This window comes from Panicum hallii, chromosome 9, assembly GCF_002211085.1.
Source record: "Panicum hallii strain FIL2 chromosome 9, PHallii_v3.1, whole genome shotgun sequence".
NCBI classification, from domain to species: Eukaryota; Viridiplantae; Streptophyta; class Magnoliopsida; order Poales; family Poaceae; genus Panicum; species Panicum hallii.
This window is the reverse complement of record NC_038050.1, coordinates 62,552,995-62,612,178: the sequence shown is the minus strand read 5'-3', so window position 1 is coordinate 62,612,178 and position 59,184 is coordinate 62,552,995. Positions and strand designations below refer to the sequence as shown.

Below are 59,184 nucleotides of genomic sequence, written 5' to 3'. Positions count from 1 at the left end.
CGTCCCTTTATTGCTGTCGCCGGCGGCGCAGGTGACTTGACTTGGATTCTGCTAATTGCTTCGGTAGAGAGAGGAACAGAGAGAGTGAGTGGCGCTAGCTGCTGCTGTTTGCTTCACAGGGGGAGTGGGCAAGAAGAAAGCTAGCTAGCTGGTAGCTGCCGTTGCTGATTGGAGAAGAAAGGAAGAAGAAGAGCTGCTGGTGGAGGAGATTGATGGTGGCTGGTAGTGCTCGATGGAGAGAAGCAGCTAGGCTTCCATGGTGGCGTGCTGGATTGGAGAGGGGAGCAGGTGATTTTGGTTGGATTTGGGGCAGAGAGGGAGACGGATGGTCGGATACTCGGATGGACCTTGAGCGGCTGCTGTTGCGTGGATTCCATGACTAACAGGCAGGCCCCGCAATAACAGTGGCTAACGGAGCTGTTATCCCACCCAAACACACACTAGACCCATCGCATTCCTAAAATCAGGAATGGATTCATTCCGTTCTACCTCGCTTTTCAACCAAACGCTGCCTAAATGTTGCAGTTAAGTTCGTGACTGCCCCTGCTGGGCTAGCTGCGCCTAATTAGCTATGGGCTTTAGCTGCTGTTGGATGCAGATGCACACGTAGATTGGAAAGAACAACCAGCGGCTTTGTCCCCCCGGAACGGAGGTTCTGGACCAATCAAAGGGGGCAGCGAGAGGTAGAGTATCTCGGATCTGTTCTTATCTTTTCTTGATGTTTGGCAAAAGCACGAAATGAAGTGCTCTTGATGCATGGCCAGGCTTTAATCTGTCCAGGGCCCATGCGTTGCAAAATTCAAAGGAAAGACAGAAGCTGGAATCGAGACGAGTCATCCAGACCCTCCTTAGCCCTCGAGACTTGACTAGCGACCGACCACACGCTGATCAGGCTTCAGTTTTCGTGGACACTGCGCTCAACAACACAGACACACAGAGCACACACAGGCCAAGCTTGACGCTGCCAACACCGCCCAAGATTGACTCCATTGCATGCCGCTCGACGCTCGTCAGCTGAGTCTTGCCACCAACACAAGAAAAAAAAATCCGAAAAATCAGTTGGGCCGCATTTAGCGGGTCGTGTCGGCGCCGGCCCACCATGTTTACTCCACGGGCTTACTATACCATAACCGAAAGCCCAGTACAACTGGAAGGCTAACCCAGCCGCCGCACATTTTCCAGCTTCCAGCCACAGCCAGCACGCACCCGCCACCTACCCGCCATCGTGCTCGCCCCACCGGGCCACCGGCCAACGACGCAGCTTCCGCCTCTTTCCTCCATCCTTCGAAACAAAAGAGATGACCAGTCGCGAAAGGGGGTCAGAAAATCGAACAAAAATCAAACGAACAAATAAAGAAGGGAAGGGAAGCCACCGTCCCCCCACCGTTCCCTTCCCTTCCCGATCCTCCTCGCAGATCTCCGGCACCGGCCGCCATGAACTCCTACTCCGGCGACCGCTCCTCCTCCTCCTCCTCCCGCCCCACCACCACCTCCTTCGACTCCTACCAGTTCGACTTCGGCATCAACGCTTCCCGCTCCTCCGGCTCCCGCCCCCTCCGCGACCAGCGCCCCGGCGCGGCCGCGGCCGCCAACCCCTCCACCAGGCCGGCCGCCGGCGCCTCGTGGACGCACCAACCCGCCACCAGCGCCAAGCCGTCGTGGACCCACCAGCCGTCCCCCGCCGCGGCCTCGGCGGCGGGGCCCGGATCCGGGCCGACCTCCATGGTCGGCGACATCTTCGGCCGGAGCTGGTCCTCCGCCGCGCCCTCATCCGGGATCGGCATCCCGCAGGCCAACAACCCTGCCCTATTCAGCGACCTCCTCGGCTCCGCGCTCGGCGGCTCCGGCTCCTCCCGCGCCCAGTCCAACGCGCCGCTCAGATCCGCCGCCGCGCCGCAGGCCTCCAGGCCCACCGGCGCGAATTCCAATGCCAGTACCAACAGCTCTGCCTTCTCGATGGGCGGCATGGCGAGCGCGCTCCCGAAGACGACCGGAGCGCCGATGGGCTCCGGTGGATACGGCGTCGGTGGCCGGCCGATGAAGCCCGCGGGCATGGCGGCGACGGCCGCCGCGCAGCCGATGGGGCAGAAGAAGGATCCATTTGGCTCGATAGATCCATTTGCGGCGAAGCCGGGGCCCATGAATGCGGCTAAGCAGGCTAGTTCGGTCAAGCCGGATCAGGGATTTGGGGCGTTCCAGGGCGTGAGTTCCAGCGCCAACGCTGGATTCGGGAGCTTCCAGAGCGCTGATGCTGGATTCGGAGGTTTCCAGAGCTCTGGTTCCACGAAACCTTCCAGCTTTACGCCTCCACCCCAATCAGCTCCAGCGCCTACCCCTGCAGCCGCAGTAGCGAACTCTAGTGTGGATCCTTTGGACAATCTGTTCGCTTCGACCACAGCTGCACCGACTGCAACTGCAGCGAGCAATGGTGGTGGTGGGGGTGACATGTTTGGTGAGATGGATGGTTGGGTCGATGTGGAGGCAGAGTTTGGTGGTGGTGATAGTGGTGGTGCAACCACAGAGCTGGACGGCCTGCCACCGCCACCATCCGGATTGACGGTATCGGCTGCTAAGGCTAAAGGGATGGATAGTTACAAGGGAGGGCAGTATGCTGATGCCATCAAGTGGTTGTCTTGGGCTGTTGTGCTCATTGAGAAATCAGGGAAAGATGCTGACATTGTCGAGGTGTTGTCTTCAAGGGCTTCCTCATATAAGGAGGTTGGTGAGTACAAGAAGGCCATCGCTGACTGCTCAAAGGTAACACATTGTCCTGTAGACATATTGATTACCCTGAAAGTGTACTTTGATTAATGTGGTAGCTGATTAGCATGATATGATTGTTACTAGAAGACTTGAATGGTGGTACAAAAATATGTTCCGATTAGTGAGTCTCTGTGGTTTTCTCTCCTGTGCAGGTGCTGGACCAAGATAAGGAGAATGTCTCAGTGCTAGTGCAGCGTGCTCTCCTTTATGAAAGCACGGAGAAATATAGGCTTGGGGCAGAGGACCTGCGTTTGGTTCTGAAGATTGACCCTACAAATAGGCTTGCCAGGAGTACAATTCACCGCTTGAACAAGTTGGCAGACTAGGGATGTCTTTCTAGCGCCCTGATGTAATATTGTACTACCACTATACTCCATCCTTGGCACGAGATTTGTGAGTTGTTTTTAACTCTTTGCTATACCTGTGGCTTTGGGGGAATAGTTTGCAGCTGTGCTGTTATCAAGTATGAACTACAAATCTACAAATTTACATACAGTATATTCTTTGATTTGTATAATCTATGTATTGTATCATATTATCTTGAAAGCTAATCTTTGTGGCATGAGTTCTGCACATATTTTGCTAGAATGTCAACGGTTTTGATGTGAGACATCAGGCATGCGATATTTAGACAACATATGGTTTTGATGTGAGACATCAGGCATGCGATATTTAGACAACATAAGATGTTAATATGACCTTAAGGTTGGCTTTTGCATAGCTGATATTTCACAGCATGTTGGATGTTTGAACCTGAATCTTTGAATGATCATTAGCATTTATTAGTCTCGTTTAACGATTTCTTGCCTCACCTTTTTATGGTTAGTGGAGTTTATATTCTGATGCCATGCTGTTTGAATCCTCTGCCATGTAATTGTAAGATGCCATTGCCACCTCCATCCATGAATCATCTAACTAGCAATTTTTGCCATCAGTATCCTTTATCTCTCTGGCAATGGGTGTATACATTTGAAATCCTAGCATTCATGATCACTAGCTGGTTATGTTTTGACAGTCTGTTCATAATTTGCGTGTTCATTTTGCTCCTTGGATAAACTAAGTAGGATATCGGCTTAAGCAGATTAAGTCTTTTCTTTTTTTTTATTGTTGGGTGTGTAGTGTTCCATGTTCCTGGTATTCATGCATGGCTGAAAACACTTTCAGGTTACATTTGTTCTTTGTGGGTTCATTTTTGCTGTAGGACCTGAATATCCAGATTCAGATGCATGCAAAGTTGAGCAATATATGCTCCTCAGTGTAATATATTGATTTTGACCAGAGCTCTGCATGATGGATTGTGTGGCCTTCTCATTCTAATGATCCTTTGTATTTGTATCAAAGTTACCCAGCCGTTTAACGTAAAGGGTTTGGAATCTGATTTCCCCCCTTTTTATTTTCACCACAAAAATAACATTGTTCAACATTTGCTCAGGTCTGTTTTTACCTTCATTGACCTGGAATCACCAAATGGGAGGATGACCCTGTAATTGATTATTCTTTTTAGATGTTATATAGTTTTGCTTTCATGGAAGACAGTAGCCTGTAGTTATGTATAAGCTTTCTGTTAGTGAGGTTTAGCTGAATTTGGGGCGAGTCATCAGTGCGTTCTCCACGTAGCGACTGCTCATGCACATTAAGCACGAGAACTAGATCAATTAATTTTATTAATCTTAACTACCTTTGGTGAGTGGACTTAACAATCAGCAAGTCACAACATTATGGACTTGTTCATGTGGATGATGGCCACAATTTGAAGTTCTACCATTTACATTTCAAGCAGATAATATTAAGGATGTCTATAATTGTATAAGAAGAAAAATATTTCCGTGATAATCAACGGTACCCTTTGAGAAAAAAAAAGGCGGATCAGTAGTGGACGTGGTAGAGTCAGCCATAATTGCTGCCTGATGAAGAAGAATAATCTTGATTTCAAGCTTCATTAAACCTTTAGCATGTACCCTGCCCCCTTCGTTGATGTGTGGTATGTATCACTGTATCAGATTATAGCCGTGGAATCAAGTGGTTACTCAGCTGTGTGACAGGCCGGCGTTCATGGCTTCAGCATGTGTGTCCACATGCTGCATGTGGAAGTGCACTCTGGAAATGCATCTTCTCTGGAGCCTGCCAGTGTGTCCGCGTGGTTGTTCCTGGACTCTGCTCCTCTCTCGAGTCAAAAATATCGTTCTCTAGTCTTCTTCTCCGAAGTAGCAACATCCTGCCTGACTTGGCACAGCAGCATCGACGCGAACTGGTGCCTAAAAAATACATTATTTGTACTATAACACGCGGTCTTTCAACGTATGCGAATCCAGCACCGGCCTGGCCGCCCAGAGTCAACGTGAAGCGGCCCGGCAGAATTTTAATCACCTCGCGCCACGCTGCCGCAGGGCGCGGGTGCCGCGAGGTGTCGCCACTAACCAAGCGCTCTGACCTTGGCTAGTGCCCGATCAAAAGCTCAAAACACATACACGTCCTACTACTGAACATCGCTGTCAGATCGTAACGATGCTCTCTTTTTCCCCGGACGGCAAGATACGGGGCGGGTGTGGAACGATCACCCCGGCCCCCCCCCCCCCCCCCCCCCCCCGGCGCGCGCGCTAGGGCGGCGGCTACTGGTATGTACTCCGAGGCCCTAGCTCATCTTTTGGTGAAGCGCAGGTCAGCAGTGAGCGAAGCGCTCTCGTTGGGGCGGACACCGGCATTGGTGGTGGTACGTAAAGGCTCGGTCGGTTGCTTTCCAGGCTTACGTACGGGATTGAAGACGATCTCGTGCTCCGCCTGCTCGGCGCTTGGGAGTTGCCATTACTTTGTACAACTTGGCAGGAAGCTTTTTTGGACGCTCCAGAAACCTTTTTACGTCCACTAGGATGGGCGAATGCCTACGCACTTGGTGAACGGAGTGCACTTATAACCTTTCTACCAGATGAGTTGGTGGACAAAATTCAACAAAAAAACCTATAGTTGCGGAACAAAAGATTGAATAGCTAGAATAGAATTGAACAGTACACCAAAAATAGAACTATACGAGCTTATGGGACAGAAATCTATATACATGGGACAAAACATTGTGGACTTGTTGCTATGCTAGTTGTTTTATTTAGTGAGTTACTGGTGGTGGGTTGTGTGATGCTGGACTTGTGAGTTGTCCAGTAGTCTTTTTTTTTAAAAAAAAAACAAAAGTCAACATGAATGAAGCGATAGAGGAAGGAGGTGGTGGGGAGGGGGAGGATAAATTGGAAGAGACTGTTTGGTTGCCTTCTAAAGATTGCTAAACCTTTTCAAGTTTGGACCTTGTTTAGATCCCTTCCAACTTCCAAATTTTTACACTCTCTCTCCATCACATCAATTTTGGGACACATGCATGGAGCAGTAAATGTATATAAAAAATAACTAATTGCACAGTTTAATTGTACATCACGAGACGAATCTTTTAAGCCTAGTTAGTTCATGATTAGATAAAATTTGTCAAATATAAACGAAAACACTACAGTACCAAAAAGTGACAAAAGTTATAAACACTTGCGATCTAAACGGGTCTTGGTATGCAAGAATTTTGTGGCCCCAAAAAGATTGACACACTTGTTTTGACATGACTTCACTTCGAAATGAGTGCATGATGATGGATGGCCCAAGGCAGCAGACATGTTGGGCACGTTAAAGATGTTTTTAGCAACCAAACACTTGCTGGATTTAGCGTGGTGTGCATAACTTGCCGTGTGACAATTTGTGGCACCAACAGAACGTACATCTAACTGGGGCCGCAAAGTAAACATAAAGACGCAAGCGAACCAAGGTTATAAAGAAAATAAGAACGTACGAGAACACTACGGTGTTTTCCATAAAAGGATCAAATCCATGCTACTGGCTTTCTTCTATTTGTAGTATGGATGGGTGATCTTGCTCTTTAACGCACATGAGGATAGGCGCAAAGGTGAAGACCTTTAGAAACCTAGCTATCCGTTCCTTGCTCTTCGGTAGAAATTACTACTACTATCTATTTAAGTTTATGATATGGATATTCTCTATACGTGTCATATGAGTAGTTCTTCTTTACACGTTGTCACTCCCTCCGTTCCAAATTGTAGGTCATTTTGACAAATCCAGATGCATATTACTATGTATCTAGACATAATATTTATCTAGGTGCATATAAAAATTATAATTATGTATCTAGATTTACGAAAACGACTTATAATTTGGAATGGATGAAGTAGATAACAACAACCGCAAATAATCTATCCTAGCCTGCACATGTTATTGCTGGCTACATATGAAATGGCCATATGATCATGGAAAATCTCATTTCTTCTTATTGCTAGTCAAAGGTCGAAACAGCCCCAAAGCAAATGAGGAATGGACAAGAAAGGCTGGACTGCTTGAATAAGACATGCATGCAATCTTTTTCTTTTTCCAAGAAGATTCTCCCAACCATTACGACTAGAGTCCGTTCGTTTCACCCCTCTAAAGTCCGAAACATCAGAGGCCCGGCACCGAACGGCCCTCTAATCCGGCCTCTAATAAGACCTCGATTCTTTAGAGGGAGCGAGCACTCTAAAATTTTTAGAGCCCTTTAATAGGAAACGAACACGCCCATAAGTTCAGTCGCAACACATATCATCAAAATCAGGCGTTTTCAGAACGCCCCCGTTAGTACAGCCTGAATTGTGAAGCCAGAACTGCGGAACCTTGTCTTGCGGCGGTGAGCTCAGAGCAGCTGTACAGCTGGTACACGATACAAGTGGAGCGGAGCGCTAGAATCCAGTGATCCACGCCACCCAGGCAAGGAGGCCAGAAAAAAAATCCTCAGATAAAACCACTCAAAATCGCCCGGCGAGACGAAAATAGGAGCAGAGACCGGCGAGCTGCGGAGTCCAGAGCAGAGCACCCCAGCGAAAAGGGCAGGGCACGCACCCCCTCCGCCCCTGTTCCATTTCACCACGGCCGCGGCCTTTGTGTGGCCTCCGTCTCGTGTTATCCCTTCTCTCCGAGTTCTTCCGCCCTCCCCTCCTTCCCCCTCGGCAAAGCCCCCCCTCTCCTCTCCTCCCGGTCTCGACCCCGGCTCGCCGCTCCCCGCGCCCAATTCGCGCCCCCACCGGAGGCGGCGGCGGCGACCGCGCGAGGGCCTCGGCGCCGCCGATGAGATTTCGCCGCGCCGCGCCATGCAGACCCCGCCGCCCGCCGTGCCAGGTAACGGGCGCCCCGCTCTCCCCTCCGCAGCCGCGCAATTCGGTCCTGCGGGCTCCGTTGCGCTCCCTAGGGTTCTCGATTTCGCCGCTCACGCCTTTCGTGGTGCCTCTGTGTGCAGCGTCGTCGCTGGAGTGCGTGAGCTCGTGCAGGGCCGCCTCGTGGAAGGGGGGCGGGAGGCCCTACGAATGCAGCGTGCTCTCGTGCGCGTGGAACGCGCCGCGCGCGCTCACGGGCGCGCTCGCCAGCACCGCGCAGTGCTCCTCCTGCGGCCACGCCGAGGCCGGTGGCGGCTGGAGGAGGCGTGGGCGGTCCCGTCGGAGTAACAACTCGGTGCGTCGCTGCTGCTCTCTTGCTGTTTCTGTATTTCGAGCCATAGTGTGGATATGGATTTCGTGATATGGAGTTCGTGTTTTGCCTACTTAGGGCCAACTTAGTGGAAGTAGTGGTCTACTACTCGACTCTCCATTCTAGTAGCAAACATGTTTTATCTGACTTCAAATTGAGCCCTCTAGCCTCTAGGTTATGCAGGATAAGAATTTAAAATGCGCTCTCCTTGCAGATTTAATTTTTTTATTTTGCAATTATTCAGTTATCTCTTTTATTTCATTATGCATTTATTTGGTTACCTTACATGATCAGTTTTACAATTTCTGCTAGCAGGTTCTGTTAAATGTATTCGCAGAATAACTTGTATTAGACATAGAGCCTGATGTTCTCGTGGTTTTGGTGAAAGCTGTTCAATGCTGGTAGAATATATCATGAGTTAGTTACAGAGGTGAACTAAGTGATTGCACGAGGCTTCATGAAAGATCGGCTTTTGAGTATAGTATAGTTTAGTATCATTTATCTGGGTTTATAGGCAAGAAAAATGCATTGCTTGTTCCTTTTTGTGGCAAACTGGCAATCATTGCTTTTGCTACTGTCTGACTGACTAGCTGAATGCTATATCATCAGCAGCAGCATTACAATTGAATCAGAATTACTCTAGTAAAGGGGCCATTTTATTCTGTAATTGAGTTTAACGAACAATACAATCTGGAATTTGTTTTGCATGTGTGGCATGGCATTTTTAAGTTCCAAAGTAAACAAGCTCCGGATAGATTCAGTTTCAGTTTCAGCGATCCTCCCTGCAGTAGTCAAGCATCCTGTAATCACCTGTATAGCAGTTACACTCGTTCCATGCACCTGCTTTTGACTCGATAAATCAATAACTGACATGCCTTTATACCGTTGCTTTTTCACCTTTGCCATCTGGTTTGCATGACAGTTTTCTATTGGCCTCCTTGGCCCTTTATTTTTTCTATGTTTCGTGTATTTGCTGTCTAGACATGGTTTTCTACTACACCTTTACTTAATAGGTGTAGACTAGACATACTCTATCTGTTACTAAATAGGTGTAATTTAAACATATTCTATCTGTTAGTACATAGGTGTGGTTTAGACATTGGCTTATCTCACACATGCAATGTTGTGCTTTTTATGTGTTAATGGTAAATATAGAGTTTGATAGCATGCATTCTAGAATGACATCCTTTCGGTCACAGAGCATAGGAAGATTAATGCTATTATTTTTAGCTTTCCAATTGACAGTTGTTCAAAATTTGCAATCATCGATTGTAACTGTTGTAGCCAATACTTGGTGGAAGTACTAGCTGTTTTCCTAAGAATTTAGCAACCTCACAGACAAACTTGAGATTTTTTTTCTTCTTAGAAATAAAAAAAAACTATGAATGACACCGCACCAAAAGGACCATTCCTTGAGGATGCCTTAACCATCTAAAGTTCTGTTGTGTTCACCCACAGTTATCACCAGTTTTCCCTGGAATGCACAGTCATAACCAACTACAGGATTACGTTCTCTAGTACAATACTTAGTAGTTCAGTTTTGTTCTTGGTGTATTGACAATGGAAACATGTAGATAACACGTGGAGGTATAACTCTGTGGTCACTCTGCTACTACCTCAGATCAAGCCTGCTGGAAAGACAGGTGCAGAGATGTTTTCTCTGATGCTAAAGGAATGCCATTTCGGGCTTTGGATATCTTATGTAGTGTGGGGAAGGAACAGGGATGATCGATTTTGGAAAAGACAGAAGTGGTTGAACCGTACTGGGACCACTCTTTTGATGAAAAAGGCTGGGTTGTGAACCATCTTGTTCTAAGACTGGAGGAGTGCTTCAGCCCCTTTAGTCGTGAAAGGAAGGATAAGCACTCTAAGGAGCTATGTTTCTGATGACTTGTCTGAAGGTTTTCTAGAGAATTTTAACACTAAGAAAAGACACTCCAATGTTCTTAATATAACTAAATAGAATTCTAGATCTTGTGATGGTACCTGTCATGCAACTTTGGTGATCAGTTTGCTTTATACTCCACCTTGGTGGTGCTGTTGATCATGATATAGTTAGTTTGTGAGTTTTTAATTCCATTTCATAATATGGTTGTTTTGTGCATGCTACATTTTTTAGTTTCTACAGTCACATTTCCATTGGTTAGCATGCTACATTTTTTAGTTTCTACATTTCCGTTGGTTATATATTAAAGTAGTTGAGTTTTTTTTTCTTATCTCCTGTTGCTTATCTTTTCAGTTACTGCACATCACCTTGGATGAGGACATTAATAAAGGGAGATTTGGTTATGGTTCATCGCCTGCATACTCTGAAAGTTTTGTCAGACCTTGGTCTACTCCTGTTGACCCAACATGGAGAGCTTACTGCTATTCATCATCTGAATCCTTCTTCATCTCCCCAGAGACTTTATGGGAGGTGTGTCATTTTTTTTTATCACATACAATGAGTTTATTTAATGTGCTCTTTTGCACATATCTGAAGAGCTACAGTTTTGGGCCTTGATCAAATCCCTCAGTTTGGTCTGCAGCTTTTTGACCATTCAGAGAGGTGTTTTTTTTAGTGAAAATACAACAGTGTTCGGCCTGTTCCTTTTCTTAAAGAAATGATGTATGGTGCTTGCCATCGTACCTCTAACTTTAGCATAAATATTCTAGCATACACATTGAATAAGGAATCATTCTGTTCCTGGTAGTTGAACACCACGAAATTATTTTCTGTTCCACTTCCATGGTGCCAAGATGGGTTTTAACTAAAAAGGAAGAGGAAGTCAAGCTCCTTGAGAACTTTTGAAAATGTAGAGGTTCTAGGCTGAGCACAATACATTCAATTCACCAACCATGCCACTTTTTCCCAATGCCACTGTATTTTGTAACTTGGTAGTCCTTAGGTGAAGCATGGATTAGCTTTAATGCTAAGGTTCCTTATGTGAAGCAAGAATTGACTTCAATCCTAGTGGATTATAACTGTTTTCTGCATTTATATAACAGGATCTCAAACCAGTTGTTTCATATCTTCAACCTGAAGAGTTAAACTTTGTGCATGATGCTTTGAAGGTAACTGATTCATGATATCTTCCTTCCATGTTATTTGAGAAAGCATTTATGAACTTTCTGGTTTCTGTGGAAGTGCCTGCATGAATGGCTGCCTCATAATATCTCATTAATAATTGCAGTTGGCATATGAAGCACACAGTGGACAAAAACGGCGAAGTGGAGAGCCATTCATTATTCATCCTGTTGAAGTTGCATGTATTCTTGGAGAGCACGTGAGTAGTAATATTGTTGACACTGGTGATGTATTTTCCTTGAGTTTCCCTAGGGGCTAGTAGCAATGAATGTTTTGTTTATCTCATTGGACATAATTAGGAACTTGATTGTGAAACCATTGACACTATGGTGATGTGATTTCTTTAATTGTCCCTAGTATACACAATGAACCTAAGTTCTGTTCTGCTCAATTGGCATACTTAGGAACTTGACTGGGAATCAATCGCTGCTGGTTTATTGCATGACACTGTTGAAGATACCGATGTGGTTACCTTTGAAAGAATAGAAAATGAGTTTGGACCAACTGTGCGTCGCATTGTTGAAGGCGAGACAAAGGTACACTATTGGTGACTTTAATCTTTCCTTCTTCTTTTTTTGTATGGCTGCAGTTTATATATATATTTCGGATTATGTAGTAAATTGAATGCAAAAAATCTACTCCATTCTAAATGTAGGTATCTAAGTTGGGTAAACTTCAGTGCAAAAGTGAGAGTAGTTCGAAACAAGATCTTAAAGCAGAAGACCTAAGGCAGATGTTTCTTGCCATGACAGAAGAGGTATCCTTTTCTTTTAATCCCATATGGACTATCTTATCAGAAAAAAGTGATTTATTTCTGTAGCCCTTACTTAAGAAATATATATAAAAAAATGCTGTAGGTTCGTGTGATCATTGTCAAACTGGCAGACAGGTTGCATAACATGCGTACTCTCACACATATGCCCCAGCACAAGCAGGTGAATTCTTGTTCCAGTGACTTAAGATACGCCTGCACCATACTTTCATTCTAAGCACTAAGGACGTCTTTTTGCAGTATGCCATCGCCATGGAGACATTGCAGGTCTTTGCCCCTCTAGCAAAACTCCTTGGGATGTACCGAATAAAGGTATCTGCTGTTGATGTTGCCTATGGACCTATAAGAGCTAACTTTAATACTGTATTATTTTTTCATTTTATTTCCAGCTTGTTCTATTTTGCAGCACACGCTGCCCATGTTTTTCGTTGATAGAATTTTGGGCACTATTCAAATGATAGCTGGTTTCATCTTTATGTGTTTTCAGAGCAGAATGTTTCTGTTACCTTTGTTATAGTCATTTTATATCACTGATAAGTCAATTTCTTAGCCGGTTATGAATAGCTTGCTGCTTGCATTTTCAGAACTGTTCCACAACTTGTTGACTTGCCTACACCGCCACCCATGAATAACTGAATACATGCTTTGTTTAGTTATTTGTTTCAGCTGTTCACTGTCATCCTTCTCAAATGACAGAATCCATTGCATAAAGTGAAAATCTGGTCCTATATTTTTATTTCTGCTTTCTTTTTTGGAAACAAGATAAAATAAAACCAAGGTTACCTTGCTGTCCTCAGTCTTTTTCATACACACATATTTTAGGAAATAATTCTAGTATTCGCACCCTCTACGACAATAATAGTCCACTCCAAACCCTAAACTTTTTAATGTAGTCTCTTAATCATTGCTGCCGGTTTTGGTCATGGATTTCAAGGTTGGGTAAGGTCTACCTCTCAAAATTGAGGGGCCAAAGAAAGACTGGTGTCCTCTATTTTATGATTAGGATAGGTGATCTCATACTCCCACTTTCATCATAGTGTCAAAAGTTTATATTTGTACTTTTCTTTTCACATAAGCATATGTCAGTATATCATTCTCTGTAGATCTGTGGAGTATCTGTTCGTTTATGAGGAATATCTGATGTTTTACTCTTAGTTCTTCTTCCTTCCATTTGACCAGCAGCTTTTGTCTTTGTAGTCTGAGCTAGAATATCTATCCTTCATGTACGTGAACCCGATTGGTTTTGCTGAACTAAGGAAAAGAGTTGAAGACTTGTACAAGGCCCATGAACAAGAATTGGAAGAGGTGCGGTGTTTGATTGCTAGCTTATAAGTTATGATTGATACTGCATGATTCAACATCATTCTCTCATGTTTGCAATGGATAGCATTACTTTGTGACTTCTCAATTCCAGGCAAATAGAATTTTAAGGCAAAAGATTGCTGAGGATCAGTTTCTTGATCTTGTGAGTGTTGAGACAGAAGTGCGCTCAGTTTACAAAGAGCTCTACAGGTGAGCACATGCCATCTCATTAAACTAAAAGTGCTGCTGGCTTTACACTCCAAAGAGAGTTCTATCTATTTTCATGTCAGACTGAATACAGTGTATGCTTGCTGTAGTGCTGGCATGCTATAGTATTCCCTAGATCTTCCTTGCACAATTTTCCAACTCATTTCCTATGAGATCATAACATGTACCAGTTTGCTACACATTTTCATTACTTTGTGGTACAGTAGCGCCTGCACGCTCATTTGCTTAATTATGCGTCTCAATTGCAGTTTAAATCAAAAGATCAATCAAAATATATTAATATTGTGGCACGAGTGTCCTCTGGTTCTTATTTTGAAATTGGTATGGTTGTTTATTTGGTCGATTATTTATTATTTGAGCCATTTTTTCAGCATTTACAAAACTACCCTCAAATCCAAGAGTTCAATAAATGAGGTGAATCAGGTTGCTCAGGTACGTCTTTCCGAATTTCCATACTATTTATATTACCCTTTTGAATATCCCATATTTGTAAAATAACTACTTGTTATTTGCTTAGCTGCGGATCATCATAAAACCAAAATCCTGCAATGGTGTCGGGCCATTGTGCACTGCACAACAGGTAGACCTAACAACAAATTACAATACGTTATACAGTGAATTTGTCATTGGCTCACAAGTCACAAGTATGTTTAATTCAATTCAGATCTGCTATCATGTTCTTGGTCTTGTTCATGGCATATGGACACCCATTCCTCAAGCTGTGAGTTATCTGCTTTTTGTCCTATTTAATGTTCTTTTGTGAATTATACCATTTTATCTAGTGATCAATTGTTGCAACAGGTGAAAGATTACATTGCAACTCCAAAACCTAATGGTTACCAAAGCCTACATACAACAGTGATACCATTTCTTAATGAGAGTATGTTCCATTTGGAAGTTCAGGTAATGCTGCCTGCTAATTTGTTAAATTTAAACAGGCAAATCTCAAGCAAAGAATGTATTTTCATTCTGTTGTTCATTGTGATTTATGTTAAAAATTCTAACTGTATTGCAGATTAGAACAGAAGATATGGATTTAATAGCAGAAAGAGGCATTGCTGCACATTACAGTGGAAGGGGGGTGGTTTCTGGACCTGTTCGCCCTGGAATATCAAGTGGAAGAAATTCCAAGGGAAAAGTAATCTGCCTCAACAACACAGGATTTGCTCTGAGGGTATTATATGCTCTTTAATACTGATGTTTTTAAAGCTAATTGTACTTCTGCCTTAAATATTATCACCAGTGGGCTTGGGAGATATTTTAATAGCTTACCATCTTTTATAGATTGGTTGGCTCAACGCAATCCGCGAATGGCAAGAAGAGTTTGTTGGTAATATGAGTTCTAGGGAATTTGTTGATACAATCACCCGAGATCTTCTGGGAAGCCGTGTTTTTGTGTTTACTCCTAAAGGCGAGGTGAGGCAATGAACTTGGAGACATTTACTTAATAGCATATATCCTGTTTTGGGGGTCTAAATATGCTGTTACATGTAGATTAAAAACCTTCCTAAGGGAGCCACAGTGGTTGATTATGCTTATTTGATCCATACTGAAATCGGCAACAAAATGATTGCAGCAAAGGTAACTTTTGAAGAAAAACGACTATACATTTTTAAGGATGAATTCCATTATTGTCTTCATAATTCATATGCTCTTCTGCAGGTGAATGGCAATCTAGTTTCACCAATCCATGTACTTGCAAATGCTGAAGTGGTGGAGATTATAACTTACGATGTCAGTATTCCTCTCTTAAATCGCATGTTTCCTTTCTGTTCTAGATTTTTTACTATTCTGCAATTGTCAAGATATACGCAACTGTGGTTTTATCAAACTTTTGCAGTGTTTACATGCTTATTGGTCTATTTTTGCTCTTAAATCTTGTTTTCCTAATATGAACCTCTGTATGATCATAGTTCTCAAAATTTATAGGAGCGTATGACCAGCATTGGCAAAACATATTGTTTGTCCAAATCGTCATGTATTCATGACTGGAGATAGTATTGGAGAGAAATGCATAGTGCAGTTTGACAATCCTCTGATAGAAATATGCTAATAACTGAGTGTTTCGGATTCTTGTTGATTGCTCAAAAGGTTATCTCCAGATTGTACCAAGTCAGGCTTCATAGATCATTCTATTCTCCACCAACCACCGTACATTTTGAAATAAAAACCTTGGAATACCCAAGGAATTAGCTATAACTTGACAAAAGTAAATATGATGTTGACAGATTCATCGTGAAACCAAATATCACAACATGTAACCTTTTCTATTTGAAACAAATTATTTCTAGAGATATTGTTGGTCAAAGATACAAATGTTTGACTTATGACAAACCTAAACGTAGCTAAATTCTGGGATGGATGGAGTAATTCCTTTAATAGGACTCATGAGTTTGTGGCACTTCTTGTTTCAGTTTAAGAGTTAAGACAGTGTTCTACAAAACAGCTACTGAGCCACTAAGCCATTGCAAGCATACTGAGTTTAAGAGAGATTGTGCATGCAGGGATCGGCATGGACCTTTCCTTGTTTTCTTGTTAATTGATTCATGATATCTTGCTTTTTTTTCTGACTGATCCATCAAATTGTGAATACATGCATGCATTGTAGCATCTCCATGAGACCAAATGCTACTTTCTTTTTCCTAGAGAGGACATGTATTTTAAGTGAATCAACCATTTAGTTGCACAACCAATCTGATGCCAATGCCCTTAATCAATATATCAAGGCAGCCATCAAGGCTACTGACCTACATAAGGGCATAAAGGTGTGAATACTGCCCACTAACTGCAACTGTATTTTGAAATATTGCTCTAATATTTTAACAATTTGGATGCATGTCTAGACTACATATATATTTGTAGTATCACAATGCTCCTCATTTTACTGCACTGTATCTGTCAGGAGGATTTCAAGGGAGCAATTGCATTGGCAAAAACGTATTATATCCATGAGCATCTGGATTAACTCAACGTATTTGTTTCCTGTTTCAGAAGTTATCTAGTAAATATGCATTCCAGCGCCACCAGCAGTGGCTGCAGCACGCCAAAACTCGCAGCGCTAGACACAAAATTATGAAAGTATGTGTTACTATCATTTTAAATTATTTTCCTATATTATCAAATGGTTGCAGTAATGAATCTTTTCCTTATCCAGTTCTTAAGGGAGCAAGCTGCCCTTTCTGCTGCTGAAATTACTGCTGAGGCAGTTAATAATTTCGTTGCTGATCTTGAAGATGAAAGTGATAGTGAGCTTTCAATTCCAAGCACCAAGAATGAAGATAGTAAATTCAACTGGGAGAAGATATTAAATTCAGATAAATTATCCTTTGTCAACAATAGTAGCGATGGCTTTTTACCTGTTAATAATGTCCATCCAAAGGTCAATGGGAAGCAAAACAAAACTGTTAAGGATTTGGGCATCAAAATTAATGGTCATTCTGCAATTCGAGGTGATAGCTTCAGTGAGTTAATGCGCCCTGGCAATTCCACCTGTAAGGAAGTTTTCCCTGGTTTGGATCACTGGAAATCTGGTAAAATTTCTGGTTGGCATAATGCGGAAGGCAACTCTGTCCAATGGCTTTGCATAGCCTGTGTTGACCGAAAAGGTAATATATTCCTTTGCTATACTGTTATACTAAAGAGAAAATTTGTACTGATTTGTATCCTCTCTACTTTGAAGCATTATCTGAGCTTCACTGCAAACTTGCTCATGTTGCAATTGCTGTGTGTTCTCTATGCATAGCTATTTGCCTAAACTCTTTCAAGAGGCTGATTCGACAATTGTGCATTCTCTTGCTTTTCTTTTGTCAAATAAAATAGTTCTTATTTGTAGCTGCTACTAGCTTGTACTAATTATTCCTTACATGTTCTATATTGTTACCGATATTTGATTAGTAATGTTTGCAAAATCTTGTGAATTAATTTGATAACATTCACAGGGATGATGGCGGAAGTTACATCAGCTTTAACAGCCTGCGGAATTACCATATGTTCTTGTGTGGTAAGTGAACTTAACTTCCCTTGATTCTTAACTGTGACATGTCCATCTTTTCATTTTTTTGCCAATGGCCATTCATCTATTTTGTAAGTTATTTTTACTGATTTTTTTGCATCCGCTTAATTGGATATACATCCTCTTTGTATTGTTAGTGCCTGATCATCTTTGGTCTTGTGTTTTCCAGGCAGAAGTTAATAAAAGGAGGGGAATGGGTGTTATGCTGTTCCATTTTGAGGGTAGCTACGAGAATGTGGTATGCTTGCTTAACTGATATTACCTCCAGTCATGAATGCTTGAGTGCATGACGCTTCGTGCTGTCTATTATCTGTCTTTCAAGCATGTTCTTCTACATGAGCATCCTACCTAAATAATCTCTCTACTTGCAGGTCAGTGCATGCTCAAGTATTGACATGATTCTTGGTGTTCTTGGCTGGTCTGTTGGGTGTAGCTGGTGTCCATTGGGTGTTCTTGAGTGCTAGTGGATATTGAGAGACTTATGTGACCACATTAGTCCCCACTTCACTATTTTCTCCGCCAAGATGGAGATAATGTTGGAAGCACCACGTCGGTCGCTCAATAATTTTGTTGGTCAGATCATGGTTGGTGAGCGAGTGGAACCCTTCCCTTCTCTGTCAAAGCAGGCATTGAACGGGAGCAAACTAGAACCAGATATATGCATCATTCTAAAAGAGAGTGTACATAGCAGAGCGAGTAGGGTAATGTTAGTGCAGGGATCGATTGGATTATACAAACAGCCTTAAAAAAATTGTTAAAGGCTGTTCTTCACCACCCCCCCCCCCTCCTTTTTCCCGTGGGTTGCATATACTAGTTGTCTACTTAAATGTGCAGCTAGATTTTTGACCTGGAATGCTAATTCCCAAATTTTGTCCGTATTTGGTTATTCTCATAGTCTGCCTGTAAATTTTATTGTATAGCTTCAATTTTGCAATGGAAATTTTTGACTGGTAGATGCACACTTTGAATAACCTGACATCTGGTGCAGTATGAATGGTATCCTAAACTAGAGACTGGATCTTATGCTTCTGCTAATATTTGCGGCTGGATTTTGAGAGTTTAATTGTATAATTGGATGACTATAAGGAAGTAGTTGCTTTGTTCTGTATAAGTGTATAGAAGGAATGGGAAAGTGTTCAAGTGTCAGTCCATCTTTCCAGAAAGAAGAGTTCAGTGCTCGATGAATGCTGACATCTCTACATTTTAGGGGAGAAACTTCTGTGGATTCACGTAGTGAAATTTTTGACTTGTTAATGAACTGCAATGATAATAAGACACAGAATGTGTTGCTGTGTTTGTATATATAGGCGTCTCTGTTTCAACTTTCCGTCACATGAGGCTAATTTATTGCCAATGTTGTCAATTCTCGTGGTCGTGTATGTCCGCATTGGTGGGTGGTGCATTGCAGCACAAAAGAAACTCAAAACTGCATCCAAGATAGGTCCCTGTTGATTTATCTTGGACTAGCTTAGCGCGCATAAACTCTGCACCGGAAATTTCTAATTCTTTTCTTTTTTTTCTTATTCTTTTACATTTCAAATTACGAGAACGCTTTTTTTTTTGCTTTTACATTTCAAATTACGAGAACACTCACGGTCTGGACACGGTCGGATTGTTAGGCTATCTCCAGCGGCGTCGGGTAAACGATTCTGTTCGCTAAAATACGGGATACTGTAGCAGCTGCATAGCTCCAGCGGCATCCGCTATCGCGTGCTGGAAAAAGGAGGAGGAGCGCTGCGTCCCCTACAGACAAAGGCAGGAGCGGCGTCCTCCATCCCGCGCAGGGAGGGAGTGCTGCGGGGCGCAGGCGCGGCGGGCGGGGGAGGCGCGCGGTGGTGCGGCAGGGGAGGCGCGCGGCGGCGGGCGGGGGAGGCGCGGGGCCGGCAGGGGAGGCGCGCGGCGGCGGGCGGGGGAGGCGCGCGGCGGCGGGCGGGGGAGGCGGAAGGCCGGAGGGGCGCGGAGGGGAAGGGGCGGCGGGGCGGCGGGGCGGAGGGGAAGGGCGCGGCGGGGCCGCGGGGCCGGAGGGGAAGGGCGGAGGGGAAGGGGCGGAAGGGGCGGCGGGGCTGCGGGGGAGGCGCGCGGCGGCGCGGCGGGGGAGGCGCGGGCGGCAGGGGAGGCGGGGCGGCGGCGAGCAGGGGAGGCGCAGGGCCGGAGGGGAAGGGGCGGAGGGGAAGGGGCGGCGCGGCGGCGGGGGAGGCGCGGGGCGGCGCGGCAGGGGGAGGCGCGGGGCGGCAGGGGAGGCGCGCGGCCGGAGGGGAAGGGGCGGAGGGGAAGGGGCGGCGGAGGCGGAGGGCCGGAGGGGCGCGGAGGCGGAAGGCCGGAGGGGCGCGGAGGGGAAGGGGCGGCGGGGCGGCGGGCCGGAGGGGAAGGGCAGGGGCGGGGGCAGAAGGGCCGGCGGGGCGGCGGAGGCAGAGGGGCGCGGGAGGAGGGGCGGCTGGGAAACGGTAGTTGGAGGAAATATAGAAAAAAATTGAGATTGTGGGGTATAGAGGATGGAAATAGAGGATGTTGTTGGAGTTAAATTTGGTATAGAGTATGAAGTTGATTTGGAGAAAAAGGATAGGGGATGAGATTTAGAGGACGTCGCTGGAGATAGCCTTATGCCGGCCGCCCTCCATTCCACGGCCCCCGCACGAAGCATCAGCAGCAACCCTCAAGAAACGACGAAACAAGTAGTAAACTGTAACCATCTCCGTTTCAAATTTGAAGCGCCTCAGCTCGCGTGGGGTCCAAGCAAGCTCCTTGGCAACTCGGATTCGCGGGCAGCTTGCCCCCCACGCGACCGTGTGGGTGTGCCTTCATCTGTCTTCTCCCCACCCCACTCCGATCGCTCATCGCCCACCGATCCTCTGCTCGCCTCCGATCCAGCTCCTCGCCGCCGCCTTCCCCTTTCTCGCCCTCCCGCCGCTCGATCGCCGCCTACTCCCTTCTACCCGCCCGGCACCACCAGTCTGCAGCGCTGATGGCGCGGGTCCTCTCTTTCGTGGAGTTCGGCCGCCGCTGCCCGTCGTCCCCGGACTACTCGCCCCTGACGGTGGCGCCCAGTCCGCGCGCCGCGTCGCCGGAGTACACGCCGGTGAGCCTTCTTTGGAGGGCTGGGACGCCGGAGTACGCGCCATGGACGGCTCTGCGGCTCGGTCCACCGGTGCCGCCGCCGCCCTTGCGCGGCGCTGCGTTCCCAGACTACTCGCCATCGAGCTCCCCGTCGCGCCCAGCCTCGCCGGAGTACACGCCGCTGGGCCGTTGCGGCTGGTGGGTGGGGTCACCGGACCACGCGCCGTCGTCCACCTCGACGGCGAGCCACGCCGCGTCCCCGGACTACGCGCCGTCGTCGACACCGACGACGTACCGCGTGGCGTCACCTGAGTACACGCCCGTGAGCCGTCTCTGGAGAGCAGCAGGATCACCGGACTACTGGCCATCGCATCCGCCTCCCGGCGCCGAGTCCCCGTACTGCGTTCCTGCGGGTCCACCCCGGGCGCCTCCTGCGCGCGCGCCGCCGCCCCCGTCGCCGGCACGCCGCTACCGCCGACGCCATCATCCGTACCAGAGAAGCGGCGCCGACAACTGCACCTGGAGCGCCAGTGGGATCAACCACGGGCAGCGCCATCTTGTCTTCTAGGGGGCTCTGGTATCTTTAGCTTGTTTAGGCATAGCCAATAGCATGCCTCTACCGATTCTTTGCCAAATCTTTGTAGCATCTGGGATGTACGGTAATCCTTGTGGCTTCCTGCCCTACATTTTTTAATCAATATAATTACCCATATAATTATAGTTCTTCTCTGGTATAAACAAGTATTGTCTGTTGCACACATGAGCTACTCATCACAATTTACATTACCCAGTATTAACTTCGATAGCGAAGTGCATGGGGAAGCAAGCCATACCCGTATTTCGATCGACAAATCCTCTAGCCAAAACCTCTGGCCTCGAGGGTATTCTTGGAGAAGGTGCTCATCACTCGGTTTCTCAGGTCCTAGTAGCACAAGAACTTGTTTCATATTTTCACAAAGATATCTTTCGTTATGAATGCAAGACTTGGGCGTCGTTTCATTGAAGGAGAATAGTACGTGTCTGCACTGGCAAAGCCTCATTAGTACTGTAGACAGTCTTAACAGGACGCCAAGAACAGATATCACACTTCACAGAATCACAGGACAGGGAACAGCAGTTGGCTTCCTGCATTTTTCGTGCACAGATTTAAGCACTTGAATGCGATTGCTTAGCATTCCAGTGCCAATTGGCTGAGTTTTGATGGTGTTTAGAAAGATTTATACTTAGCATCTAGGGCATAATACTGCCAAAAACACTTGCAAATTCCAATACAAAACGCAAATTCAGGGCAAAATTGAGCAGATCCTGGAACCAGTATACAAATAACAGAGCCCTCAAAAGTCTTGAACTGAGGTAATAACATAGAACTCAGGCTCAAGCAAAACCTATTTAGTCCACTAGGTGAGACCACATGGATAAGACACGACAGCTTAGACCTTGAAGCCTCTGCTGTTCCTCCTTCCTCTTGCCTTCTCAAACTTCCTTCCCTTGGAGCGGACGTATGGCTTGGTGTGGCTGTGAGGCACACCAGGCGCTGGGCCAAAGTGCTTCACAGCTTCCCTAGCATTCTTAGGTCCCCTCAGCAGAACCTGAGGATTGTTGCATATTATAATATTAGTCTTACATGCAGTAGTGACTTAACAAAATGCTATTGCTCTCTAGCTAAAGAAAAGGTATTGGTCATCCAAGTATTTGAAAAGATTATCAAACATGCGAGCATCCAGCATACCACTTTCCATTGTGAAAGTAACACGATACACTAATGATTCAAACAATCAAACATTACAACCAATAAATTAAACAATCAAGCCTCAATTCATTCCTTTTTAGTACATAGTTATTTGAAATATCTAAGAAACAATGAGCAGAGAGCTTGTTAAATAATGGCATCAGATAATAAGCGGAGTATTGGTCTACACATTACATTCAGTGTGTAGGATAAGATTATCCATCATCTGCCATTCTTCAATTATTACATACTAGACAAGTAAAAATATAGAAATAAGAAATAGGAAAGTATTAATAAAGGAACCTGGATTTGATAACCCAAAAAAAGAACTTACATTAAGGAAAGCAAAAAGAAAAGGAAAGGTGATACAAAAAATTTCGGTTAGACCATTTGGCACCAATGCAACCGTATAGTAATGCAATGGGCTGGTAAGACAACCATATAGATCTATGCACCAGTTGTACCTCCTTGGTCCTCAGAAATCTCCAAGAAGAAAATAATTAACAAAGGTGCATTTTCATAATTAAGAAACTTAATGACAGTGTGATCAGAAGATTGTCAGCAACAGCTTACAAGGGTATGCATCACATGACTAGATCAGATGTTTGCTTGAGCAAACTAAGTTGTTGCTCATATAGGGTAAACAGCATATTGACAAGCAATACGGTATGCAAGTAAAATAACTTGTTCTCACTCTCAGATGCATTTCCTCAAAAGGAATGCACTAACATGCAGACACTCAACATAGCATCAGGTTCTGACCGCCCGTCTGCTTTGTTCTCATCATTGAGAGATAACAAGGAAAATGCCAATGTTTCAGAGTTTGTTTGAATTGAAAGGTATTCAAATTTTCCATACAAACTATCAACTCTGCACACTCAGACGCAGAGTACAGCATAAATGACCATCAATCAGACATCACACACAGCTCAACAACAAACACTTCAAGCAACAGAGAGCGAAGTTTAGATCATAAATCATTTCAACCAACCAGCAGTTAACTAAAGTTGATTAAAGTAAACTACCCCACTGATGAAACGAAGTCCAAGTATTTTTCATCTCCACAGTTTATCTGAGCAGTAAACGTTAGAATCAAGGTTGGGCTGTCAAAATTACCGTGTTCTGGCCAAGAGGCGCACGGAGCGCCAGCTGGTCAAAGGTGAGGCACTCGCCGCCAGCATTCACGATCCGGGCCCTCGCCGTCTCAGTGAACCTGAGCGCAGCCACCTTCATCGCCGGCACCTCGTAGACTCTCTTGTCGTCGGTTACGGTGCCCACGATCACAGCAATCTGGTTCTCCTGCACGCCCGTAAACAAACACAATGTCACACATAACCACAGTGTCAAAAAGGCACACTCCGCAAACCAAATCAGAATGAGAATCGAAGGGAGACCTTGCCCTCCATGAACTTGACGAGGCGGCGGAGCGAGAGCGGCGGGCGGTTGGTCTTGCTCATGAAGAGCCGCTTCAGGATCACGGCGTTGAAGTCGCTCTTGGTCCTCCGAACCAGGAAGCGGTACAGCTGCGAGCGCACGCACAGATCAGGAGACGGGACGCTCGCGATGCCAGAAGAATTCAAATCCGAGCGGTGGAACGGCAAGAAGGCTGCTGGTGCCACCAGATCGGGGCGGGGGTTGGGCGTACCTTGACGAGGAGCTTGAGGTAGACATCGTCGGACTTGGGCGCGGTGCGCTTGGTCTTCTTGTTCCGGCCGCCGGCGACGAGGTCGATACCCTGCGAGGAGAGGGGGGCTACGTGTCAGTTACAGTCCGCTGACTGTATCGGAGACGAGAAGCTCGCGAGGAGATTAGAGGCTACCATGGCGGCGTTCGGCGAGCAGTGACGGTCTGCGGCGGCGGCGGCGGCGGAGGGGCGGGTTCTAGGGTTTTGGAGGCGAGTCGAGAGAGTGAGGCTTATATAGGGGGACGGGGGTGGTGCCGACCCGAATGGGTTCGGGGTCATCAGGTTTCTGTGCGGCGCGGATGTACGGTCAGATGAAGTTGGGTTCGGCCCGACCGAGTCGAGGCTAACGCTGCTTTTGGTCAAAGCACAAGCTGAATCAAACGAGTTGAGCTTTTCTACGGCTGCTTTTAAAAAGCTGCTTTTCTATAGTATAAATTTAAAAGCAAGATGTATCCTACTTTTGCAGTTTTTCTGAATTGTAAAAACTGTATATGTACTATTGGTCACATATATACCCTTTCAATTTTTTTTATATATAAGAAAATAAAAATTTTCATATATAGGAAAATAAAAATAAAAAAGTTAACTTCAAATATTTTTATATATAAAAATAAAGATTTAAAGGAAAAATAATTTGGTCATCACAAAGAAATATTGTATACTGTCAATTTGCATAAAGATAATATATAATTTTTTCACAATTGACAACTCACAGCAGTTTGAACCAAACGACTTTCAGCTTTTTCACAGCAGGCATCTCACAGCAGCTTTTTCACAGCAGATATCTGACAGCAGCTTTTTCACAGCTCACAGCTGAACCAAACGCACCCTAATGCTTCGCGCGTTTGAACCAAACGCACCCTAATGCTTCGCGCGTTTGGTTCCACGGACCGAACTTTAATCTCTGTTTAATTACTGATTATAAGTATTAAATATAAATTAATTATAAACTAATTGTATAGATGAAGATTAATTTGCGAAATGAATCTATTAAAGCTAATTAGTCTATGATTTGATAATATGGTGCTACAGTAAATATATACTAATGATAGATTAATTAAACTTAATATATTCATCTCGCATATTAGTCTCCATCTGTGTAATTAGTTTCATAATTACCTCATATTTAATCCTTCTAATTAGCATTCGAAGATTCGATATGATAAGGACTAAACTTTAAACTTTAGTTCCGGAACCAAACAGCCCAGTTCTTTCAGGCTTTAGAGATTTGTGCTTCGGTCATTTCAAAAAAAAAAAGATTTGTGCTTCGGATAGTGAAATCAAACTATCTCAAAATGGATTTTCAGTTCCGTTAAAAAATAATCTGAATACTCTGTTGCGTTCTAGTGTCTGTAAGTGCTGTTCTGGGATTTCCCGGGATATGCCACAGATTCTTTTGAAATTTGAATACTCTAGTTCGCATGTCCACGGTTTTCTTATTCTGGTTCATGGCTTCCAGTTCATACATCGCAAAAAGGCAGTTGATTCGTTTGTCAAAATATATCACATTAACCAATGAATCAGTATGGTACAAATAATTGAAATAATACAAAATGAATCGCCATGCTTGAATCACAACAAAGAGTGTAACCTACAAAAACTGAAGATATAAGTTAACATGAGCTGTGATGTAACTTTAAACAGACGCACACATACAGTACAAACATAAACGTTTACATGCACCACTGACCACAACCTGGGTACTCACACATGAACCGTGATGTGACTCCTAATGTTCAAAATCGCAACAAAAATTGTAAACAAAGGAAGAGCGTAAGCATCTATTTTTACATCTGTTCTCTGAATCGCCTAAAATAGATATGATGAGTTGACGACCCATAAAAAACCTTTGCAGAACCATATATTTACATTTTATAACTGGTATGTCCTCCTTGGGTTGATGTTGCCTATAACACACGCTTTGAACTACTATCTACAGAAACCTCTATTCATCTTCCGCTTCTTCATCAGAATCCTGCACTACTTGTTTTGTCTTAGCTCTCTTCCTCCGAGCTAATATTTCTTCCTCTTCATCGGGTTCAGACTCCTGCATGGTACTACCACATGGAATGCTAGACCTAGTGTTTTCATCAGCATTTGCTTCAACTGGAGCTTTCAGACCTCCTGCGTCCTCATCATGCTCACTTTCAGATGAAGCATTTTCATCAGCATATGATTCGACTGGAGTGTTTGGACCTCCTGCATCCTCATCAGGCTCATTATCAGATGGTACAGCATTGGCTGGAGTACGATCCTCTTCCTGTTGTCGCTCTCCAGATTTATCTTCTATCCGGAAATCTCTTGCTACGCTACGCTTGGCATGTCTCAAAAGGTTCACCTTAGTGAGCTTGCTTAGCTGTATCAGATACTTCTCATAATCTTCAATCTGATAAATAAGATCAGGGATACATTTGCTTTCTCTTTTAATTTTAGCAAGGTTCACCTTTCTGGGCGTTTCCTGATTCTACAACACGAGAGGAAAGGAAAACAGAGAACAAGTTAAACCTCAGTTATAGAAGCCATATGCATTAATGGTGTGTTTATAAAATGAAAGAGACCTCTTGAACTGAAGACACAAAGTCATAAAGTGGGGAAGTGAGCATCCTGCAAGTTACTTCTGCCAGTTTCTGAAACTTGATGCTTGGAATGGACTGTGCGTAGCCTTTAGGTGCAATCTGGGACTTTGACATGCGAGTTAAGAGCTTGTAGAACTTCGCAGTCAATTTCAGAAAGTGATCTGCTTGAGTATCTAAGAATGCAAAGCTAAAATCAAGCCACATGTAGAAATGGAACAAAATGGACGTTTTATGGTACCTCACAACCTACCCTTAAGGCTCATATGTGCAAAGGACGAAAGGGCATGAACTACTAGTGTTGATCTTGAGTAGAGTGCTTCTTCCAAAGCCAACCTTTGTGTTCTTTCATCTGCTGGCTGATCTTCATCGATACTAGCAGAATCATAACCTAATGTAAGCATTGCTTTAAGCTTACCAAGACCCCAGTCCAATTCAGTAAGAGATAACTCCACCATTTGAAGACAGACAGCAGCAAGAGAGCTCTTTGTTTTACAGTTAACGATATGGAATGTATCAGAAGAATCTCTAGAAATGTCTTTTTCCGAGGTCATTAATTTCTTCAACTCTGCAGCTATCTCACATACAAGAATCATGTCATCTGGAGCTGGTGTAAGATGGATAGTGAGTTTTACCACCTCCCGTGCCATACTGGGACTTTGCATGGTTTTCTTTCTACATAGATCTGTAGCCCAAGTTCCGAGAAGATGCCTTTGTTCAAGATGCAGTTTTCTTGATATACTCAAAATCAATTCAGTTACAACCTACATAAATGAAGAAGAACTTTAGTTATCTACAAAAGAAACTGTTAATTCAAATTACTTTATGGTCTGTTTCATGATACTCGACTTAAAGATAGTTGATTCTAAACAGAAACACAAACATAGTCCTCGGTACAAATAAAAGGAAAGTAAAGTGATCAAAGTACTTTCAACCTCTTCTTTTGTTCCTTTATCATTCTTTCTATGAAAATATATTAGTTTTGAGGTAACTGGGACTGTAAACGTAAGCAGGTATGTATGAAATTAGGTGCACGTGCCGATGTGCAGACATCAATAATAAATAGATAATACAGAAGCATCAAGTGTGCTGTCATGCGGTGTCCACTATCTTTAATTTGCTGATTAAGAGAAGCTGATCATCCTGATTCTACATGTAATCCAGTAAAATCTCAAACTATCCACTGTTGCTTTCCAGGCCAGATCGCAAATAAATTTACCTCAGATTCACGTAAAAGTGATTGAGAAAGAACTCGAGCATATAACATCTTCAATATTTTCAGAAGCGCATGAACATTTTTTGTGCTTCGGTCTTCGACCATAGTGGTGTCATTCTTGTCAAGCTCGCCAGCCTCCATCATATCCTCTATAATTGGTGGAGCTGAAGATATTATAACCTCAATAATATCGCTAGAGTGATCTCCTGATACACTTGGCTTAAGGAGTTCTTTTAAGCACGCCAGTGCCAAATATAACTGATCCTTTTTGCACTCAATGTTTTTCTTTCCTTGGGCCATGTTCCTCTTGGTTCCACCATTTTCTTGATTTGAATCTAACAGAAGACGCCATATGAGCTGCATTATTGGCTGGATTAGCTTTTTTAAGCTTTCATACAGCTTTATTCTGAAGTTGCCACTATCCTTTGTTGCCAGTGATTTGAACAACTCAAGAAACGCTTTCAGTACAAAAGATATCAGATAGGAGCTCTGGTTTGATTTAGCTTGGCTAGGACGCTGACTGCAGTTGTTGTAGCTATCAGCATCGCACTGCTTGACACACATTACTGAAAGTTCATACAAACTCGAATCCAGAAATTTACCCCTCTTTTCACGAAGTTTCTGCAAGGAAGCATTTGAATTCTCCTTGGGTTCGTTGGTGTGCTTATCTGTGGCATCACCTGCATTCCCTCTTCTCCGTGCAATCTTTTCCCTACAATTGCTGGTTTTTCTCTCAAAGCCACTGTGAGCATCTACAAGCTCCAGTATTTCCTTTTCTATCATTTCCTTTGATTCATCAGAGGCTTTCTCCAGTTTTGAAGCGGCAAAATCAACAAAAACCTCAATGATGCCAAGCATAGCCAAGCTATGACAGTGAGCCATCTCAGATTGTGAAGCAAGAGATCCAGTATCTTGGCTTTGTCCTCGCTGGTCTGTCAACATGTAGAAATTGTAAGCACAACGATGTCCTCTTGAATAGCATTACTGAGCTCAAATTGATTCGTTTTATCTATTATATATGCAAACCTTCTGTGAGGGATATCCTCAAATACTTTTGGATGCTTGATAAAGCCTTCACAAATAAGTCACTTGATGATGTTCGTCCAGCCTGAAAATAGCTTGGGTTATACAAACATAGAATAAAGACTACAATGAGGGGCATAATGTCAAAAGCTTTAGGTGTTAATCAACAGAACTCAGGGTGAGAAAGATCAAACCTCATTATCTTGTGAAGCAGAAAAACCAAAGCACTTATATGCATCATGTGGTCGTTCACATTTATTATTTTGCTGAATTCGTAAGATTCTTGAGACACATGACAGCAGGCAATCCAAAGGTTCAACAATGCATAGTTTGGCATTCTCCAGTTTAAAGCATAAACTAATTTTAAGAGGGCATTCTGCATCCTAAAGCAAGTCAGCAACAAGAACTCATGAGACCAACTTCATTTTGCAAGGATGCAGTGATCTACAACATATTTTGAGAAATAAGGGTCTACATTGACCAACAAACAGAAATGGGAACAAGAGTCTGTCAGGGAGTGTTACCTCTGTGTAATAGTTTAGGAAGTGTGGCCAGAGGAAATCAAGGACATTGCCAGCAACAGCTGGATCAGATGTAACAATACGTATAAGACCCTCATACAAGACCTCTTTGACACTCGTCTGCAAGAGCAAATTAACTATGCTGAGAACCGTATGACTTACTAGAGATGAAGGATAAGAACAGTTGAATGGTAGAATGAAAACAGTGATACCTGTTGCGAAAGACATCTCCGAAATATTCCACTTAGTTCCTGAAAGAGACCCCTACCAAACTCCAGACGTGTTTCAGGCTGTTGGCTAGAGCTTGGCTGGCTGGATGAGTCTTCAAAAGGATTGGCTTCGTTTCTCCTGCTTTCTGCGATAATCAGTTCAACTATAGCATTTGTAGCAGCAATTCGGACCATGTCCTCTCTCTTGAACATCGCCTTTCTCACAACCAGTATTATATAATCCTGTAAAAATAAACTCTAGAACAATCAAACAAAGCCTTTTACAACCGCATAAACCCAGAATACTGTTAAGGTTGAATACCTTCAGGTCACGGCTGAACTTTGTGAGTGGTAAGATGCAACTGATTAGACCGGTTGATATCTTGTCATTCATAAAAGAAAAGTAATCAAGCAACTCCTTCAAGTGTGCAATGTATTCCAGCATTGGAAATGGATGACCCCGAATCAAGCATCCAAGCAACCTGTAAAGGAAAGATAGTCAGACATTTCCTTGAAAAAGGTAAAATGTATTGAATCGTAGACAATAACTTGTGTTTTGTAAATTTTAACTATGGTTGCTATCTTATTTGACCTGAGAACTGGTGCACTTTGCTGAGGCTTTGCCGAGAGAATCTGGAACTTGCATCGTTCAATTATCTGACCTCAAGTAGAGAAAATTGAAACACGCCATGTCATGTCATATCAAATGAACCAATTTGTAAATATGACTGATTCATTGAAACAAGGTCACAGTCTTTTGTTACATACCTTAGTCCGTGCCATTTCATGGATCTCAAACAATGACCTGAGCATATTAATACCTATTTCTTCAGTGCCCATAACCCCTTCACCTAATCTAGCTTCATCTGTTCGATCACCATCCTGGACTTCTAACAGGAGAAATCCCACCTGAACAATGCTCGGCAAAACATGCTCCCTCCCAACAATGCTCTCATCGACCTGCATATAAGCACCAGTTTACACCCCAAAAGAACTATTGAACCCAAGCAGCCTTTATGATCAGTTCACAATTGACATAGCAGGTACAAGATTTGAATCCCTCACAGCTTTCAGCAATCCCTTCTCGACACATTGCGTGGCCCGTGTCAATTCCTCTTTCATGCAATCCGGCAACCACTTGCACCGTCTGAGAGACACCCACCTCCCAGTCAGAACAAATTTCTAGAGCAAACAAGAGTAATAGGTACAATAATGAGCAATCCGTCACCTTGACATTCGGTAGTCCCGGCGGGACACCGCGGCCGCATCCCGGAGCACACTTACGGCACCCTCATTAAACCTTCGCACCCGCGCCACGGACAGCAGCACGGCCACCGCGAATCCACTGAGAGCGCCCGCGGCGTCGGCCTTGACGGCGGCCAAGACCTCCCTCGCCAGCACGGGGTCCTGCTTGACCACGAAGGCGAAATTCAACAGCACGGTGCCCTCGACCTGCCGCGCGATGGACGGCGGCGCGCGAACGCGGGCGCCGCGGCGGCCGCCGAAGAAGCGGAGGAGGCCCGCGAGGACGGCGCGCGGGTGGAGCGGCTTGGACGCGAGGAGCAGCAGCTGGTACGCGATGGCCGGGAGGTCCTGGGCATCGGCACTGGGGAGGAGGGAGAGGATCTTCCCGAGGAAGGCTGGGACGCGGTTGCGGTAGGCCGGCGGGAGGTCGCGGAGGAGGGAGGCGACGGCGAGGAGCGTGGCGGAGGGCCAGCTGGGCGCGGAGAGGAGGGCGGAGAGCGCGGCGGACGCGGCGGAGGGGGAGAGCGAGAGCGCGAGGATCGCGGGGAGGAGGGCGAGGTGGCCCGCGGGGGAGGCGGCGGAGAGCGAGGAGAGGATGTCGGCGAGGGCCTCGTGCGGGAGCTCCGGGAGGTGGGCCGCCGCGGCGGAGGGGTCCCGGGTGGCCTGCCTGAGTACGGTCGCGACGGTCGGCGGCTGCGGCGGTTGCTGCGAGGAGGGCTGGCTGGCCGGGGCCATGGTCGCCGCCATCGCCGGAGGACGGCGGCGGGTGGTTCGGATGTTCGGGCGGGAACGGGGTGGGGTTTTCCCTTGCTTGCTTTTCCCGTTCCCGACAGAGGCTTGCCTGACAAGCCGCTCGGCCGCTCCGTTGCCCAGGAAATGGGTTGGCCCATGTGGACTGTGGGCCTGGCCGTAGACAATATGGGCCTCAACGTGTCCGTGGCGGGGGTTTTGTCACTCTGCTTGGACGAAAACGCTCGCGTTTTTCCTTTTCTTCCGTTCCGAGAGTATATGTGTTGGTGTTAGCAGTCCCTCGTCGTAGGGCTGTACGGAGTAGTTATTAGTGCGTCGATTTGCCAGTATTCCCCCGGTCCCAAAATAAATACAACTCACGCTTCTTGAGTAGTTAAATAATTTTAAATTTAATTAAATTTATAAAAAATATTAGCATTTGTGTCTCACAGTAGATCTAGTATGAAAATATATTACATAATTGATCTAATGATGCTTATTTTGTAACATAAATATTAATATTATTTTCTATAAATTTGGTCAAATATAAAATTATTTGACTCATCGAAAAACGAGAGTTGCATTCTTTTTAGAACGGATGGAGAGTTTTTGCTGGCGTCGGCAGTGCATTGGACGGCATCAACATCACCTACCGATTTTCGGTAACGCTAAGACACGAGCGTCCGGACTCAGATGTCTCGCTGGTTCCGGAAGGACCCACAGCACCTTCTCCTCCGCATCTTAAAACCATCTGTGAAGTAATTATTTTGACTCCTCGTCTCGCTCTTGCTGCTGCCGGCCACCCCTCCATGTCATCCTCGCCACACGAGCTTTGCTCCACAGCCCATGCACAAATAGCATCAATGGTGAAAGAAGACATGCATAGCCAACTCCTGCTCGTCATCCTCGCCACCATGCTCGCCCTTCACGGCTTCACGAGGTGTATGTAAAGCCCACGTTCCAACTATCAATCTCTATGGTGACCGCAGCATCAAGGATGATGACCCCCCACCACCTTGAAGCTCACAACTCACTCAAGCCTGAGGCCATCCAACCCGATGCACTCAAGATCCCATTCACGATATTCAGTGCCTTACGGCCACGTGAACCATCAACTTACGGAGGTGAGGAGCCGACCGGCAGGACAACCACACGCTGAGGTGAGGTGAATCCTAGCGACGCGTGCAGGAGATGATATGGAAGAAAAGCAATGGAAGCACGACGAAATATGTTGTGGGGTGCAGAAGAAAAATAGGATGGAAGTCTTTAGGTCTCAATGCGTGCAAAAGGTAAGCCATGTTGTTGCAGTAGAGATAGAATAATGTTGTAGTGTTGTGTTCCAGATGTTGCGGCTATCTTTTTTAATTTCTTGATGCTGGAACAAGCGATATTTGTTGCGTTAGTCGTTTTTCGATGTTGCATAAGGTGTTCTCGGGTGTTAGCTGATTGACAAAGTTATGATTCTTAAAAAAAAAAGAGGATTCGAATTAGATGTTACATAATTTTTTTTGTTTTTCTTAAATTTGTTGTTGTTAGGATCTGTAGCTATTATTTTCCTCACTTATTTGGATGTTGCGAAAGGTAAATTTTAAGGTTGCAGAACCTATTTCTTCATGTTATGGCAGGAATTTACTTGGTTTCTAGGTGTCAAAAATAAAGGAATTTACTTGGTTTTGACGGTGGACAATTGGTCCTGTTGCATGCAACATTAGTAAATGTGGCGACACGAATTATGACTTGGATCATGGGAAACCAGTCATGTTGCGGGCAACGTCAGTGATTGTGATTGTTACGGTGGGAATTTTTACGGCGGAAGTGGTTATGTTGCATGCAACATCAACCAATGCTGCAGTAGGAATTTTTTTTGTTTCATTCAATGGTCTATGCTGCTCGATCTGACGCTCAATTTGACGGATGCAACAAATATTACGGCGTCCGATGCCAGCGCTCCGAATTGGACATCCGGTGCCAGCAGTTCCGATTTTCTTTTTGATATTAAGAGCTCCTATGGCAGGTTTCCTGAGAGGCTCCAAAACCAGCTTCTCAGGGAGCCCTCCCAAACGGTATCTTTTGCAGCAGCTCAACCTTGGAGCCCCTGAAATCCTGCTCACTGGAGCGGTTTGGCCTAGCCGAAGCAAGAAATCAGGGCTCTGTCCGGCTCCAGGCGCACCCCCACGTCCGACCCCAAACATTTGCCATCCAAGTTGAGAGAAATTACACGCGTTGTGCCACCGCCAGAAACTCCATGGGCATGGCTCTCACCCCCCCCCCCCCCTCGCGTGGCCCTCCCTCCCTTTCTCTCTTTCTCTCTCCAAAACCAAGCAGCGGCGGCATGAATCCCCTCCAACGGTCGGTAGCTTCGGCGCACAGGAAGACCACTCCGAGCGACGAAATCGACGGATCCACTCAGGAGGAGGCTGATGCAGGCGTTGGGGACGTGGAGACCGGGCTGGGCGCGGCTGCGGGGCTTGGCGCGGCGCCGGGGCTGAGTGCAGCGCCAGGTCAGGGCGCGCCGCAGTGGGGCCGAGAGCAGCGCGCCGGCGGGTCTGAGCATGCCGGGGCATGGCGCGGCGGCCGGCCTGGCAAGGCGCGGCAGCCTTGCAAGGCATGGCGGCGGGGCAGGGCGCGACGGAGTGGCTCGCTAGCTTGCTGCCAGCACATACGGTGCCGGCTTCGACATCTACCGGGAACCAGACAATAGTAGGAGAAGAACAAGCCGAAGAAACTGTTGCAGTTCAAGGAGCCACTTTTCGCCGACGAGGGGGGCGCGGTGGTCGTGCTCTTAGGCCGCAAGTGCCTGCTCGTGCTGCTCCTGCAAGCGTGGATGCTGGATACTGGAAAGACTTAACACTGGGCGAAGCTACAAGTTGTTCAGGATGGATTCACAAATATTTTACCAGCTACGTGATCTGCTCCTGAGTAGCTATGGTCTCCAGTCATCTTTGCATATGAGTTCTATGAAATCCCTTGCTACGTTTCTTGTTATATGTGGGCATGGTATGTCCAACAGTGCAATACATGGTAATTTCAATCATTCTGGTGAGACCATTAGTAGAAAATTTGAGGAAGTCTTGAATAGTGTGGTAGGTACGTGTGAGGACTATATCACGCCAATTGATCCTAATTTTCGTACTACACACCCAAGGATAGCTAATGATTGTAGGATGATGCCATATTTTAAAGATTGCATTGGAGCACTGGATGGTACTCACATTGCGGCAACACCACCTCCACATAACCATATCAAATATATTGGCCGAAGTGGCAAAGCGACACAAAATGTTCTTATTGTTGTTGATTTTGACTTGCGATTCACATATGTATCTATTGGGCAACCTAGATCTATGCATGACACTAATGTGTTGTTTCATGCACTAAGGCATGATAAGGATGCACCCGTGCAGGTATGTTCGTATATCCTTGCTTTTGCGAACAAATCTGTACATAGAAATATTTTGCTTATAACTCATATAAGTTTGCATATGATTTTAGGAAAATATAATACTGTTGATGTTGGATATTCAAATAGACCTGGATACTTGGCACCATATAAGGGTGCAAGATATCATATGCCAGATTGGAAGAGGGGTTCTGCTCCAAGCGGTGACCATGAACACTTTAACCATCTACATTCAAGTATTCGAAATGCGGTAGAGCGCGCTTTTGGTGTGTTAAAAATAAAGTGGAGAATACTTCTCAAAATGATGAGTTTCCATTGGATAAATAAAAGATGATTGTTTCCGTGATCATGTGCCTTCATTACTTCATTCGTAAGAACAATGCATAGGATAAAAATTTTAGCAGATGTATCGAGACCCTGATTATATGCCCACTGTACCGGCGAGATATACAAGACATCTTCGTTATGCTGGAGATACATCAACTCCAGAATCTAACGATCGGGACATGGATAAATTTCGTAATGACTTTGCACGATCAATCTTTCTTCCTAAATCATCATAAGCATGTATCAATAGTTATATGGTTTATGTGAGGATTGATTTTTATTTTCAAAATTACTCTATTAGGATAACAAGACAATGATTATTAGGAACCAATATTTCTATTTATTTATTTATTTATTTATTTTCATATTAATAGAAAATGTTAACTAAGTGCAAACATAAATATAACCAGATAGACATGTCAACTAGCTAAGAGCATATTGGATATTTGACCTTTTCAATCTATTCATAATAGGATAAAATTATTTTACCAAACGTTTTCTAAAATGGCTTTAGCTCTACCAGAGAAGTCGCTCCACAGAGAGCCGAAGCTGTTTTTTAAGAAAATCGGACAGTTCAGCTCCACCAAAAAACTGCTCCACCAGAGAGCTGAAGCTGTTTTTAAGGAAATCAGAGCCTGGCAAATGAGCTCTAACTATCTCTGACTTTAGGAGTGAACCGCGTGAACAGAGTCCAGGGACCGTAGAGGCCTAGAAACGGAACGAAATGCCACGTCAGAGTTGAGAAGAGACGTTCGCAGGACACGTCCCACCCGGCCCTGAAAAACGGAGCGCTCCCATCGAACACAGGACAGGTACTACGAAGCACTAGCAAACACTTGCCATGGCGGCACGGTTGGTTCAGTACCGTGTCGACCGCCGAATACGTGCCGAGTCGAGGCAGGACAGCGAGGCACGGCAAAAGCCCTGGACGGCTACAAGATCCAACAGAGACGAGACGAGCCGAGAGCTCCGCGGCGATCTCCTGCTGCTGCTGTCATCCGATCCGTATCCGCGGCGCGGAGGCAAGGCAAGGCAAGAAACAAAAGAACGAAACTGGAGAAACCGCTCGCCTGATACGCCGCCCTAGCTTCCATCTAACCGCCGTGGCCCTGCTCCGGCAGTCGCAACGAGGTACGCGCTGCCTGCTGCCGCTACACCGCCTGCCAATCGCCGTCGCCGACGACGGCAACGTCACCTGGTCTCGCTTTCTCCCAGACCGGCGACCGGCGATCGCAAGAATTCCAGCGATCCCTTTTTTAATGCCGTGCACGCCAGCGCACGAGGCTCGCTCGGCCGCTCCCTCCCACCTCCGCGTCGCCACCAGAGCGGCGCGACGTGTCGGCTCTAGCCCGTCTCATGGTGACCTGCATGGCATCGGGGTGTCCCCGTTTCCCCGTCCGGCCGGCCCCACCCCCCGGCCACGAGATCCGCCTCCACCACGGGCCGCGGCGGACGTCGCTGTCCATCTATCGCCTTTCGGTTAGCCAACCTCCGGCCTGTTCATCTCATTCTCACCGGTGCTCGGATTCTATCCGGCCACCTCGGCTCGCTTCGCCTCACCGCACGGTGTATCTGCTGCTGCTGAACCACGAACCGTAGCAATCGGCATCGCAGCAGGCTATCAGCTGTGGCGAGCCACCACTCTCTGCGTCTGACACGCATGAGCCAGGAACAAGCACGTGGTGGTTACCCATTGTGATTTCCCCGGTCTGTTACCGTACGTACTCCGCGAAAAAGCAGAGCCGTCGGTGCCAAGTTTGGGAGCAGGTGGAAGTCCAGAGCGAGTGTTCGAGATGGATTTCGCTGCGTGCTCTGCGGCACGGGCAGGGGCACGGGCGCCCCTTGGGTCCCTCTGCCTGCCGGTTGGCCCCTCGCGGACACGCCTTTTCGCCTCAGAATCTCTCTGAACCATGGAGGAGCAGTTACATATACACTGCGCAAACCGTGGAGCGGTTGCACATACTGACATACCCTGGGTGCGGTGTCCGCGGTGTGTTGGCGATCCTCGCAAACTTCTTGCCTCATCCTAGCGGAAGAACAAGGTTGGGGGCGCAATGGCCGCGGATCCGAGCTTCGTCGTCGGGATCATAGGTCAGTTCATCGTCGTCGCCGGGGCATCACGTTCTTGCTCTCTCTACTCATCTCCTCCATTTCTTCAACCGGATCGATCGTCGCTTCCTCTCTTGGCATCAACCAGCAGTTCCATTCCACTCTGACGCCTGATGGTTTCGTCTTGTGCTTCGCAGGGAACGTGATCTCCATCCTCGTCTTCGCGTCGCCGATGTGAGTGAATTCCATGCAATTCCAGTCTGTTCTGTTTATGCAAAAGAAGCAGTTGTGGCAGCAGTAGGCATCGCAGGCTGACTGACTAGTGACGGGTGTTTTCGCTCTTGTGTTTCGATGGAATGGAATCGAATCCTTCAGCGCGACGTTCCGGCGGATCGTGAGGAACGCGAGCACGGAGGACTTCCGGTGGCTGCCGTACGTCACCACCCTGCTCAGCACCTCGCTCTGGACCTTCTACGGCCTGCTCAAGCCCGGCGGCCTCCTCGTCGTCACCGTCAACGGCGCCGGCGCCGCGCTCGAGGCCGCATACGTCACGCTCTACCTCATCTACGCGCCCAGGGAGACCAAGGTTCGTTTCATCCGTCCGATCTCTCGTACCTTCCCTGACTGAAATGAATTGGACGGCATGGCATGGCTCTCTGAATGTTTGTTCGTGGTTTCTCGATCAGGCGAAGATGCTCAAGCTGGTGCTGGCCGTGAACGTCGGCTTCCTCGCGGCGGTCGTCGTGGTGACGCTGGCGGCGCTGCACGGCGGCGTCCGGCTGCTCGCGGTGGGCGTGCTGTGCGCCGCGCTCACCATCGGCATGTACGCCGCACCGCTGGGCGCAATGGTCAGTTACTCGGACCGAGATCGCTCCCCCGCCATCACTTCCTGTCGAAACAGAGTATCATCACATTAGCCATTTTTCTTTTTGTTCTTGGGGGAAAGACTAGCTTTTAGCTGACGAGCAAGTTCGACGCTGCACGCACGAACTTGTTTCACACTTTTGGTAGTAACGTGTTCCGGTGTCGCTGTTTCTCTGACTTCGAGATGCACGGCTCTCTTAGGAACTGCAAGCTTATCTTATCTCTGGTGAGATGCCATCCATGCATACACACCTTTTCTAGAGCATGCCTACCTTAGAATGCTAAGATGAGCTTTCACCAAAATACCACTGAAACACTTGCATGCACCGACTTTCCTGACTGTCGTTGCGGAGTGTTTGGTCCGATGTCATTTTCTTCGATTTACAGCCGCACCACAAGCAGTAATGCCTATCTAGCACGAATTCAGGCGTCCTTGAACCTGACCACTCACCTAAATCCTCATGCCCACAAGTCCACATCCCCAACTCCCCATTCCATGTACTAGGACAGTAGCCAGTAGAAGCATGATGTGTCCAGTTCCCTTGATCTGTCTTGGTGACATTTATGGGACCCAGAAATTCCGCTGGCTCTCAGTGCCCAGCCGTACCGGATTACTGCAGATCACCGGTACCAAGCTGTACTGAAATGAACTATGCAGCAGAGATTAAAGCACTATAGCAGACAACAGAGATGTGACGATCGAGTGGCATGTGAAATGTACAGGATACTAGTCAGTTTTTTTCTTTCAGTCTGATGCATGGCTTACATAGGAAAACCGAACACTAATGATGATGGGCTGATGGCTTTGGGTGGCGTGTGCAGCGGACAGTGGTGAAGACCCGGAGCGTGGAGTACATGCCCTTCTCCCTCTCCTTCTTCCTCTTCCTCAACGGCGGCGTCTGGAGCGTCTACTCCGTGCTCGTCAAGGACTACTTCATCGGCGTACGTAAGCGCATGCCACCACACCCCGTCTCGGTCCCTATTCACATTTCCAGGCCTGCAACAACTAACACCTGAACCTGACACCGCGTGGCATGCAGGTCCCCAACGCCATCGGCTTCGTCCTGGGCACGGCGCAGCTGGTGCTGTACATGGCGTACCGGAAGGCGACGCCGCCGCCGCGCAAGGAGGACGACGACGGCGACGGCGAGGCGGGGGACGAGGAGGAAGGGCTGGCGCAGCTGATGACGGGGCAGGCGGTGGAGATGGCGCAGCGGCGGGCGCGGCTGCACAAGGGGCTCAGCCTGCCCAAGCCGTCGGGCGCGCCGCTGTCGTCGTCGCCGCGGGACGGGCTCGGGAGCATCATCAAGTCCATGTCCGCCACCCCCGTCGAGCTGCACTCCGTCCTGCACCAGCACGGCCACGGCCGGTTCGAGCCCGTCAAGAAGGACGACGACGTCGAGGCGGACGAGTGACGTCGGCGGTCGTGCAGGCGTTTCTGTGTGCGTAGATGATGGGACGGGAATCGAATGGCCAGCGTGTGTGTGTATAGTATATTCCCTGGAGAAATTCAGATCAGTAGCTATTGGAACGGAGTGAATTCGAGTGTTGGAAGCTCTAAATTAGTCTGTTTGCCTCATCTGGAAATTCGGCCAGCAGATGAGAACAAGCAGAATATTCCTGTTAAATTTTAAAAAAAATCTCGTATGCCCAGCAGCCTGGGCCTATTGCCCTATTGCAATGCCTGGGCCGTCGCCAGGCGTGCGTGAGCGTGACCAGGCCTGCTGACCTAACTAAAATTTTGAGCCCACGGAGATAGTTGGGTATGAAATTGTTTTGATTTAGGGTTTAATTTTTAATCCGGATCGTATTAGGTATTTGTTACTGATTACAATAATTAAATATAAGCTAACTACAAAATTATTATATAAATGGAGACTAATTCAAGATATGAATCTATTAAGCTTAATCTATCGCTAGCATATATTTAATATAGCATAATATTATCAAATCATAAAGTAATTAGATTTAATAGATTTATTTAGTCGGGGATCTAAACGGTCTCCACGTAAGCTCTTTCACGGAAGACACATCAGATTTTGAGCTGAGCAATCAGTAGCCGACGCCGCCGGGCTGTAAAAACGGTGCAAGTTGCCGCCCCATCCCGTATCGGTGTCGCCGGAGGCCCCGACCCGTCGCTCTCACTCGTCTCTGTCTAGTCCGCAGTCCGCCAAAACGCTTGCTCGCCCGCGCCGCGCGCGCGCATGCGGGACCGATCATTCGTCCGTTCCGATCCACGCACAGCACACATCGCAAGCTGCCCATCGTCCTCGCCCGATCCCCGGCACCGGCAGTGCGCCCGCATCATTTGCACAGCGTACAGCCTATGGCTGCCTGCGGGCGTGGCGTGGCGTACGTGGCGCGTGCCGGAATGTGTATAGTACCCCCGGCCCGTACCAGACCTTCCACGCGCATGCTTCAACTTGTCAGTGCCGGCCGGACGGCCTCCACCGACCGTGGCCAACCTTACTGGCGTGGCTGGTGCGCGCGCGTGCGTTGCTTGCTTGTCCTGTATTTAGGGTCCCTTCGGATATCCGATGCTAAAATATTTAGATGCTAATCAGAAATATTAAATATAGATTAATAACAAAACTAAAACTAATTGCATAACCTTTAGACTAATCCACAAGATAAATGTATTAAATCTAATTAGTCCAAGTGATGCTACAGTAAATATGTATTAATTATAAGTTAATTAGATTTAATAGATTTGTCTCGCGAATTAGCTCTAAGCTTATACGATTAGTTTTATCATTAGTTTACATTTAATATTTCTAATGACCATCAAATATCCGATATGACAGGGCTAAACTTTAACCTTTAGGATCCAAACACCCCTTAGCACGCACATACGGATCTTTGATTCAGACGTGGAGAGCGCCATTTTACATAGCGCTGCTGCACAAGGGTTCCCGATCATATATGTTCTGCTCGGTTCTCTTGCTACTTCATTTGCTGCTCTAAAATAGATCAGCTGGTTACGAGGTTTGTTTTTGTCAAATGGCAATCAAGCATAAACAATTATTCTTTAAAAATATTATACCATTGAAATCAAAGTATCCCAAAGCCCTACATACCTTACCATATCGAGCCCCTACAATATCAAGTAAAAATAAGTAAGATCAATCAATCCCAATGGCAAGTTTCATTTTGCTCCTTGCAAGAATGCCACATCATATCATTTAGAGTGTTATGATTTGATTAATGAAATAATCCCTCCCAATGCAAGTTTCATTTTATTGTTTCATATGTAGCTATATTATTCAATTCATGCATGACGTGAAAGCATTTAGTTGGGCACATGATCAGGTGAAATGAAAACTATAGCCCTCAATAGATATGTGGATGATTTTCATTGTGTTGGAAACTGTATGAACAGAGAGTTTCATGATCTCTATTCACAACTCCAATGCCACGCCATCGTATTTGCTTATGTGGCACCTCCTTTACGGAGAATAAGACCGCCGAAGAAAGGAAGGCCGATTACAAAATAAATAGACCATTGTCCCAAATTTGCATTCCCCGATCAGGGATCCAGGGTCAAGAGTGCCCTCTAAGAGGAAAAGTTTCAACGGTGTAGTCTCCATGCACAAGCAACAAAGATAATTACTCTCTCTATTCCAAATTATTAGTCATTTTGACTTTTCTAAATACATACTTTTTGCTATGCATCTACATATATATTTATATCTAGGTGCATAGTAAAGTTTATGAATTGAAAAAGTCAAAATGACTAATAATTAATTTAGAACGGAGGGGCACTTTGAAGCAAACATAGGTTTGATTCTCACAAACAAGAGACGAGGCAACAAATAGAAGTTTCACAATATAGATATATATAAGTGCTTCTCAGAAGCATGCCTTGCGTGGTACGGGTAGGTGGCTAATGTATAGCAAACGTAACACGTGATGCTGTGGCGACACAAAGTAAAGCAGGCCAGGTGAACATATATCATCATGCCTGCTACACGTATTGATTTAATTTATGCTTAGTGATTTACGATAATTATTTCGCGGCGTCGATAGATCGACACGGCCACGGCCAGACCTGTACTAGCTCCAGTGATCGAGCTGTCTAGACGAGTGAGAAGGCCTGGGGAGCGAGGGTGAAGATGCCGCCAAGGACGCCGCTGAGGATCTGGACGATGACGTTGATGATCCCACCGAGATCGAGGCCGCCGCCGCCGCCGCTACCACCGGTGCTGATGCCCAGTAACTTCAGCGACGATGACAGCGTCCCGGTGGCGCCGGCCAAGGACGCGTCGCAGGCGGCCAGCGGGGTGCTCACGACCACTTTGCACTGGTTGCCCATTACAGCGGTGAGCAGGTCCTTGCTGGCACCGGGCATGCTGATGACGAAGTTCCCGTTCCCGTCCGCTGTCGTGCCGGCCACCACCCTGCCGTTGCACTGGAGCTGCACGGCTGCGTCTGACCGGACCAAAAAACAAGGGAAATATGTAAGATCATTGTTGGCCTGGATATATAATATGTGTCTCTAGCTAGGCCGGCGAGCTAGAAAGAGTAGATCGATCGAGAGCCTTACTAGGGAACGGCGCCGGTGCCGTCGCCACGTTGATGTTGTTCCCCGTGGAGCACGGTACCATGCCGGAGATGACGACACTGGCGTTGGTGGAGCTCGCCCCCAACCCCGCGCAGCGGGGCACCTCCCCGGCGGCGACGGCGACGAGGAGCACCGCGGCGAGGACAAGGCTCTTCGGCGCCATTATAGTACACTCTCAGCGCCTCGATCTCTCTCGGTCTGCCGTGTACGGAGCGAGAGGTTGTTGATGATGCTGCGCTGAGCCGAGGTGTAGCTCAAGCTCCTGCATGGATCCGCAATTTATAGGCGCGCGAGGCCAACAATGCAAGTTGCTGCTGCGTGCGTGCGTGGTTCCTCACCGTAGTAGGCAGCTAGCTAGCAGTAGGTTCAGGCTCACTGCAGGTCAGCTTCGCCGGGCGCGTGCTTTCAGTGGTCGAACGGCACACGCTGCTGTCCGCGTCGGGTCGGGCGTGCATGCAAGCGACCGGCCGGCCAACTTGCATCGGCCCAGCCGAGAAGATCCCCCGAGCAAAGTACGGGCGGCAAGGGCCGGGTCACCGGTCACCGGCATGCTCGAGAGTGAGCTCTGCGTCGATGTCGATTAGATGAGGTCGTTGGGCATGGCCTTGATGATAATGGGTGGTCGTGGAGAAAATAGGGCGGGCGTGGGCGTGGGGTACTACTACTAGCGGCAGCCTGTAGGTGCGTTGTCCGGCCCGATCGAGAGCGCGTGGCGATGCACTGGCGGCACGCCGGCCGCTCGGTCCACCTCCACGCCGGCGTCCCCGGGGAATCCCTCCAGTTCACGTGCCGTACAGTGCCAAGAAGATGGGAGCGGCGGAGGTTGACGTCCCTGTCTGATGTCGCGAATAGTTTGGTCACGCTCTAGAACACCGTACCATCATTGAGTAATCTCTTCTTCTTTTCGGGTGCGTGAGAATTGAGATCGCCGAGTGAGAGAGAAGCTCCCACTTGTGCCAATAATTTCGTCTGTCGTATCTCTGGCATGCTCAAACCTTTGTCACCTTCCTTCCTCGCTACTCTTTCGTTCTTGGTGCGTACAGGGAACCCAAAGCATAGATCCTAAAGAATAGATGGCGAAAAGTCAGGTCGACGATGGTGAAAGATTATTAGTTAAATACTATTCGAGAACGTGCTGTTAGTTTGTGCATATAATGCATTAAGGAGTCGTTAGCAAACTAATATTTGGTGTACCATTGATCGATCTAGTGAAATGTTTGATCAGACGAATCAAGTAAGCTTCGGTGGAGCGACGCGAGCGTAACTCAACCGGTAAGGTTTCTTATGGTGGAACCTGTCCACTGGGGTTTGAGTTCTCGACTGAGCGGTGCTAGCATTTTTTTGGATTGATTATAGGATTTAACCGCAATATTCTTTCAGTAGTAGGCGACGTGCCCGTCAACAGTGAGACACCTACGGTGACTTCATCAATCTCGAGGATCCGTCGATTCAGTCTCTCAGAGGTGCTCATATAGATAGGGTTGCATGTATGTATTTATATAGGTAAATATGCGTGCGTATTTGTGAGCGTATGCATCTAAATAGCAGATAGTGCGTCAGTAGTGGATTGATTTCGTGCAAATGTGCAATGGATAGTAACCTCTATGAAAGCGATTAAGAAATCTGTGACATGACTTTTTTTCCTACATAAAAAATATTTAAAATAGGCTACTCCATTAAAAATTAGATTTAGTAACATAACTTCTACAAACAATAAGATAACTCATGAACGGTTCAAAATAAAGATAGTGTGCCCGTAGAAAGTTTACATCAGAAGGAACAGAGATTTCTCCTCTGGCCGGACTCTGTTTCACACGGCAGAGGTTTTTCTTTTTGATCAGAATGCATGATTTGTTCATGTACCTTAGTTTAGCTGGCTATTGTTTTTGAGAAGAGTTAGCGGATCCGGGTTCAAATCCTGATTCCTTAAATTTGTTCAGGTAGGGTATTTAATACCTCCTCGTAGTCTTTATAATTTTTTTATCAGAATGCATGGTTTTCCGCTTAACGCTGTTCCATTTACGTGGATTTTTTTGAGAATTCCATTTAACGTGGATGTCTAATGCTATCCTGCCAGGCCCCTGACTGAAGACATTGGGCCGAATCCATATGGTAAAATTAGCCCACCCAACACTGATATCAGTAGTGTTGCCGGCCATATCGCTGCATCTTCAGTTTTATGGAATTTAATTCCTCTAAAAAAAGGGCTAAATGTCGACTGAACTCAAGTCCCTACAATACTAACGTTCTTGAAGATTGCTAACAAAGCATCAGAAACAGAACTACTGCTGCCTGAGCAGATTTCACTCACACTCGTAGGTGTACATTTATTTTCAGTTTAAAGAGTTTGTGAGGTATCTATAGTGATCAATCACCACCAATCCACCAGCACACAAGTAAAAGTTTGATTTTACTTGTTCTTATTTGTTTCAGTCTTTTTATTAGATGCACCGATCATCAGGTTTCCTAGAGGTCGTCGTCAAATCAGTCCATGCGGAAGGAGAAGCCGGCGGGGGCGAGGCGGAAGACGCCGCCGAGCATCCCGGCGAGCGGGCCCTGAAGGCTGGACACCAGCGCCCCGGCCGCCGGCAGCGTCGCGTTGCACTTGGCCAGCGGCGTGTCGACCACCAGCTGGCAGGCGCCCACGAGCGCCCCCAGCGCGCCGGCCACGGCGTCCGCCTCCATCTCGAACGACCCGTCGCGGCGCGTCGTCGCCCGCGCCACCACGCTGCCGCCGCACCGCAGCTCCACCTTCGCGTCTGCACACGCACTCACGTGCCGCCGGCAAGTACGTGTGTGTGAACGTCACGTGCATCGGGATATAATCTCAGCTGTTCTGAGGGTCACGGTAGCAGGCGTACCTGGAAACGCCGGAAAGGTGGCGGCGTCGATCAGCGTGCCGGTGTTGCACGGCACCACGCCGGAGACGACGAGCCTGCCGGGCCTGGTCTGGGCGGAGGCGGCCGCGCACGCCGCGGCGGCCACGGCAACGGCGAGAAGGAGAACGTCCGCTCTAGGTGCCATTGCGCTAGCTGGATCGGAGCTGTGGAATTCGCGCGGTAGTTTGGCTTTGAGAGTTTGCTTGCTCCACTGCTTGTTGCAGCACCTGAGATGGAGAGGCACCTTATTTATATGCTGAGATCGACCCTACCTCCGTTTGATCAGGTGAAACGTAACCAGCTGTTTGGCTTGGAAATCATCAAAGGCATCATCAAAAGTTAGTGAGAACAACCATGGTGCCACTACGGAAAAAACCTGCTTTTGTGATCAGGACCTCTTCGGTGAATCCGAACCTTTTTTTTTCTGCCTTTTGGAACCGGTCGCGCTGATCTGGACTAGCTCTGCACCACCAAGATCGTGAGAACGGCGCCTTTAATTTTCCCAGGCGAGAGTAAGCGATGTCGGCAAGTGTTTGCTCCACCGTGACAGCCGTTGCCGCCCCATTTTCAGGTCACGCTTTTTCAGCACGGTTGTATACTTATTGTTGCACTAGTGTTAGTGGTTTAGCATGATGATTGCATCCATGGCTCGCGAACCCAAATTTTCAGGGGCACGGGCACACGGCTGTCACGGCCCCTTCTGAGTACAACTCGATCGCCCAAATTGGAGTTGCCAAACTAGCTGCAATCCTCCCAAAGTTCTGATTCTCTCCCCATTACTCAGTTTCCATCTGCAGCCCATATGAGAGTTGCCTGCCTAATGTTGGAATATTTGTACTAGGCCCATTTATTTAATAATAAATTAAGAATTAAAAGATCCACGAGTTAATGCTGGAGAGTTATGATCTGTGAGTAATAGTTTTTCGTTGAAGGGTAATAACGGTTAAATGGTGTTGATTGTGGGGAATAATGGTGCAAATTGATGGTCATTAGCGCAGCCTGGGACATACACACCTATGTAAGGAGACAACCCCTATTATTCATTGAACTCTCTCACACACAATCAAGATATTTCTGCTAAGAGGATCTTTCACTTCTTCCTTTATTCTTTTTCTTCTGCTGCACATTCATTTCAATGCAACTCTGTGCGTGCGCACAAGCTTGCGTGAGCAGGCAGGTCTCCGGAACCTCCTCGTCTAAGTGATCCTGCTCGGGATAGACGGGTAATAAGATTTTTAGGGAGTGTACGAGTACGCAACTGCTCGCTGTACCCTCAACACGTGTACGACTACTTTATGCTCCGACCCGACTAGTACGACTACTTCCCTCTACAACGTAACTGGTTCGACTACTTCGGCTACAACACGACTGGTTCGACTACTTCGGCTACAACACGACTACTTCATCTGCTACATCAAGAAGGACGCTCGTGGGAGTGCACTGTTTACATCTTCTCGCAACAACTAAGTTCGACTACTTCAAGCAAGACCAACCGAGTAGTATGTCTACTCCAGTTGGTGACGGCGCATCCAATGCTTCCGGCAAAGAACCCGCCTCAGTACTTCTCTGGCTCATATTTTGTATTATATTTTTATTAATAGAAGATTAAACTTGAACATGTACACGTATGATATGATCATAAGATCACTAGAATTTGTCATGGTTAAAATATTAATTCTCTAAATTAAAATATACCGTAAGAGGCATATTTCTAACACCTAACAGGCACGGTGGGCAGAGTGCACTCCCTTCCAAACCAAATTATCGTTCAAAATTTATCTATTGATCCAAGATGCTACTAAACATAGATTGAACATCCTAAGGCCAGGGATGTTCAAACCCTCGTCATAATTCTTATACCATCTGAGCTATGAGTTGCTAATTTTTTAAAAGAAAAGGTGTAACTATTGAAACCGGATAAATTTGACTCCTTAAGTGTTTTTTAAGTGTTTCAAAGGTGATTTTTCATTTTATAAAATTAAACTTATGCAAGCGAGAACTAAAAGAATAAAAATAATTTATTTTAAATCAGAAAAATATAAAACATGTGCCAATATTTTTCTAAAAATTGTAACCGTATCCTTATTGTTAGTTATTTGGATCCATTTTTCTCTTGTTACTGGTATTTGTTTTCTTGTAGTTATGCCTATTATATATTATTTGAATAAAAAAGATTCAAATAGAGCATCAATAGATAGTTAGTTTTTAGAAAATAAATATGTAGCAGTTTTATATTTTTTTTGATTTAAAATAAATTAGTTTTAAATTTTTTAGACTTAACCAGAATTTTTCTATTTCTTTTGAAAACAAAACTATCTTTTCGAAACCACCCAAAAGATTAAATTTGTCCAATTTCAACGGTTGGTTCCCGTTGTCTGATTTTGCAATTGAAAATCCAACTACTATTGTACTAGTTCGACGTTGGAAATTAGACTTTTCCTTTTCCCGTTTTCAAATAGTACTTATGATTGTCTTGAACATCATTCGAGCAGTACACATAGCAATATGTATATATGTGCGTGGTGGCACGAGATACAATACGGCCGGATAGGTTATTACGTACTTTGTACATTGGTGAGATGTGATAATTCGAAGGTGCTACTCCGAATTGCTGCATCATGCTGATTTATTCGTAGCTACAGTACTTAATTGGCGACACACCGCGGCCAGATATGCATGCATCTCCGATCCAGCCGAGGATCATGATCTAGACTACGGAGAAGGCCCCGACGGTGAAGACGAGGGAGAAGCCGACCCCGAGGCCGATGGGCGGGTGCGGCGGCAGCTTCAGCGGCGCGGTCAGCCTCCCGGTGACGCCGGCCAGGGACTCGTCGCAGGCGGCCAGAGGGGTGATCACCACCACCCTGCACCGGTCGTGCAGCGCGTCGTGGAGCACGCCGTCGATGTTGGGGATCTTGACCGTGTAGACGCCGAAGCGGCCGGCGGCGTCCGTCGTCATGTTGAGCACCCTGACGGCGGGGTTTTCGCGGCACACCAGCTCCACGGTGGCGTCTGGCAGTGAGATACAGGAAATATGATAAGATCGTTGGCCGTGAGATAATCCTAAATGTAAAGAGATGTATATATAGCAAGTCCGTACTGGGGAACGGCGGGCCCGCCTTTCCGTCGATGGAGCTCCCGTTGCGGCACGGCACTCTGCCGTAGATGATCTCGTAGCCAACTAGGGGACTCACGCCCGCCGGCGCCGGCACGCCGGCACCAACCTGGTCGGCGGCGGCGGCGGCGACGAGGAGGGCGGCGAGGAGGGTAAGGCTCCTGGGCGCCATTTCGCTAGCTACCTATGTTGTCCGCTGCAGGATAGCTTAGCCTGTGTCTTAGGCTGCCGCATGGTCCCGGTAGTATTTGTAGGTGTCCGACGCCAAGCTCCTGTCCAGTGTCCATTCACCGTACGTACCGAGCTTGCAAAGCGAGAAGTGCGAGAGGGATCGGACTTTCTGGCTTGAGTGCGCTCGTACTTCCAGTCCGTAGCGCTGAGAAAAAAAAAGAGAGGCCAACAGGAGACTCTACTTGCTGGTTGCCACTGTTAGCGAATGGAAGGTCGACACCTTGTCGCCCACACGGACTGCGCGTCGCAGCTGCGCTTGACTCGTGCGGTGGAAAACGGGCACCAGCCATAGGCATCGTCCTTGCCTCGCGTAGAATCGAGCGCTGCCCCGTCGTCGTCGTCCTCGCCGCCTCCGCTTCCTCCCGTTCTCGGCGCCGCTCCGGCGTCCGCCCTCAGGCTCTTGCCCAACGGCATCCGCCGGCACGGTCTCCTTCCCCGCGTCCCTCTCCCGGCCCGCACCGCCGTGTCAGCAGCTCGTCGCCGGCCCGGTTCGATCGAGGCCCAGGAAGACCAACTCGATATCGAGTGATCGATGAAGACTGGAACCGTAAGCGAGCTGATCAAGCTAGCAAAACCGCGAGCCTAAGAGAGATCAGTTTTTCGTCTTTTTTTTTGGCTTGAGTGCGCTCGTGCTCTCAGTCCGCGCGCGTCGGGCACTCACATAATAAAGCACGCGGCCGGGGGCAGGTTCCACCGGCACGGCCGAACTAGCGAAGAAACAGAAAATCCCTGGAACTGATGGGCGACGATGTGAGCGAGAGAGGCGCGTCAACTGAGCAGTGTTGTCAGATCATACGTACGGTACGAGGTGAATGATCAGTGGGATCGATGGTGGATGCACGACGTATAGCCTATCTGCTGCAGCGTGCACCAGGCCACTAGCTAGCTCGGTGCGGGGGACGACCGATCCTACTGTGAACTCACGAGCTCAGTGCAGCAGTGCCAAGGTATTAAGGGCTGGGCAGACCGATCACGCATGCTTAAGGTTTAATTCGATGCAAAGCGAAGAACCTTTATATTTAGCAGTGTTCCTCAGAAAACTAGCCAGTTAGCCCCTGCTAATAACGCGGTTAGGCTCGCTACACTATAACATTCGACTTGTACGTACACATATTATGTGTGTTAGCATATTTGTCCCTGTTGATTTTATTTACATTCTTGCGACCTACCTTAGCACTATTGCATGAGTTGTAATCGCTATATGCATATACATAACTCATAACATTTCTTTATTTTTGTCATAATTAAGGGATTGTTGAGTTGCTACAAGATAATTCCAATTCAAAGACAATTCATCGTAGAGGTTGTCTGTTAGGTCATGTCAAAATTATACATGTCATGGTATTAGACCCCTATCAGATGACACTAATGCTATAGTGTTTATTTGTAAGCCAACTTTTGAGAATGTTTATTTTTTTAAAATTTTGAGAATGCTGGATGTGCATAGATTTTGTATTTTTGCTTCATTGGAGACAACTAATGTTTATTATGTTCATCGGTGTTATCTACAAAATGTTCAAGCGGGGCGAGCCAGGGTCGAAGCAACCCTGGGCACCTGCCCCAGCTCTTGAAGGTAAGTGCACTTGGATGTCCTGTTCAGCCTAGTAAAAGAAGATACCGGGACTCCGTGAGCATGGTCCAATAGCAGCTGCGCATGCTGACTGCATGGCACATAACAGCACAAAGTCTAAGCATAGAAGAGCTAGCTTATCCATAGTTCGTTTAGAAATCTGACGTTTCTGGGTTGACACAACGAATCAACATGGTGATTATGGAAGACACGGGACTCAAAAAATTCAAATGGAGATGACTGCAGGAACTGCAGCGGCGCGGTTGGCGTCCCGCTGCCCAGGGACGCGTTGCAGGTGGCCAGCGGGGTGGTCACCGCCACACTGCACTGGTTGCGCAGCACGGGGTAGAGCACAGGCGCCACCAGGGCGGTGGTGACGGGGCCCAGGTTGATGGTGAAGGCCCCGGCGGCGTCCGTCGTCGCGGTGCCCACCACGTTGTTGTCGCATACTGCCTGAACTGTGGCGCTGGCCGTATGTAGTGGCCGGACAGACACAACAGAAGCGATAACATAAGAACTAAGATCGGCCGCCCGAGGAGTAGTCGTAGCAGCAGCAAGTCCTTACCGGCGAACGGCGGGACCGCCGCCGCGTCGATGGAGCTCCCGTCGCCTCACGGCACTGTGCCGGTGATGCTGACGGTAACGTTGGGAATAAGCACGCCCACCGGCGGATCGCCGCGCACCTGGCCGATGGCGGCGATAACGAGGAGAGCGGCGAGGAGGACGAGGCTCTTGGGCCCGCCATTGTGTCGATCGGGTCGGGGGTGCGGCTTCGCTAGCTGCTGCTGGGCTTATTGGCTTGTGTGTGTCATAGGCTGCTGCTGCATGGACCCGGTATTTATAGGCAGCGTCCAACGCTAACCTCCTCTTCATTCACCGTACCGAGCTTGCATTGTAAAACTAGAAAGCCACCGCCCTCAGAGCGATCAGATTTTTTTTTTCTTGAGTGCGGTCGTGCGCGTCGGCCACTCATCACATAATTAAGCACGCGGAGACAAGTTCCACTGGCACCGCCGATGATCTACACCCAAGAAACAAAGAGATCCTGATAGCCTGATAGGAGGTGGTGGTGGTGCACTGGTGTTTAAGCGAGAGGAGGTCTTCATGATCAACTTGCACAGTGCTGTCAGATCAGGTTGACTACTTGTACGGTACGAGGCGAACAATGACCGTGAGCTGCCGGATCGTCAGTGGGACGATCGTGGTCCGTGGATCAAAGTGTTCAACTAGTCCACACGAAATGTTAATCTAGGTTTGAGAAAAATATTGCATCTACTTTTTTTTAGGAAAAAATATTGAATCTACTGGTCCTGTTCTGGTCCTCATTGTTTTATGGGCCGTTTGCAGCAGTCTAGAGCTTGTTGGCTGCTATGGGCCTTATAGGAGCTCCCTATTTAAAGTCATACATACTATCCTTACAAAATAAGGAGTAAAACGCACACCAGATCCCTAAACTTATCCCGCTGTCTCACTTAGGTTCTCAAACTCTTAAAATGCACATTAGATCCCCAAACTGCGTAAAGAGGTTCATCCTGAGTCCCAAACACGACACGCAGGTTTCCGAGGCCCACGTGGCGTGCCACGCTGGCAAACATATAAAAAAACCCTGCAATTTCTTTCATTTAAACTTTCGAGTCTTCTCCCTCATTCCCTCCCTTCCTCCTTTGCTCAGACAAGGCCGATCCGAGCACGCAGCCAAATCCGCCGGCCACCAGCCTTCCCCACCCGATTCCTCACCGCCCGGGCCTTCCACACTTGTTCCTCCTGCTCCTGGCCGGGAATCGGTGTGCATTTCCCATTGTTCGACACGAAGCACAACCTGCCGCCTTGAGGCCACCCCTTCTCCTCGCACTCCCTCTGAAGCGCCCGCCTCGAATCGATTCCTCCAATACCCCACGCGGAGGGAAATTTGGGGCCCAATCCCCGTGATTTCGGCGGCAACCGAGGGGGCTCTAGGCAGCGGTGGCGCCTCCAGTGGCAACAGATAGCGGTGCGGCTCCAGGAAGTTCCAGGCGTCTCCATGAGCTCGTGCTGGCCGCTGAGCGCCTGCGGCGGACTGTATTGCGTGACAGCATCAAGAGGCAAAGTGCGACGTCCTCTGGTTCCTTCTCAAACCCGCACAACACCGGCGACAGAGGGGGTGTTGGAGCCGCCACACGCGTCGATGGGCGCCTTCGCCTAAGGGCCGCGGTCAGCACCATCACAGCGGCCGGCTCTAGTGCGTACGCCTCCACCATCATCACTTCCTCTGCTTCCGCCTCCTCTGGAATGAATTCCTCTTCCACGTCCATGTCCTCCTCGTCGTAGCGAACCCTTAGGAGAGGGGGAGGGAGGAAAATGTTGGGAGAAGAAGATGGGAGAAGATAGGACTATGCAGGGGTATTTTTGTATATATTTGCCAACAAGACGTCACATGGTATGCCACTTCGGCACCTGGAGCTTACGTGGCATGTTTGGAATCCGGGATAAATCTCTTTATACAGTTTGAGGATCTGAATGTGTATTTTAAGCAATATACGAAATCGCAGGCTAAAGCATTTAGCGGAGACCTCATCAAAACGCTAAGCAAGCTATAGCGGAGCTATGCCATTTAGCGTTTTCAAAAAACTTTCAATATATTTCAGCAGATATTAACATTTTTATGGTAATTGATATAGTAATAAATGATAAGTAGAGGGGAGGAATTTGACATCCAAACATCCTGCGCTTGTACTCACTTAATTTTACTTACAAATTAAGAAATTTGACATGAACGGTTGAGGGAAGGATGCAACTGAGGAGTAGCATATGTGACTGTCTGATCTGCATTTGTCTGTTGGCGACCACTACATACTTCCTGGCTTGACTGTCCGATGGTGCAGTGCTGCTGTTGCCATCGTCGCACCCGCACACAGGTAGCTCAAGTGAAGGGGCGTACAGCATACCAGCCGTCGGCCATTGCATGCAGTTGCCGCGCCGCCGCAGCCAGTCGTCGCACTGCATTTGCTGCAGCAGGGCGGCACGTAGTCACCGTATTGACGCACACAACCGGCGCACCGCTGCGTGCAAAGGTGAGGTGAGATGAGAGCGTGGGGACTGAGGAATATAGATGGCCAAACGTGCCGGCACGGGCATGGCTTTGGCACGGCACGACACGGCAAGGCACGAAGGCTTAGTCATGCCGTGCCGTGCCAGCACTGGGTGTTGTCTCACCGGCCCAAGCACGGCACGATTGGCGCGACATGGTGCCGGCAACGGCACGACGGCATATGGGCCCGGCGGCTCCGTGTCGGCCCGGGCACGACGTCTGGCGGCAGCGCGACGCGACGAGGGGAGGGGTGGCGCGCGGCGTGGCAAGGGGAGGGGCGGCGCGCGTGAAAGGACCAACACTAGGCCTGGAAGGGGGGGGGATGAATAGACCCTGTTCAAAATTTTTCTGAAAACCTTGGCAGAAAAACGTCAGTGGCCGGATGATCCGGCACAAGGTCGGATCTTCCGGGGGTCGGATGATCCGGCCTTGGGTCGGATCTTCCTGCCAGGAGAAAATGACCAACAACTAAATTAAAAATATACTTAACTTTTGACAATTCCCTTTGAATATAAAGTTGGTAAAAGGTATTGCAAAGCCTATGCAGGAATCCAATATATAAGATCTACATCTATCTAGTAGATCGAGTCGAAACAAACTCAAGAACGATATGAACAACAATAAGTAAATGGAGACACAAGATTTAATCCGAAGTTCACTCCACAAAGGAGCTACGTCTCCGTTGAGATGCTCACAAAGAGCCGGGCTGTCACTAGCCCCAAGTCTCTCACAATCAACCACAAAGAAGGATTGAGTTACTTATTATTGATCTCATAAAGAGATGGGTAATACAAACTTGCGGAAGCTCAAACCACAAAGGAATGGGAGCTTTCCGGCACCTCTAACCGTTTAGGAGCTGGGCTCGAAGAGTAATAAACATAAATCGACGAATCAAAGGATGCTTCAAGTGCTTCTTGAGATGAGCAAGTGAAAGCCCACGAAGTGCTCTCTTCCCACACCCCAAATCTCACTTCCTCTCAATCCCTATGTGAATCTTTGTAAGAATCAAGCTCTTGGATGGAGGAGAGAATTGAAATCAATGCTGTGGAGGGGTGTTAGGTCGTGGGAAGCAGCAGCAATGAATGAGGGGGTAAGAGGGTATAAATACCCCACCCACCTCAAGTGACCGTTATATGTATTTCTGAGGGGTACTGGATCATCCGGCCTAGGGTGGGATCATCCGACCCAGCACTCACTTGAAGCATGAAAAGCTCTCCAGAGTTCCCAGGGCAGATCATCCGGCCATAGGGTCGGATCATCCGACAGACAACAGAATGTTTCAGGCTTATAGGTCGGATCATCCGACCCAGGGCAGAGGGTAACAGCCAGGCAGACCGGATCATCCGGCCTGGGGTAGAGGACTTTTGCTGGCAGGCCGGATCATCCGACCCAGATGAATTTGGAAGGAAGGTTTTCTTAATAAAGAATTTCATCTCAAATTGAAGCACTTTGACAACCTGGATCAATCGACAGCATCCCCTTTATAGTACGGTCGTCCTATACTCAAATTCAAAATAAAAATTTGAATTAAATCATCAGTGAACTCCACCACCATACATATTTGAATTGGGGACTTTCTTTTCATCTTCTTCTCAATTCTTTCATTTTATTCTTGCACACAACTTCATCAAAGCATCATATCCCAAATTATGATTGTCAAGAATCACCAAAATCAATTAGGGGCCTAGATGCACTTTCAATCTCCTCCTTTTTGGTGATTGATGACAATACCAATTTGGGCTCACAAGGGAGGAATAAAATTCATGAATTGTAAACAACAAAATGGAAGAGCTCCCCCTAAATATGTGCATGTACAACTCAAAGTGGTCTCAAATACCAATGCACATCTTTAGATGAGCTCCCCCCAATACTTTGCATAGAAGTGCTCAAGTGTGATGAAAATAACCGTGATGCATATGACAAGATATCCAAATCAACAAAATGACAAATAACATTACATCGTCTATACGCATCAAGCTAATAAAAATCAAGTTGATCATCACACTTAGCAAATAAGTTGGAATAAGTTAACAAAGTTCATGATCCTCAAACATAACACCAATACATAGTTCTTACATGTCCAAAGAGAGTTTTCGATAAAACATAAATTAAGATAGAATGATGATGACACCCAAATATCACTCCCCCTTTGGCAGCAAGCACCAAAAAGGAAGCTGATCATCAGCTCACTCGGACTCGGTCTCGTCATCACCGCCTTTTTCCTCTTCCTCTTTCTCTTCCTCCTCATCACTATTGGCTTGACCCCCTTGGAAAGGCATCTCTTGTCCTCCATAGTCAAGCTCAACATCTTCACCAAATTGTACTCTTGAGGCATATAATCATCCCAAGGATTGTAGATGGGTGGTGGAGAAGAAAAGTCTCGAGGCTCACGAACGGGAGAATGAGGAATATCAACTTTCGCCATTAGCTCCTTTTGCCTCCTCTCTATCTTGAGGAGTTCCTCATCCATATATCTCCTATGTTCTCGCATTTCATGTGCATTTTGGCGACACATATTAAAGCAAGCAAAAATCCCTTGAGCAATAAAGGATAACTTGCCTTGCTTGGACTTGGAAGCCTTGCGCCGGCGAGAAGTAGATGGTCCCGTAGGTGAAGGAGGAGCAGCTCGCGAAGATGATGCACCGGGAGTGAAATTCGAAGCATAGGCACCCAGAAAGGATCCAGAAGCACGAATCACCGTGCTATGACCGGCAATATGAAGTGTTTGTTCGATCTTTCCCTTGTTTGACCGATAGGCCATGTGAATGATGTTGGGCACAATGTTGAGCTGAGTTGCCGCCTTGATCATGTGGAAGATATATGGAGCATAATGGCATGCACTGGATGGATCAGATGAACAAGCAATAATCTCATGCCGAATAAACTCCATGACATCAAATTTGGGACGATCGGGGGCCATTTGAGCTAGAAGGTTCTTGGCTCTGGAGGATATTTTATCGGAGTCACCCCCTCAGGGAGTGAGAGTGAACCTAAAGAGAGTGTTGAGCATCTTATAGTATGGAGTGAGCCCCTTGATTTGCCTATACACAATATCTCCATAAGCTCTATCTTACATGAAGTGCATCTTGGAGGGCTCAAGTTCATTACCTTCATGCAAGTCAACCTTAGAGTTGTCACGACCCACAATGTAGCCACCCCCGTAGACCATAGAGTATCCGGTGTGACCAAATAAGATACTGAACTGAGCCATGTTATATCTGAATCGCTTTCCTCCGATTGACCAATGGATAGTTCGCCCATCTTGCTCAACAAATAGTGTGGCATAGAATTGAGCCACAACCTTCTCATTCCAATCACATCTGAAGCTCATGATCTCCACAAGATCCATCACACTGCAACGATCATATACAGCATCAACCACTTCCTTGACCGGTGACGACAACCGCTTCAAGTAATGCCAATCAATCCACCTCATCTCAGTGGTAACGTGCTTTTTGGTCATGATAACGGATTCATACCAATCAGCTTGATGAGGAAACCAAAAGCGAACATCTCCAAAGAAGCTGCGCTCAACGTGTCTGAGATCTTCACTATATCGAAGTGTTGATATAGAGTTGCCACCCCTCTTGTAGTTCACCATTGAGGGATCATGGGGGCCACGAGTTGGACGCATGATGCTAAGAACCATGGTTTCAAGATATGAAAGATCAATGTCATCATCATACTCATCTGTGGGACGGCAAATGCTAGCTTGCTTCATTCTAGGATGACCATTGGAACTTCCTGCAGCCATCGGGCCTCTCCCTTGAGGAATTTGTGCACCACGTCCTCTAACATTCCTCCGAGGGGCGGTATTCTTCCTTGTCTTTTCTTTGATGTACACCTCTCCGTCGGAACCAGTTTCATACTCCGTTGATTCGGAGTCGGTGGGAGGACCCTTCTTCTTTGTCACCTTTTCCCTCACCATCTAGATCAAAAGATTAACAAGAATTCAGGATATGGATCGAGAGAACGAGATGAATTCATGAGCTTGTTGTACATCTCAGGGCAGGGACGGCTCGGTCGGATGATCCGGGAGCCGGATCATCCGGCCCACCGTCGGGTCATCCGGCCCTGCTCGGGGGTGAACCCCAAATTCATAAATCCGAGAAACTAGCCCACCAAAACGTATGAAACTCTAGGCATAATCTCTATATGGATAAAAAAGATGATTCACCGGAGGAAATCACCTAAGACATCCTACATTGAGAGATCGGGGTGAGAAAATTTTGAAAGAAATACCTTCGAGTTTCCCGCGTGATTTGAAACGAAGTTCCGGAGTAATGCCGGATCTTCCGATGCGGGGGAAGCAAGGCACAAGAGGGCACGAAGAAATCTTGGTTGGGTCAAAAAATCACCGCGCAAATTTTTGGAGACAAAGGTGGCCAGCGGAGGAAAGAAAGATGAAATCTAGGGTTCCAAACGGTCAGTTTCTTATATAGGTGAAGCGCCAGGGCCGGATCATCCGGTGTAGGGCCGGATGATCCAACGGCTGACAGAGGGGAGAGGCCGGATTATCCGGTGGGTGGCCGGATCATCCGGTACGTAACAGAGACAACCAGATGAAGGGGCCGGATCATCCGGTATGGGGCCGGATGATCCGATGGTCAACAAAGGGTAACGGAGTAGAGAGTCGGATGATCCGGTGTTGGGCCGGATGATCCGACTTCCACCAGAGATAAAAGCCTAGGTGATATTGATTTGAGAAATTTGATCCGACGAAGATGATTGGAAGAATGGACATATAAGACGCTTGACTTAAAATGATCAGCCACATTCATCATTACATAACTATGATCATTTGAGCCAAGGAAAGATCCAAAGATCTCAACACGAAAGATTTTTAAAAAACTCACACAAAAGAATTTTTCTTAGACTAAGCATCAACACAAGGTGTATGCAACAAGTCAAGCCAAGTTACGAGAATCCAAAATATTTAGCTCACTCCTCAAAGAACAAAACCTTTGCTCATCGAGAGGCTTTGTTAAGATATCGGCTAGTTTTTTTTCGGTTCCTACATGACTTAGTGCGATATCTCCTTTGGCTTCGTGGTCTCTAAGGAAATGGTGTCTTATATCAATATGCTTGGTTCTTGAGTGTTGGACCGGGTTGTTGGCTAGTTTAATGCACTCTCATTGTCACACAAGAGAGGAATCTTTTTGTACTCACAACCGAAATCACTCAAGGTTTGCCTCATCCAAAATAGTTGAGCACAACAAGCACCGGCTGCAACATACTCGGCCTCGGCGGTGGATAGCGCAACGGAATTTTATTTCTTAGAACTCCAAGACACCAAGGACCGACCAAGAAATTGGCAAGTCCCTATTGTACTCTTTCGATCTACCTTGCAACCGGCATAATCCGAATCGGAGTAGCCAAGTAGGTCAAAAGTGGAGCCTTTGGGATACCATAAGCCAAGGTTTGGAGTATGCACTAAATATCTAAAGATTCTTTTAACAGCC

At 46.9% G+C, this 59,184-nt stretch overlaps 8 protein-coding genes and 1 non-coding gene across 11 annotated transcripts; 3 read left to right on the top strand and 6 right to left on the bottom strand.

The window, feature by feature from the left end:
• Positions 1 to 1,169: 1,169 nt before the first annotated feature.
• Positions 1,170 to 3,325, top strand: LOC112875339 (mucin-1). The gene is made up of 2 exons (XM_025939159.1): positions 1,170 to 2,757; positions 2,916 to 3,325. Exons 1-2 carry the CDS (start codon positions 1,435 to 1,437, stop codon positions 3,087 to 3,089), a joined length of 1,497 nt encoding a protein of 498 aa, XP_025794944.1. The 5' UTR covers positions 1,170 to 1,434; the 3' UTR covers positions 3,090 to 3,325.
• A 4,334-nt stretch (positions 3,326 to 7,659) lies between these two features.
• On the top strand, positions 7,660 to 18,644 carry LOC112874498 (putative GTP diphosphokinase RSH1, chloroplastic). 2 transcript variants are annotated; one of them, XM_025937839.1, is made up of 24 exons: positions 7,660 to 7,950; positions 8,069 to 8,280; positions 10,535 to 10,711; positions 11,284 to 11,349; positions 11,469 to 11,561; positions 11,767 to 11,898; positions 12,018 to 12,119; positions 12,220 to 12,297; positions 12,375 to 12,446; positions 13,332 to 13,439; positions 13,549 to 13,646; positions 14,036 to 14,096; positions 14,182 to 14,244; positions 14,329 to 14,385; positions 14,466 to 14,567; positions 14,680 to 14,838; positions 14,949 to 15,080; positions 15,159 to 15,245; positions 15,327 to 15,398; positions 16,659 to 16,742; positions 16,819 to 17,269; positions 17,603 to 17,664; positions 17,846 to 17,914; positions 18,048 to 18,644. In XM_025937839.1, exons 1-24 carry the CDS (start codon positions 7,923 to 7,925, stop codon positions 18,138 to 18,140), a joined length of 2,658 nt encoding a protein of 885 aa, XP_025793624.1. In that variant the 5' UTR covers positions 7,660 to 7,922; the 3' UTR covers positions 18,141 to 18,644. The 2 variants fall into 2 exon arrangements, with proteins under 2 accessions (XP_025793624.1, XP_025793623.1); XM_025937838.1 differs by having other exon boundaries at positions 7,661 to 7,950; positions 16,656 to 16,742.
• A 3,287-nt stretch (positions 18,645 to 21,931) lies between these two features.
• On the bottom strand, positions 21,932 to 24,439 carry LOC112877716 (60S ribosomal protein L18-2-like). The gene is made up of 5 exons (XM_025942073.1): positions 24,279 to 24,439; positions 24,105 to 24,194; positions 23,854 to 23,982; positions 23,576 to 23,758; positions 21,932 to 22,319 (listed from the first exon to the last, which is right to left on the bottom strand). The coding sequence occupies exons 1-5, from the start codon at positions 24,420 to 24,422 to the stop codon at positions 22,161 to 22,163; spliced, it is 705 nt and encodes a 234-aa protein (XP_025797858.1). The 5' UTR covers positions 24,423 to 24,439; the 3' UTR covers positions 21,932 to 22,160.
• Positions 22,613 to 22,693, bottom strand: LOC112878430. Its single transcript, XR_003225755.1, has one exon. It is a non-coding gene; the product is annotated as a small nucleolar RNA R16 (small nucleolar RNA).
• Positions 24,440 to 25,796: 1,357 nt separating the features above from the next.
• LOC112877001 (Fanconi anemia group I protein homolog) lies at positions 25,797 to 31,683 on the bottom strand. Its single transcript, XM_025941193.1, has 14 exons — positions 30,914 to 31,683; positions 30,751 to 30,832; positions 30,454 to 30,645; positions 30,278 to 30,342; positions 30,008 to 30,167; positions 29,689 to 29,928; positions 29,480 to 29,596; positions 29,150 to 29,338; positions 28,959 to 29,040; positions 27,936 to 28,864; positions 26,970 to 27,480; positions 26,702 to 26,892; positions 26,340 to 26,607; positions 25,797 to 26,264 (listed from the first exon to the last, which is right to left on the bottom strand). The coding sequence occupies exons 1-14, from the start codon at positions 31,675 to 31,677 to the stop codon at positions 26,089 to 26,091; spliced, it is 3,966 nt and encodes a 1,321-aa protein (XP_025796978.1). The 5' UTR covers positions 31,678 to 31,683; the 3' UTR covers positions 25,797 to 26,088.
• A 5,546-nt stretch (positions 31,684 to 37,229) lies between these two features.
• LOC112876164 (bidirectional sugar transporter SWEET16-like) lies at positions 37,230 to 39,974 on the top strand. 2 transcript variants are annotated; one of them, XM_025940212.1, is made up of 6 exons: positions 37,230 to 37,477; positions 37,633 to 37,669; positions 37,811 to 38,021; positions 38,122 to 38,283; positions 39,122 to 39,245; positions 39,340 to 39,974. In XM_025940212.1, exons 1-6 carry the CDS (start codon positions 37,441 to 37,443, stop codon positions 39,747 to 39,749), a joined length of 981 nt encoding a protein of 326 aa, XP_025795997.1. In that variant the 5' UTR covers positions 37,230 to 37,440; the 3' UTR covers positions 39,750 to 39,974. The 2 variants fall into 2 exon arrangements, with proteins under 2 accessions (XP_025795997.1, XP_025795998.1); XM_025940213.1 differs by having other exon boundaries at positions 37,235 to 37,477; positions 39,122 to 39,241.
• Positions 39,975 to 42,061: 2,087 nt separating this feature from the next.
• Positions 42,062 to 43,120, bottom strand: LOC112876239 (phylloplanin-like). The gene is made up of 2 exons (XM_025940306.1): positions 42,843 to 43,120; positions 42,062 to 42,727 (listed from the first exon to the last, which is right to left on the bottom strand). Exons 1-2 carry the CDS (start codon positions 43,021 to 43,023, stop codon positions 42,375 to 42,377), a joined length of 534 nt encoding a protein of 177 aa, XP_025796091.1. The 5' UTR covers positions 43,024 to 43,120; the 3' UTR covers positions 42,062 to 42,374.
• Positions 43,121 to 44,970: 1,850 nt separating this feature from the next.
• Positions 44,971 to 45,945, bottom strand: LOC112877200 (phylloplanin-like). The gene is made up of 2 exons (XM_025941421.1): positions 45,722 to 45,945; positions 44,971 to 45,619 (listed from the first exon to the last, which is right to left on the bottom strand). The coding sequence occupies exons 1-2, from the start codon at positions 45,882 to 45,884 to the stop codon at positions 45,345 to 45,347; spliced, it is 438 nt and encodes a 145-aa protein (XP_025797206.1). The 5' UTR covers positions 45,885 to 45,945; the 3' UTR covers positions 44,971 to 45,344.
• A 2,451-nt stretch (positions 45,946 to 48,396) lies between these two features.
• LOC112873312 (phylloplanin-like) lies at positions 48,397 to 49,026 on the bottom strand. The gene is made up of 2 exons (XM_025936302.1): positions 48,840 to 49,026; positions 48,397 to 48,751 (listed from the first exon to the last, which is right to left on the bottom strand). The coding sequence occupies exons 1-2, from the start codon at positions 49,024 to 49,026 to the stop codon at positions 48,447 to 48,449; spliced, it is 492 nt and encodes a 163-aa protein (XP_025792087.1). The 3' UTR covers positions 48,397 to 48,446.
• Positions 49,027 to 59,184: the final 10,158 nt, after the last annotated feature.

Bases quoted from the DNA above. Each gene is read 5' to 3' on its own strand.
- LOC112874498 (XM_025937838.1), top strand. From the start codon at position 7,923: ATGCAGACCCCGCCGCCCGCCGTGCCAG. The intron at 13,647-14,035 runs GTGAGCACATGC...CCATTTTTTCAG, and splicing joins GTTTACAAAGAGCTCTACAG to CATTTACAAAACTACCCTCA. The intron at 16,743-16,818 runs GTATGTGTTACT...TTCCTTATCCAG, and splicing joins CTAGACACAAAATTATGAAA to TTCTTAAGGGAGCAAGCTGC.
- LOC112873312 (XM_025936302.1), bottom strand. From the start codon at position 49,026: ATGGCGCCCAGGAGCCTTACCCTCCTCGCCGCCCTCCTCGTCGCCGCC. The intron at 48,752-48,839 runs GTACGGACTTGC...TCTCACTGCCAG, and splicing joins GGCGGGCCCGCCGTTCCCCA to ACGCCACCGTGGAGCTGGTG.
- LOC112876164 (XM_025940212.1), top strand. From the start codon at position 37,441: ATGGCCGCGGATCCGAGCTTCGTCGTCGGGATCATAG. The intron at 37,478-37,632 runs GTCAGTTCATCG...TGTGCTTCGCAG, and splicing joins CTTCGTCGTCGGGATCATAG to GGAACGTGATCTCCATCCTC. The intron at 38,022-38,121 runs GTTCGTTTCATC...TTTCTCGATCAG, and splicing joins ACGCGCCCAGGGAGACCAAG to GCGAAGATGCTCAAGCTGGT.
- LOC112875339 (XM_025939159.1), top strand. From the start codon at position 1,435: ATGAACTCCTACTCCGGCGACCGCTCCTCCTCCTCCTCCTCCCGCCCC. The intron at 2,758-2,915 runs GTAACACATTGT...TCTCCTGTGCAG, and splicing joins CCATCGCTGACTGCTCAAAG to GTGCTGGACCAAGATAAGGA.
- LOC112876239 (XM_025940306.1), bottom strand. From the start codon at position 43,023: ATGGCGCCGAAGAGCCTTGTCCTCGCCGCGGTGCTCCTCGTCGCCGTC. The intron at 42,728-42,842 runs GTAAGGCTCTCG...TGGTCCGGTCAG, and splicing joins GGCACCGGCGCCGTTCCCTA to ACGCAGCCGTGCAGCTCCAG.
- LOC112877716 (XM_025942073.1), bottom strand. From the start codon at position 24,422: ATGACCCCGAACCCATTCGGGTCGGCACCACCCCCGTCCCCCTATATA. The intron at 24,195-24,278 runs GTAGCCTCTAAT...CTCTCCTCGCAG, and splicing joins GCTCGCCGAACGCCGCCATG to GGTATCGACCTCGTCGCCGG. The intron at 23,983-24,104 runs GTACGCCCAACC...GTGCGCTCGCAG, and splicing joins ACCTCAAGCTCCTCGTCAAG to CTGTACCGCTTCCTGGTTCG.
- LOC112877001 (XM_025941193.1), bottom strand. From the start codon at position 31,677: ATGGCGGCGACCATGGCCCCGGCCAGCCAGCCCTCCTCGCAGCAACCG. The intron at 30,646-30,750 runs GTGAGGGATTCA...GCTTATATGCAG, and splicing joins AGAAGGGATTGCTGAAAGCT to GTCGATGAGAGCATTGTTGG. The intron at 27,481-27,935 runs GTAAATTTATTT...TCATTTATGTAG, and splicing joins CACTTTTACGTGAATCTGAG to GTTGTAACTGAATTGATTTT.
- LOC112877200 (XM_025941421.1), bottom strand. From the start codon at position 45,884: ATGGCACCTAGAGCGGACGTTCTCCTTCTCGCCGTTGCCGTGGCCGCC. The intron at 45,620-45,721 runs GTACGCCTGCTA...GTGCGTGTGCAG, and splicing joins CACCTTTCCGGCGTTTCCAG to ACGCGAAGGTGGAGCTGCGG.